Raw genomic sequence first — 72,089 nt, forward strand, 5'->3', positions numbered from 1 at the left:
CATCAAGCACAAGCTCTTGCGCTCCGAGCCAGCCACCATGGCCGCGCTCATGGTGATGGCGGACAAGTACGCCAACACCGACTCCGCCATGAAGATCCAGGTGGCGCTGGACGAAGTCGGCAAGGCAAAGCCGGTTCCCCCTCCAAAGCCGGCCGGCGAAGGAAGCCAGTAGTAGCACAACCAATAGAACGACAAGCGCAAGGCCGACCAACCGGCCCAGTGCTACGACAACCGGCTCGTCGCGACCGCCGAGCAGGCACCCGCAACCAACCCGACCGCCAAATGCCGACAGACCGGCAAGATGGCGTGGCAACCCGCCATGAGTTTCGAGGAGATGATTGACGCTCCCTACAAGCATCACAGTGGCGCGAGGTCATCCACGCACACGCTTCGGCAGTGCGCCATCACCAAGCGCATCATGAGGGGCGACATCCGCCTCCTCCGGCCCCGGCTCCGGGAGCAGGGCAGCTGCCTCCGCCTCCTCCACCGCCCTCGGCTAGCAGCGTAATGCGCGATGATGTCTAGCCTGCCCAGAACATGACCTACATCATCTTCACCAGCCTTAGTGACGACAAGCGTAGCGAGCGCCTGCTCCGACAGGAAGTGAACACCGTCATCCCGGCCAAGCCGGAGTACATGCACTGGTTGGAGCGCCCGGTCACAGGGACCCGGGAGGACCACCCGGCTGTCATGCCGAACCCGGGAGGTTACGCCCTTGTCCTCAACCCTACTGTCGTCTACCATCGTCGCGCCTCGGCGCACGTGCAAGTTCTCCCGGGTTCTCATCGACGGCGGTAGCAACATCAACATCCTCTACCGCGACACCATGACCAAGCTCGGCCTCGAGGCCAAGGACCTGGAGCCGACCCAAACGATCTTCCACGTCATCGTTCCCGGCCTCTCCTACTCCCCGATCGCCCGTGTCCGGCTTGACGTCCTGTTCAGCGACAGCGGCCACTTCTGACGCGAGCCGCTTTGGTTCGAGGTGGTGGATCTGTCCAGCGCATAGCATGCGCTGCTGGGCCATCCCGTGCTTGCCAAGTTCATGGCGGCCCCCCACTATTCTTACCTGAAGATGAAGCTGCCGGGTCCGAAGGGCCTCATCACCATCACCGGCGACTACCGCAAGTCCCTGGAGTGCGCTCGGGACGGCGCCAAACTGGCCGAGTCGCTGGTCATAGCCAAGGAGTGGTGCCAGCTCGACCGGATCATCGCCCTGGTTAACGAAATGCCGGCCGTGCCGATCCCAGCCGAGGAGCCTGTTGGCGTTCTAGGAACGGGGGTCCTCGGACTTGCCTGCCTGCGGCCCATGGCGTGACTGGGCTGGCAGGTCTGTACGGCCCATCTACATCGACAAGGCATCCAAGACCCTCGCGAGGGGCCAAGCCTTGCGAGGCGGACGTGTTGGAAATATGCCCTAGAGGCAATAATAAATTGGTTATTATTATATTTCCTTGTTCATGATAATCGTTTATTATCCATGCTAGAATTGTATTGATAGGAAACTCAGATACATGTGTGGATACATAGACAACACCATGTCCCTAGTAAGCCTCTAGTTGACTGGCTCGTTGATCAATAGATGGTTAAGGTTTCCTGACCATGGACATTGGATGTCGTTGATAACGGTATCACATCATTAGGAGAATGATGTGATGGACAAGACCCAATCCTATGCCTAGCACAAGATCGTGTAGTTCGTTTGCTAAAGCTTTTCTAATGTCAAGTATCATTTCCTTAGACCATGAGATTGTGCAACTCCCAGATACCGTAGGAGTGATTTGGGTGTGCCAAACATCACAACGTAACTGGGTGGCTATAAAGGTACACTACAGGTATCTCCGAAAGTGTCTGTTGGGTTGGCACGAATCGAGACTGGGATTTGTCACTCCGTGTGACGGAGAGGTATCTCTAGGCCCACTCGGTAGGACATCATCATAATGTGCACAATGTGATCAAGGAGTTGATCACGGGATGATGTGTTACCGAACGAGTAAAGAGACTTGCCGGTAACGAGATTGAACAAGGTATCGGGATACCGACGATCGAATCTCGGGCAAGTATCATACCGATAGACAAAGGGAATTGTATACGGGATTGATTGAATCCTCGACATCGTGGTTCATCCGATGAGATCATCATGGAACATGTGGGAGCCAACATGGGTATCCAGATCCCGCTGTTGGTTATTGACCGGAGAGGTGTCTCGGTCATGTCTGCATGTTTCCCGAACCCGTAGGGTCTACACACTTAAGGTTTGATGACGCTAGGGTTATAGGGAATAGATATACGTGGTTACCGAATGTTGTTCAGAGTCCTGGATGAGATCCCGGACGTCACGAGGAGTTCCGGAATGGTCCGGAGGTAAAGATTTATATATGGGAAGTCCTGTTTTGGTCACCGGAAAAGTTTCGGGTTTTATCGGTAACGTACCCGGACCAACGGGCGGGTCCCGGGGGTCCACCAAGTGGGGCCACAAGCCCCGGAGGGCTGCATGGGCCAAGTGTGGGAGGGGACCAGCCCCAGGTGGGCTGCTGCGCCCCCCCACAAGCGCCCAAGGCGCCTAAGGGGAGGAGGGGGGGCAAACCCTAAGGGCAGATGGGCCTTAGGGCCCATGCCTGGTGCGCCTCCCTCTCCCTTCCACCTGGCCGCCACCCAGATGGGATCTGGGGGGCTACCTCCACCCCTAGGGAGGGAACCCTAGGTGGGGGCGCAGCCCCTCCCCTCCCCCTATATATACTTGAGGTTTGGGCTGCCCAAGACACACGAGTTCCTCTCCTTCTTGGCGCAGCCCTACCCCTCTCCCTCCTCGTCTCTTGCGGTGCTTGGCGAAGCCCTGCTGGAGTACCACGCTCCTCCACCACAACCACGCCGTTGTGCTACTGCTGGATCGAGTCTTCCTCAACCTCTCCCTCTCTCCTTGCTGGATCAAGGCATGGAAGACGTCACCGGGCTGTACGTGTGTTGAACGCGGAGGTGCCGTCCGTTCGGCACTAGGATCTCCGGTGATTTGGATCACGACGAGTACGACTCCATCAACCCCGTTCACTTGAATGCTTCCGCTTAGCAATCTACAAGGGTATGTAGATGCACTCTCCTTCCCCTCGTTGCTAGTTTACTCCATAGATTGATCTTGGTGATGCATAGAAAATTTTGAATTTCTGCTACGTTCCCCAACAGGACGACGCAAGACCTCCTCAGGAGCGGCCTCACCAGGCAGGCTCGCGAGGGGCAGAGAGATCAAGGCAAGGCAAACCTCACGAGGTCCTCATGACGTGAGCCATGACGATCGAGGCTAGGCGGGCGCCAGCGCGCAGTGTCCTCGCTTTCTCTTTGGTGCCAAGGGAGCAAGCGCATGCGCGGAGTACCGAGGCATCAAGTAAAGATTTCCATATTGGTGCAACGAGACCAAGACTAGAAGGACGGCAAGACGTAGGTCACCATGGAGCCCAGGACGGTGTCACCACCAGAGCCTTTGGTAGGCGAAGACCGCTTTTGTCAGGATAAGCTGTACTAGTTGTCCCCTTTCAAATTGGCCGTTGTTGATTCCCTTCCTGCTCAATATTTGGGAAGAGGACCAGGGCCTACATAAGTAGAACTAGCCACCATAGACGAGGGGATCAACCTCAACACCAATCGAGAACGGAAAGAAAGCACAAGAGCACCTCACCCTCAGGAGGATGTTCTTCCCCCTGTACTGTTCATCATCAGCCCAAGAGGCAATCCACCACCACCACACGGGGGTAGGGTATTACACCACAACGGTGGCCCGAACCAGTATAAATCTTGTGTCTTTGTCTTGTGAGTTCGTCAAGTTCATCCGCGAGATCTTAGAGAGCTAGGGCGTGGATCGATAGGGAGAAAACCTTCGCGTGCACCCCATTGTTCGAACCACAAGGGTTTTGCCGGAACCCGTGATCCGACATTTGGCGCGCTAGGTAGTGGTGTGCCATAGCTTCTCTTCTGTCGATCTGCGCTCCACCGACACCACGCTTCGCCCACATGGCAGGTGCCCTGCCGCCGACTCCGACGGCCAGCGTTCACGATGGGGCCAGGGGTCTCCGAGCCCTGGCCCCCGCCCTGCGGCGGGTGCAGTGGCCGCCCAAGTTCAAGCCGGAGAAGCCGCTGCGCTACGACGGCGCGACGAACCCATCATCTTTCCTGCTGGCATACGAGGAGGCCGTCCTTGAAGCCGGGGTGATGACAAGGTCATGGCCAACTGACTTCCCATGGCCCTCGCCGGCGAGCCACGCGCCTGGCTGCTCAACCTTCTCGGATCCACGGTGGCGTCTTGGGAAGAGCTCCGCGACCTCTTCACTGTGTGCTACGCGGCACCGGCGCACCACGCGGTCGCGGCCCTGCTAGGCGGCTCACACGCGCCGCCTTTAGAGCGCCACATCAAGCCGTTCCTCTGCCAGATTGGTTCCGCTTCCACGCGCTTGGGGGCTCCGCCGGGCTGGGCCGCACCTGAGGCCGACCTCACCTTCAACTCAGAAGACCAACCCGTCACCACCACCGGCTCGGGCATGCTTCTGATGCTCTGCACGCGCACCATCTGCAACGTGGTCGTCACCAAGACACTCATCGACGGCGGCGCTGGCCTCAACTTTCTCTCCATGGAGGCCTTCAGCCTTCGTCACGTGTCGCTTGAGCGACTTAGCCTCAGCAAGCCTTTCTCAGGAGTTCGTGGCGGCGATGCCCGCTCCCTGGGGCAGATCCGCCTTCCCGTCACATTCGGCATGCGCGACAACTACCACACCGAGCTGGTCGACTTCGATATCGCCCACATTCGCCTCCCATACATTGCCATCCTCGGGTACCCAGCTCTGCCCCATTTCATGGCGGCGATTCATCCAGCCTACAACCTCATGAAAATGCCAGGAAGCAAAGGTGTCCTCACCATCAAGAGGGACACAAAGGAGGCCGTGATGGCGCTCAAACTTGCCTTCAAGACCGCTGCAGCGGCGCAGCCCGTCGGCACCGGTGCCCCTGAGGCCAAGGAGGCCGCACCAACCAAGAAGAAGCTGTTGTTCACCCAAAACAAGGCAGAGACAAAGCAGGTGTCGGTCAATGAGTACGGCTCCTCAGGAGCCACCTTCACCATAGGTGCCGACCTCAACCCTAGCCAAGAGGAAGCACTGGTGAAGTTCTTGCACGCGAACAAGGACATATTCGCATGGGAGCCAATCAGCTGGTGGGGGTCCCGAGAGAGGTGATTCAGCACCACTTAAGGGTGTGCCCCAATGTGCGCCCTGTGAAGCAGCGAGCAAGGCGGCAGTCCACGGAGAAGCAGGCCTTCAAAGTCCAAGAGACCCGCAAGTTTGAGGCGGCGGGTGCCGTTCGTGAGGTTAGGTAGCCCGAATGGCTGGCGAACCCAGTTGTGGTGCCAAAGAAAGGTGGGAAGGAGAGAATGTGTGTCGACTTCACCAACCTCAATAAGGTGTGCCCTCAAGATCTATTCCCTCTCCCGCGCATTGACCAGATCATCGACTCCACCGCTGAGTGCGACCTACTGTGCTTCCTGGATGTGTTCTCAGGGTATCACCAAATCAAGATGACGGTGGAAGATGTAGAGAAGACAGCCTTCCTGACCCTGTGTGGGGTGTACTGCTACACCTGCATGCCCTTCGGACTACGCAATGCGGGTGCGACTTTCAGTGGCTGATGCACATCGCTTTTAGGCGGCAGCTCGGGAGGAACACGGAAGCCTACGTCGACGACATTGTGGTGAAGTCTCGAGAGGCGAGAACCTTGATCCAAGACCTGGAGGAGACCTTCGAAAGCCTGCGCCAGGTGAACTTGTGGCTTAACCCAAAAAAGTGTGTGTTCGGTGTCCCTTCCGGCAAGCTGCTGGGATTCCTCGTGTCACACAGAGGGATCGAGGCGAACCCGGAGAAGATCAAGGCCATTGAGGGCATGAGCCCGCCGCAGACCCTCAAGGAAATGCAGAAGCTGGCTGGTCAGGTGACTGCATTGGGGCGCTTCATCTCTAAGTTGGGAGAGCGCGCCTTACCCTTTTTCAAGCTGATGGAGAAGAAGGGCCCGTTCGAGTGGACTCCTGGGGCCGACCGAGCCTTCCAAGACATCAGGAGATACCAGACCAGCCCATCGGTGTTGCTGGCACCACGGCCGCTCGAGCCTCTAGTACTTTATCTTGCCGCCACCCCATACTCCGCCGGCGTTGCGCTAGTGGCGGTTTGGGAGGAGCACCAGGCCAAGAGTGCGTCGCGCCAAGCTACGTCGCCAGCTGAGATGACGCAAGATTAGGAAGGCATAGCAAGAGCCATAGCGGCAACAACAGAAGACCAAGCTCGGCGGGATGACACTGTAGAGATTCCCACAAGCGACCAGGCGCCAGGGTTCCCACCACCTCAGGAGGCACCCCAGCTTGCACAGGACGCGAGCCTCACCAACACGCCAGTCCTCGTCGAGCACCCGGTGTACTTCATCAGCACGGTGTTGCGGGACGCGAGGGCACGCTATCCCATGCCTCAGAAGCTCCTGCTCGCGCTCCTGGTGGCCTCGCGCAAGTTGCGACACTACTTCCAGGGCCACCCCATCAAAGTCGTCTCAGCCTACCCGTTGTAGAGGGTGCTCACGAGCCCCAACTCTGCCAGAAGGGTCGCCGAGTGGAACATCGAGCTGCAGGCATTCCAGTTGGAGTTCAGCACCACCAGGGTCATTAAGGGAGCCGCGCTCGCTGACTTCGTGGCGGAATGGACAGATGCCCCGGCGCGAGAAGCAGGTGAGGACCGGTCCACCTCGCCAGGAAGTGAGGCGCCACACGGATGGTTCGTGTATTTCGATGGTGCATTCGCGCACCAGGGTGCGGGGACTGGAGCAGTACTCATCTCACCCACGCAGGACAAGCTCTACTACGATGTGCAGCTCTCCTTTCAGCAGGGCGAGAAGGTCTCCAACAACATTGCAGAATACGAAGGCCTCATAGCTGGCCTGAAGGCCACGGCGGCTCTAGGGGTGAAGCGCCTCACCGTTAGGGGAGACTCGCAGCTCCTCGTCAACTTCTCCAACAAAGTGTACGAGCCAAAGGATGAGCACATGGAGGCGTACCTCGTAGAAGTACGTAAGATGGAAAAGCAGTTCCTAGGCCTGGAGGTGCAGCATGTGCCCCGAGGCACCAACAAGGAAGCCGACGACATCGCCAGGAGGGCATCCAAGTGGCAGCCCAGAGAGCCTGGCGTCTTTGAGGAGCGGCTCTTCAAGCCGTCGGCGACGCCACCACTTTCAAGCACGGCGCGGCCTTGGGAGGAGCTCCCACAACCGCCTGCCACGGGAGCCCCAGCTTGTGGCCCAACCTCAGGAGCTCGCTTGCTCTTGGTGCTCGAGCCTCAAGAGGGATGTTGGACCAGGGAATTCAAGAATATCGGATGCAAGGGGCGCTACCGGAGAACAAAGAAGAAGAAGAGTGTGTGGCCTGGCAAGCCATGGCATACTGCATCCAGGACGGTGAGTTGTACAAGAAGCGACCAAATGATGTTTCATTGCGTTGCATTTCCAGGGACCAGGGGAAGGAGTTGCTGATTAACATACACGGTGAGGACTGCGGACACCACTCGTCGTCACGGACTCTCATCGGCAAGGTGTTCCGCAATGGATTCTACTGGCACACGGCGCTCAACAACGCAGCGGAGCTGGTGAAGTCCTGCGAAGCTTGCCAGTTCCATGCCAAGCATATCCACCAGCCAGCTCAGGGCCTCCAGACTTTACCGCTCACATGGCCGTTCGCGGTCTGGGGCCTGGATATCTTGGGCCCATTCCCTCGAGCGCCAGGGGGTACTTCTACCTCCACGTCGCCATTGACGAGTTCACCAAGTGGGCGGAAGTGGAAGCCGTCCGCACCATCCCAGCTGGTTCCGCAGTTAATTTCATCAAGGGCCTCGTGAGCCATTTCGGGGTCCCCAACCACATCATCACCGACAACAGCTCGCAGTTCACCAGTAACCTCTTCAAAACATAATGTGCTAACCTTGGAACGCAGATATTCTACGCTTCGGTGGCACACCCTAGGAGCAATGGCCAGGCTGAACGCGCCAACGTGGAGGTCCTAAGAGGCCTCAAGACCAGGACCTTCAAGAAGAAGCTCGAGGCCTGCGGCAGGGGCTGGCACGACGAGCTCCAGTCCGTGTTGTGGTCCATCTGCACCACCGCCACTAAGCCGACGGGCGAGACCCCGTTCTTCCTTGTCTACGAAGCCGAAGCGGTCCTCCCTCATGAGGTCAAGCATCACTCCGCACGGGTCCTAGCGTTTGATGAAACGCAGCAGGATGCCGCGTGGGGGATGGACCTCGTACTGGGGGGGAACGACACCGCAAAGCTGCACTGAGGGCGGCAAGGTACCAGCAGGCGCTACGGCGGTACCACTGCCGCAACATCCGCTCCAGGACGCTCGAGGCTGGCGACCTCGTCCTGAGGCGGGTCCTCTCCAGGGAAGGGTTGCACAAGCTCTCGCCCATGTGGGATGGCCCGTTCAGGGTCGTCCATATCTCCAGGCCTGGCGCCGCGCGCCTGGAAACGCAGGACAGGGTGCCCATCCAGAACGCCTGGAACATCCAGCACCTCCAGAAGTTCTACCCATGAAGCAAGGTCAAGTGCCTGTGAAGCAAGGCCGAGTGCCTATGAAGCAAGGCCGATTGCCTATGAAGCAAGGCCCAATGCCTGTGAAGCAAGGCCCCGTGCCTATGAAGAAAGGCCTAGTGCCTGTGAAGAAGGCCCGGTGCCTGTGAAGAATCGCCGCCCATGACACTCTCACGTAATAATGAGTGGGGTTGTACATGCCCCAGAGTCTCAGGAGTGCCGCCCTCAGGCCTCGGGGGCTCCCTCCCACGCCTAGTGGCAGCACTTAGCTCCGCGCTGGTGAGAAGACTTGAAGACTAGACTAGGTGCCGGACGCGGCTTTTCATTTGCTTTCCATAGTTGGCTTGCCTTCTCTTAACCGAAGTTTGCTTCTGGTGTTCCTTGCTGATTTGGTTCCGTCGCCTTTTGCCGCCTTTTCTGAATCCAGTTTGCTTGTGTTATCTCTCTCGCATACCCCGCGAGGGGGCTAGGCAGGCGCCTTCACGAGGGTTTCTTCCTCCTGTGTTGGTCCTTCTCTCTGCCTTTGGTCTGCTTTCTCACAAGGCACCCTCGTTCGAGCCCACCAACCGGCACATCTCTCCTAATCCGTGCCCCTCAGGTACCGCGGTATGAAGCGTTGGGTCAAGGCTCAGGTGAACGATAAGTCTCCTGGTGAGCTTCCTAACAAATTTTTTGCAGTTCCTGAGCAACCACTAAGCCAAGACGGGTACGAGGAAACAAGTGCCTCGTGAAGAAGAGGCTGCCCCGAACGCGCCAGGCTAAGTTATCTCTGCACAAAATAACAACACGACACAGAAATAACAAGCATAGTGTAATGATTGAGAGATCACTGTTCGATACACGTCCCTCCGGGCCCATACTGGTTTCATTTTGATGCAGGAAGGAAAGGAGGAACAAAACAAAAGCGGTGTTGCAGCGAACCACGGGGGCAGGCCTCCAGCGACATCCCGAGCTTAGTCGGATCCCTCCTCGCGCTTCACATAGGCGCGGCAACGAGACGACCCGCTACCACATTTGAAGCGAGCGCGGCGGCATGGCGGCTGGTCGTAGCCGCCGCTACTGGAGCTTTCACCAAGAATAGAGCCACCGTAGCTGGACAAGGCGCAGCCGGCGGGCTCGCCCTCGTCACGGCCATCACCGAGACCGAGCACCTCCTCGCCGTCGTTCGTCTTGGGGCAGCACCCGGCGCGGCGACCATCTTCCCAAACACCATCACATAGAGGGTCGCATCACCATCATACTTGAAATGGAGGGTGCACCGCCTGCCCAGGCCGTGCGCGCGGGTGAATGTCTGCGAACCGCGGGCCAGAGCTATGTTGCCCCCGGCAGAGACTTCAACCGCGACCCAGGAAGCCCTGCTGCAGTAGCCGTCCATCTGCAGCCAGAGCCCGCCTGGACCAGAGGCCGGCAGCTCGTCGACGAAGAAGCACGGATGCTGAAGCCAGTTACCAGCCGGATCTTCCGACCAGACAACGAACTCCGGTGGCACCTCTGCCGAGTGGAAGCGTGGACAGGGAGGCCACGCAACCACGGCACGTCTCACCTCATCGACAGGGCTGCCGTGACCGAAGCGACCCCCACCACGCGTAGCGGTGCCACCTCGGGAGTGGGGGGCATGGCAGGAGTCGTGGTGTGCTAGTGGGGACGACCGTGTCCCCGCTTGGGCACCGGGGAGCCAGGCCCCTCGCGGGGGGCCTTTCCTTTCTCCGCGGCAGAGAACCTCTTTGATGGTGCCATCGGAGTTGGTGGTGGAGCAGAGGAGGAAGAAGCAGGCGGAATGGGAAGAAGTGGGGGACGGGGGCTCCGCACCCTTCCTCATTTATAGCAGGAGAAGGCCAACTAGCGCCCCCACGATCACAGGTAATGATGGTTTTCCTTGCATGTCGCAGGGACTTGTCAAGTCGGGCAGTTGCCGAGGCAGTGTGGGGAAGCGGAGACGCCCACGTCCAATCAACCGCCACGCGTCAACCGAGGCCGCAAGCTTTTGGGGCCCGCGGCGCTCCGCGCTTGACCTTTTGGCTTCGCCTTGAGGCCAAGACTGAGTGCGCCTTGGGCCCGGGGGCTACTGTCGGCGTTCTGGGAACGGGGGTCCCCAGACTTGCCTGCCTGTGGCCCACGGTGTGGCTGGGCTGTCAGGTCTGTACGGCCCATCTTCATCGACAAGGCATCCAAGAACCTTGCGAGCGGCCAAGCCTCACGAGGCAGATGACGCAGGACCTCCTCAGGAGCGGCCTCGCCAGGCAGGCTCGCGAGGGGCGGAGATATCAAGGCAAGGCAAACCTCGCGAGGTCCTCGTGACGTGAGCCATGACGATCGAGGCCAGGTGGGCGCCGGGTGGGCGCCAGTGCGTGCAGTGTCCTCACTTCCTCTTTGGTGCCAAGGGGGCAAGCACAGGCGCGGAGTACCGAGGCATCAAGCAAAGGTTTCCATATTGGTGCAACGAGACCAAGACCAAAAGGACGGCAAGACGGAGGTCACCATGGAGCCCAGGACGGCGTCACCACCAGAGCCTTTGGCAGGCGAAGACCACTTTTGTCAGGATAAGCTGTACTAGTTGCCCCCTTTCAAATTGGCCGTTGTTGGCTCCCTTCCCGCTCAATATTTGGGAAGAGGACCATGGCTTATATAAGTAGAACTAGCCACCACAGACGAGGGGATCGACCTCAACACAAATCGAGAATGGAAAGAAAGCACAAGAGCACCTCACCCTCAGGAGGCTGTTCTTCCCCCTGTACTGTTCATCATCAGCCCAAGTGGCAATCCACCACCACCATAGTGGAGTACGGTATTACATAACAACGGTGGCCCAAACCAGTATAAATCTTGTGTCTTTGTCTTGTGAGTTCGTCAAGTTCATCCACGAGATCTTAGAGAGCTAGGGCATGGATCGATAGGGAGAAAACCTTCGCACGCACCCCAGTGTTCGAACCTCAAGGGTTTCGCCGGAACCCGTGATTCGACAGAGCCAGCCGGCGAGCCCTCGTTCAAGCCCTCCAAGGATACCAAGAAAGTGAAGCTGAACCCGGAAGATCCCACCTGCAGCAAGTACGTTGTCATAGCCTCCCGCCTCGACATCAAATAGGAAGGCGAGCTCGTCGACTTCCTCCGTGAGAATTGGGATATTTTTTCATGGACCCCAAAGGACATGTTGGGTATCCCGAGGAAGTACGCCGAGCACAAACTCCACGTCCACAAGGACGCCAAGCCTGTCCGCCAACCCCCGCGACATTTCTCCGAGGAGAAGAGAAGGGCTATTGGTGAAGAGGTCGCCAAGCTTTTGGCTGCCGGCTTCATCATGGAAGTGTTTCACCCTGAGTGGCTGGCCAACCTGGTCCTCATCCTGAAGAAGAACAACACCTGGCGCATGTGTATCGACTACACTAGCCTGAACAAGGCCTGCCCCAAGGATCCATTCGCCCTCCTGCGGATCGATCAAGTCATCGACTCCACCACCGGCTGTGAGCTCCTGTCCTTCCTAGATGCTTACTCCAACTATCACCTGATAAAGCTGGACCCGGCCGACGCCCTAAAGACGTCCTTCATCACGCCCTTTGGGGCGTATTGCTACATCACCATGTAATTTGGCCTGAAGAACGCCGGCGGCACTTTCCAGCGCTGCATGCAGAAATGCTTGCTGCCGCAACTCGGCCGCAACATCCATGTTTATGTGGACGGCATCGTGGTGAAGACCAAGGAGCACCTCATGCTCCTTGACGACCTGAAGGAAACATTCACCAACCTACGCAAATACCAAGTCAAGCTCAACCCAGAGAAGTGAGTTTTCGGCGTCCCGGCCAAAAAGCTAATCGGCTTTCTCGGGCGCATGCGCAAGCCAGCTTGGCTGCGCGATATCCAGAAGTTCACCGGCTGCTTGGCCTTGGTCAACCAGTTTCTCAGCCGGCTGGGAAAGAGGGCCTTGCCCCTGTTTTAGATGATGAAGAAGATGACACTGTTTGAATGGAACGACCAGGCGGACGAAGCTTTCAAGGACCTCAAGCGCATGCTCTCCACCAATCCCGTCCTGGCCGCGCCAGCCGAGAAGGAGTCGTTGTTGCCCTAAATTGCCGTAACCTCGCGGTCAGTCAGCACGGTGATGGTGGTCGAGCGTCCAGAGAAGGGCAACATCCAAGCCGTCCAGCGCCCAGTCTACTACCTGAGCGAGGTGCTCTTCGCCTCCAAGCAGAACTACCCGCACTACCAGAAGATGTGTTATGGCGTGTACTTCACCGCCAAGAAATTGAAGCAGAACTTCCAAGAACACGTTGTTACCATGGTCAACACGGCCCCTCGGCGAGATCATCGGGTGCCAGGACGCCTCTGGCCGGATCGCCAAGTGGGCGGTCGAGCTAGCCGGCCACACCATCCTCTACAAGCCACGCAGGTCGATCAAGTCCCAAGCCCTGGCTGACTTCCTCTTTGATTGGACCGAGACCCAGTACATGCCACCGCCGTTGGACTCAATGCACTGGCGCATGCACTTTGACGGCACCAAGATGCGTCTCGGCCTGGGAGCCAGCATCATGATTTCTTCCCCGAAGGGCGACCGGCTTCGGTACGCACTCCAGATCCACTTCGCCGCCTCCAACAATGTTTGCCGAGTACGAAGCCCTTGTGCATTGCCTCCGGCTTGCCAAGGAACTCGGCATCCAACGCATCCTATGCTACGGAGACACGGATTTGGTGGTGTAGCAGTGCTCCGGCGAGTGGGACGCCCACGACCCCAACATGGCAAGCTACTGCTTCCTTGTTCAAAAGATGTTCGGTTTCTTCGTGGGTTGCGAGTTCCTCCATGTCCCGTGCGTGGAAAATGAGGCCTTCGACACGCTCGCCAAAAATCGCATCATCCCGGCAGTCCATCCAGTCCGGTGTCTCCCTCGAGCACCTGCACAAGCCGTCCATCAAGTCGTCTCCAGACTTCGAGTCCATCTACGTTCTGGACAACCCGGCCGTGTCTCAACCTGGCCCGGGGACTGCCGAACCCGGCATGGGGGCTGCAGTCGCGGACCCGGCCGCCGATGTCCTCGACCCGGTCGCCGCCGTCCCCAACCCGGGGTCTGCCAACCCCGGCTCGGGGGCTACCACCCCAGAACCCGCCATGGTGACCGTCTTCGCCGTAATAACTACTCCATGGGCCCTGCCCATTTCTGAGTTTCTGGAGGACGGGGTTCTCCCCATGGACGAAACCGAGGCTCGGCAAGTCCAGCGCCGGGCGTCCGCCTACAGCATCATCAACAACGAGCTCGTCAAGCGCAGCTCCACCGGCATATTTTAGAGCTGCGTCGAGCAGGACCGGGGCATTGAGATCCTCCTCGACATACACCAGGGCGAGTGCGGGCACCATGCCGCCTCACTGTTGATACGTCTCCAACGTATCTATAATTTTTGAATTGCTCCATGCTATATTATCTACTGTTTTGGACTATATTGGGCTTTATTTTCCACTTTTGTATTATTTTTGGGACTAACCTATTAACCGGAGGCCCAGCCCAGAATTGTTGTTTTCTGCCTGTTTTAGGGTTTTGAAGAAAAGGAATATCAAACGGAGTCCAAACGGAATGAAACCTTCGGAAACGTGATTTTCTCATCAGATAAGACCCAGGAGACTTGGACCCTCCGTCAAGAAAGCCGCAAGGCGGTCACGAGGGTGGAGGCCCCCCCCCTCCTAGGGCGCGCCCCCTGCCTCGTGGGCCTCTCGAAGCTCCACCGACATACTTCTTCCTCCTATATATATCCATTTACCCCCAAACGATCGGGGACGGAGCCAAAAACCTAATTCCACCGCCGCAACTTTCTGTATCCACGAGATCCCATCTTGGGGCCTTTTCCGGAGCTCCGCCGGAGGGGGCATCGATCACGGAGGGCTTCTACATCATCATCCAAGCCCTCTGATGAAGTTTGAGTAGTTTATTTCAGACCTACGGGTCCATAGTTAGTAGCTAGATGGCTTCTTCTCTCTTTTTGGATCTCAATACAATGTTCTCCCCCTCTCTTGTGGAGACCTATTCGATGTAATCTTCTTTTTGCGGTGTGTTTGTTGAGACCGATGAATTGTGGGTTTATGATCAAGTCTATCTATGAACAATATTTGAATCTTCTCTGAATTCTTTTATGTATGATTAGTTATCTTTGCAAGTCTCTTCGAATTATCAGTTTGGTTTGGCCTACTAGATTGGTTTTTCTTGCCATGGGAGAAGTGCTTAGCTTTGGGTTCGATCTTGCGGTGTCCTTTCCCAGTGACAGAAGGGGCAGCAAGGCACGTATTGTATCATTGCCATCGAGGATAACAAGATGGGGTTTTTATCATATTGCATGAAACTATCCCTCTACATCATGTCATCTTACTTAAGGTGTTACTCTGTTTTTAACTTAATACTCTAGATGCATGTTGGATAGCGGTCGATGAGTGGAGTAATAGTAGTAGATGCAGAATCATTTCGGTCTACTTGTCACGGACGTGATGCCTATATACATGATCATACCTAGATATTCTCATAACTATGCTCAATTCTGTCAATTGCTCAATAGTAATTTGTTCACCCACCGTAGAATACTTATGCTCTTGAGAGAAGCCACTAGTGAAACCTATGGCCCCCGGGTCTCTTTCTCATCATATCAATCTCCATCACTTTATTATTGCTTTGCTTTTACTTTTTACTTTGCATCTCTATACCAAAAATATTATTTATCATCTCTATCAGATCTCACTTTCGTAAGTGACCATGAAGGGATTGACAACCCCTAAGCGTGTTGGTTGCGTTGAGCTATTGTTTTTGTGTAGGTACGAGGCACTCGCGCGTAGCCTCCTACTGGATTGGTACCTTGGTTCTCAAAAACTAAGGGAAATACTTACGCTACTTTGCTGCATCATCCTCTCCTCTTCGGGGAAATCCAACGCAATGCTCAAGAAGTAGCAAGAAGAATTTCTGGCGCTGTTGCCGGGGAGTCTGCGCAAAAGTCAACATACCAAGTACCCATCACAATACCTATCTCTCGCATTACATTATTTGCCATTTGCCTCTTGTTTTCCTCTCCCCCACTTCACCCTTGCCGTTTTATTCTCCCTCTCTCTCTATCCTTCCTCTCTCTCTATTTGTCTCTTTGCCCATTTGCTTTTTGTTTGCTCGTGTGTTGGATTGCTTGTTTGTCACGATGGCTCAAGATAATACTAAATTGTGTGACTTCACCAATACCAACAATAATGATTTCCTTAGCACTCCGATTGCTCCTCTTACTGATGCTGAATCTTGTGAAATTAATACTGCTTTGTTGAATCCTGTCATGAAAGATCCGTTCTCTGGCCTTCCTAGTGAAGATGCCGCTACCCATCTTAATAGCTTTGTTGATTTGTGTGACATGCAAAAGAAGAAAGATGTGGATAATGATATTGTTAAATTCAAGCTATTTCCTTTTTCACTTAGAGATCATGCTAAAGCTTGGTTTTCGTGTTTGCCTAAAAATAGTATTGATTCATGGAATAAGTGCAAAGATGCTTTTATCTCTAAGTATTTTCCTCCCGCTAAGATCATCTCTCTTAGAAACGATATTATGAATTGTAAGCAACTTGATCATGAACATGTTGCACAAGCTTGGGAGAGAATGAAACTAATGATACGTAATTGCCCTACTCATGGTTTGAATTTGTGGATGATTGTACAAATTTTTTATGCCGGATTGAATTTTGCTTCTAGAAATCTTTTAGATTCGGCCACGGGAGGCACTTTTATGAAAATCACTTTAGGAGAAGCTACTAAACTCCTAGATAATATTATGGTTAATTATTCTCAATGGCATACTGAAAGATCTACTAATAAAAAGGTGCATGCGATAGAAGAAATTAATGTTTTGAGTGGAAAGATGGATGAACTTATGAAATTATTTGCTAATAAGAGTGTTTCTTCTGATCCTAATAATGTGCCCTTGTCTACTTTGATTGAGAATAATAATGAATCTATGGATGTGAATTTTGTTGGTAGGAACAATTTTGGTAACAACGCGTATAGAGGAAATTTCAATCCTAGGCCTTATCCTAGTAATCCCTCTAATAATTATGGTAATTCCTACAACAATTCTTATGGAAATTATAATAAGATACCCTCTGATTTTGAATCTAATATTAAAGAATTTATTTCTTCGCAAAAGAATTTTAGTGCTATGATTGAAGAAAAATTAATTAAGATTGATGATTTGGCTAGGAACGTTGAGAGAATTGCTCTTGATGTTGGTTCTTTGAAACTTATATCTATTCCACCTAAGCATGATATCAATGAGTCTCTCAAAGCCATGAGAATTTCCATTGACGAGTGCAAAGAAAGAACCGCTAGGATGCGTGCTAAGAAAGATGCCTTTATAAAAGCGTGTTCTTCTAGTTCCTATGAAAATAATGATGAAGATCTAAAAGTTATTGATGTGTCCCCTATTAAATCTTTGTTTTGCAATATGAATATTGATAATGATGGGACTGAATATGATCCACCTTTACCTAGAAGGCGTTCCAATAATTCTGAATCTTTTGATCTTGATGCTAAATTTGATAAAAGTGGGATTGAAGAAATTAAAACCCTAGATATTTCTAAACCCACTATATTGGATTTCAAGGAATTTAATTATGAAAATTTCTCTTTAATTTATTGTATTTCCTTGTTGCAATCCGTGCTAAAATCTCCCCACGCTTATAGTCAAAATAAAGCGTTTACTAAACATATTGTTGATGCCTTGATGCAATCTTATGAAGAAAAACTTGAATTGGAAGTTTCTATCCCTAGAAAACTTTATGATGAGTGGGAACCTACTATTAAAATTAAAATTAGAAATTATGAGTTTTATGCTTTGTGTGATTTGGGTGCTAGTGTCTCTACTATTCCCAAAACTTTGTGTGATTTGCTAGATTTCTGTGATTTTGATGATTGCTCTCTAAACTTGCATCTTGCGGATTCCACTATTAAGAAACCTATGGGAAGAATTAATGATGTTCTTATTGTTGCAAATAGGAATTATGTGCCCGTAGATTTTATCGTTCTTGATATAGATTGCAATCCTTCTTGCCCTATTATTCTCGGTAGACCTTTCCTTAGAACGGTTGGTGCAATTATTGATATGAAGGAAGGGAATATTATATTTCAATTTCCATTAAAAAGGGCACAGAACACTTCCCTAGAAATAAAATAAAATTACCATATGAATCTATCATGAGAGCCACTTATGGATTGCCTACCAAAGATGGCAATACCTAGATCTATTCTTGCTTGTTATGCCTAGCTAGGGGCGTTAAACGATAGGGCTTGTTGGGAGGCAACCCAATTTTATTTTTATTCCTTGATTTTTGCTCCCGTTTAGTAATAAATAAATTATTTATCCTCTGTTTTGGTTGTGTTTTTTGTGTTTAATTAGTGTTTGTGCCAAGTAGAACCGTTGGGAAGACTTGGGGAAAGTTTTGTTGAACTTGCTGTAAAAAACAGAAACTTTAGCGCTCACGAGAACTGCTGTCATTTTTATTTGGAAAGTGATATTTAGTTAATTCTTTTTGAAGATGGTTAATAGATAAATTTCTCACGTCAAGCAATTTATTTTAGAATTTTTGGGGTTCCAGATCTTGCGCTAGCTACAGATTACTACAGACTGTTCTGTTTTTGACAGATTCTGTTTTTCGTGTGTTGTTTGCTTATTTTGATGAATCTATGGCTAGTAAAATAGTTTATAATCCATAGATAAGTTGGAATACAGTAGGTTTAACACCAATATTAATAAATAATGAGTTCATTACAGTACCTTGAAGTGGTCTTTTGTTTTCTTTCGCTAACGGAGCTCACGAGTTTTCTACTTTAAGTTTTGTGTTGTGAAGTTTTCAAGTTTTGGGTAAAGATTTGATGTATTATGGAACAAGGAGTTGCAAGAGCCTAAGCTTGGGGATTCCCATGGAACCCCCAATATAATATAAGGACACCTAAAATCCAATGCTTGGGGATGCCCCAGAAGGGATCCCCTCTTTCGTCTACTTCTATCGGTAACTTTACTTGGAGCTATATTTTTATTCACCACATGATATGTGTTTTGCTTGGAGCGTCTTTTATGATTTGAGTCTTTGCTTGTTAGTCTACCACAATCATCCTTGCTGTACACACCTTTTGAGAGAGCCATACATGATTTGGAATTTGATAGAATACTCTATGTGCTTCACTTATATCTTTTGAGCTTTATAGTTTTGCTCTAGTGCTTCACTTATATCTTTTAGAGCACGGTGGTGGATTTGTTTTATAGAAACTATTAATCTCTCATGCTTCACTTATATTATTTTTAGAGTCTTAATAGCATGGTAATTTGCTTAAAATCCTAATATGCTTGGTATGCTAGATTAATAATAAAACTTTCGTATGAGTGTGTTGAATACTAAGAAAAGTTTGATGCTTGATGATTGTTTTGAGATATGGAGGTAATAATATCAAAGTCATGCTAGTTGAGTAATTGTGAAATTGAGAAATACTTGTGTTGAAGTTTGCATGTCCCGTAGCATGCACGTATGGTAAACGTTATGCAACGAATTTGAAACATGAGGTGTTATTTGATTGTCTTCCTTATGAGTGGCTGTCGGGGATGAGCGATGGTATTTTCCTAACAATCTATCCCCCTAGGAGCATGCGCGTAGTGCCGAGGTTTTTGATGACTTGTAGATTTTTGCAATAAGTATGTGAGTTCTTTATGACTAATGTTGAGTCCATGGATTATACGCACTCTCACCATTCCATCCTTGCTAGCCTCTTCGGTACCGTGCATTGCCCTTTCTCACATTGAGAGTTGGCGCAAACTTCGCCGGTGCATCCAAACCCCGTGATATGATACGCTCTTTCACACATAAACCTCCTTATATCTTCCTCAAAACAGCCACCATACCTACCTATTATGGCATTTCCATAGCCATTCCGAGATATATTGCCATGCAACTTTCCATCATTCCTTTCATCATGACACATGCATCATTGTCATATTGCTTAGCATGATCATGTAGTTGGCATAGTATTTGTGGCAAAGCCACCGTTCATAATTCTTTCATACATGTCACTCTTGGTTCATTTCATATCCCGGTACACTGCCGGAGGCATTCATATAGAGTCATCTTTGTTCTAGTATCGAGTTGTAATCATTGAGTTGTAAATAAATAGAAGTGTGATGATCATCATTATTAGAGCATTGTCCAAAGTGAGGAATAAATAAATAAAAAGGCCATAAAAAAGAGAAGGCCCAAAAAAAAAGAGAAAGGCCATAAAAAAATAGAAGGCCCAAAAAAATGAGAGAGAAAAGAGAGAAGGGACAATGTTACTATCCTTTTACCACACTTGTGCTTCAAAGTAGCACCATGATCTTCATAGTAGAGAGTCTCTCATGTTATCACTTTCATATACTAGTGGGAATTTTTCATTATAGAACTTGTCTTGTATATTCCAACAATGGGCCTCCTCAAGTGCCCTAGGTCTTCATGAGCAAGCAAGTTGGATGCACACCCACTAGTTTCTTTTGTTGATCTTTCATACATTTATAGCTCTAGTGCATCCGTTGCAAGGCAATCCCTACTCCTTGCATTAACATCAATTGGTGGGCATCTCCATAGCCCATTGATTAGCCTCGTTGATGTGAGACTTTCTCCTTTTTTGTCTTCTCCACATAACCCCTTCATTATATTCTATTCCACCCATAGTGCTATGTCCATGGCTCGCGCTCATATATTGCGTGAAAGTTTATATGTTTGAGATTACTAAAGTATAAAACAATTGCTTGGCTTGTCATCGGGGTTGTGCATGATGAGAGCATTCTTGTGTGACAAAAATGAAACATGACTAAACTATATGATTTTGTAGGGATGAACTTTATTTGGCCATGTTATTTTGAGAAGACATAATTGCTTATTTAGTATGCTTGAAGTATTATCATTTTTTATGTCAATATGAACTTTTGTCTTGAATCTTTCGGATCTGAATATTCATACCACAATTAAGAAGAATTACATTAAAATTATGCCAAGTAGCACTCCACATCAAAAATTCTGTTTTTTATCATTTACCTACTCGAGGACGAGCAGGAATTAAGCTTGGGGATGCTTGATACATCTCCAACGTATCTATAATTTTTGATTGCTCCGTGCTATATTATCTACTATTTTGGGCTATATTGGGCTTTATTTTCCACTTTTATATTATTTTTGGGACTAACCTATTAACCGGAGGCCCAGCCCAGAATTGTTGTTTTTTGCCTGTTTTAGGGTTTCAAAGAAAAGGAATATCAAATGGAGTCCAAACGGAATGAAACCTTCGGAAACGTGATTTTCTCATTAGATAAGACCTAGGAGACTTGGACCCTCCGTCAAGAAAGCCACGAGGCGGTCACGAGGGTGGAGGGCGCGCCCCCTGCCTCGTGGGCCCCTCGAAGCTCCACCGACGTACTTCTTCCTCCTATATATATCCACGTACCCCAAACGATCGGGGACGGAGCCAAAAACCTAATTCCACCGCCGCAACTTTCTGTATCCACGAGATCCCATCTTGGGGCCTGTTCCGGAGCTCCACCGGAGGGGGCATCGATCACGGAGGGCTTCTACATCATCATCCAAGCCCCTCCGATGAAGTGTGAGTAGTTTATTTCAGACCTACGGGTCCATAGATAGTAGCTAGATGGCTTCTTCTCTCTTTTTGGATCTCAATACAATGTTCTCCCCCTCTCTTGTGGAGATCTATTTGATGTAATCTTCTTTTTGCGGTGTGTTTGTTGAGACCGATGAATTGTGGGTTTATGATCAAGTCTATCTATGAATAATATTTGAATCTTCTCTGAATTATTTTATGTATGATTAGTTATTTTTGCAAGTCTCTTCGAATTATCAGTTTGGTTTGGCCTAATAGATTGGTTTTTCTTGCCGTGGGAGAAGTGCTTAGCTTTGGGTTCTATCTTACGGTGTCCTTTCCCAGTGACAGAAGGGGCAGTAAGGCACGTATTGTATCGTTGCCATCGAGGATAACAAGATGGGGTTTTTATCATATTGCATGAAACTATCCCTCTACATCATGTCATCTTGCTTAAGGCATTACTCTGTTTTTAACTTAATACTCTAGATGCATGCTGGATAGTGGTCGATGAGTGGAGCAATAGTAGTAGATGCAGAATCGTTTCGGTCTACTTGTCACGGACGTGATGCATATATACATGATCATACCTAGATAATCTCATAACTATGCTCAATTCTGTCAATTGCTCAACAGTAATTTGTTCACCCACCATAGAATACTTATGCTCTTGAGAGAAGCCACTAGTGAAACCTATGGCCCCGGGGTCTCTTTCTCATCATATCAATCTCCATCACTTTATTATTACTTTGCTTTTACTTTGCTTTTACTTTTTTACTTTGCATCTATATACCAAAAATACCAAAAATATTATTTATCATCTCTATCAGATCTCACTTTCGTAAGTGACCGTGAAGGGATTGACAACCCCTAAGCGCGTTGGTTGCGTTGACCTATTGTTTTTGTGTAGGTACGAGGTGTTGGGAAACATAGTAATTTCAACAGTTTCCTACGCACACGCAAGATCATGGTGATGCATAGCAACGAGAGGGGAGAGTGTTATCTACGTACCCTCGTAGACCGAAAGCAGAAGCGTTAGCACAACGCGGTTGATGTAGTCGTACGTCTTCACGATCCGACCGATCAAGTACCGAACGTACGGCACCTCCGAGTTCAGCACACGTTCAGCCCGATGACGTCCCTCGAACTCCGATCTAGCCGAGTGTTGACAGAGAGTTTCGTCAGCACGACAGCGTGGTGACGATGTTGATGTTCTACCGACGCAGCGCTTCGCCTAAGCACCGCTACAGTATTATCGAGGTGGACTATGGTGGAGGGGGGGACCGCACATGGCTAAAAGATCAACTTGATCAATTGTTGTGTCTCTAGGATGCCCCCCTGCCCCCGTATATAAAGGAGCAAGGGGGGTGGCCGGCCAAGGGAGAGGGCGCGCCAGGAGGAGTCCTACTGCCACCGGGAGTAGGACTCCCCCTTCCCTAGTTGGATTAGGACTTGAGGGGGAAGGAGTGGAGGAGAAGGAAGGAAGGGGGGCGCCGCCCCCCTCTCCTTGTCCTATTCGGACTAGGGGGGAGGGGCACGCGGCCAGCCCTTGCCTCCTCTCCTCTCTTCCACCTAGGCCCACTAAGGCCCATTTGATTCCCGAGGGGTTCCGGTAACCTCCCGGTACTCCGGTAAAATCCCGATTTTACCCGGAACACTTCCAATATCCAAACATAGGCTTCCAATATATCAATCTTCATGTCTCGACCATTTCGAGACTCCTCGTCATGTCCGTGATCACATCCGGGACTCCGAACAACCTTCGGTACATCAAAACATATAAACTCATAATATAACTATCATCGTAATGTTAAGCGTGCGGACCCTACGGGTTTGAGAACTATGTAGACATGACCGAGACACGTCTCTGGTCAATAACCAATAGCGGAACCTGGATGCTCATATTGGCTCCCACATATTCTACGAAGATCTTTATCGGTCAGACCGCATAACAACATACGGTGTTCCCTTTGTCATCGGTATGTTACTTGCCCGAGATTCGATCATCGGTATCTCAATACCTAGTTCAATCTAATTATCGGCAAGTCTCTTTACTCGTTCTGTAATACATCATCCTGCAACTAACTCATTAGTTGCAATGCCGAGAGGGCCCAGAGATACCTCTCCGACAATCGGAGTGACAAATCCTAATCTCGAAATACGCCAACCCAACAAGTACCTTCGGAGACACCTGTAGAGCACCTTTATAATCACCCAGTTACGTTGTGACGTTTGGTAGCACACAAAGTGTTCCTCTGGTAAACGGGAGTTGCATAATCTCATTGTCATAGGAATATGTATAAGTCATGAAGAAAGCAATAGCAACATACTAAACGATCGTGTGCTAAGATAACGGAATGGGTCTTGTCAATCACATCATTCTCCTAATGATGTGATCCCATTAATCAAATGACAACTCATGTCTATGGTTAGGAAACATAACCATCTTTGATCAACGAGCTAGTCAAGTAGAGGCATACTAGTGACACTCTATTTGTCTATGTATTCACACATGTATTATGTTTCTGGTTAATACAATTCTAGCATGAATAATAAACATTTATCATGATATAAGGAAATAAATAATAACTTTATTATTGCCTCTAGGGCATATTTCCTTCAGTCTCCCACTTGCACTAGAGTCAATAATCGAGTTCACATCACCATGTGATTTAACATCAATAGTTCACATCACCATGTGATTAACACCTATAGTTCACATTGTCATGTGACCAACACCCAAAGGGTTTACAAGAGTCAATAATCTAGTTCACATCACTATGTGATTAATACCCAAAGAGTACTAAGGTGTGATCATGTTTTGCTTGTGAGGGAAGTTTAGTCAACGGGTCTGCCACATTCAAATCCGTATGTATTTTGCAAATTTCTATGTCAACAATGCTCTGCACGGAGCTACTCTAGCTAATTGCTCCCACTTTCAATATGTATCCAGATTGATACTTAGAGTCATCTGGATCAGTGTCAAAACTTGCATCGACGTAACCCTTTACTACGAACCTTTTGTCACCTCCATAATCGAGAAACATATCCTTATTCCACTAAGGATAATTTTGACCAATGTCCAGTGATCTACTCCTAGATCACTATTGTACTCCCTTGCCAAACTCAGGGCAGGGTATACAATAGGTCTGGTACACAACATGCATACTTTATAGAACCTGTGGCTGAGGCATAGGGAATGACTTTCATTCTCTCTCTATCTTCTACCGTGGTCGGGTTTTGAGTCTTACTCAACTTCACACCTTGTAACACAGGCAAGAACTCCTTTTTGACTGTTCCATTTTGAACTACTTCAAAATCTTGTCAAGGTATGTACTCATTGAAAAACTTATCAAGCATCTTGATCTATCTCTATAGATCTTGATGCTCAATATGTAAGCAGCTTCACCGAGGTCTTTCTTTGAAAAACTCCTTTCAAACACTCATTTATGCTTTGCAGAATATTCTACATTATCTCGGATCAACAATATGTTACACACATATACTTATCAGAAAGGCTGTAGTGCTCCCACTCACTTTATTGTAAATACAGGCTTCACTGCAAGTCCGTATAAAACTATATGCTTTGATCCACTTATCAAAGCGTATATTCCAACTCCGAGATGCCTGCAATAGTCTATAGATGGATCGCTGGAGCTTGCACATTTTGTTAGCACCTTTAGGATTGACAAAACCTTTTGGTTGCATCATATACAACTCTTCTTTAAGAAAACCATTAAGGAATGTAGTTTTGACATCCATTTGCCAGATTTCATAAAATGTGGCAATTGCTAACATGATTCGGACAGACTTAAGCATCGCTACAGTTGGGAAAATCTCATTGTAGTCAACACCTTGAACTTGTCGAAAACCTTTTGCGACAAGTCGAGCTTTGTAGATAGTAACACTACTATCAATGTCCATCTTCCTCTTGAAGATCCATTTATTTTCTATGACTTTTCCGATCAACGGGCAAGTCCACCAAAGTCCACACTTTGTTCTCATACATGGATCCTTTCTTAGATTTCATGGCCTTCAAGCCATTTCGCAGAATCTGGGCTCATCATCGCTTCCTCATAGTTCGTAAGTTCATCATGGTCTAGTAACTTGACTTGCAGAACAGGATTACCGTACCACTCTGGTGCGGACCGTACTCTGGAAGACCTACGAGGTTCTGTAGTAACTTGATCTGATGTTTCATGATCATCATCATTAGCTTCCTCACTAATTGGTGTAGGAATCACTGGAAATGATTTCAGTGATGAACTATTTTCCAATTCAGGAGAAGGTACTATTACCTTATCAAGTTCTACTTTTCTCCCACTCACTTCTTTCGAGAGAAACTCCTTCTCTAGAAAGGATCCATTCTCAGCAACAAATATCTTGCCTTCGAATCTGTGATAGAAGGTGTACCCAACAGTTACTTTTGGGTATCCTATGAAGATGCACTTCTCCGACTTGGGTTTGAGCTTATCAAGATGAAACTTTTTCACATAAGCATTGCAACCCCAAACTTTAAGAAACGACATCTTAGGTTTCTTGCTAAACCATAGTTCATACGGTGTCGTCTCAACGGATTTATATGGTGCCCCTTTTAAATGTGAATGCAGCTGTCTCTAATGCATAACCCCAGAACGATAGTGGTAAACCAGTAAGAGACATCATAGATCACACCATATCTAGTAAAGTACGATTACGACGTTCAGACACACCATTACGCTGTGGTGTTCCAGGTGGCATGAGTTTGTGAAACTATTCCACATTGTTTTTAATTGAAGACCAAACTCGTAACTCAAATATTCGCCTCTGCGATCAGATAGTAGAAACTTTATTTTCTTGTTACGATGATTTTCCACTTGACTCTGAAATTCTTTGAACTTTTCAAATGTTTCAGACTTATGTTTCATCAAGTAGATATACCCATATCTGCTCAAATCATCTGTGAAGGTCAGAAAATAACGATACCCGCCGCGAGCCTCCACACTCATTGGACTGCATACATTAGTATGTATTATTTCCAATAAGTTTGTTGCTTGCTCCATTGTTCCGGAGAATGGAGTCTTAGTCATTTTTCCCATGAGGCATGGTTCGCAAGCATCAACTGATTCATAATCAAGTGATTCCAAATGCCCATCAGCATGGAGTTTTTTCATGCGCTTTATACCAATATGAACCAAACAGCAGTGCCACAAATAAGTTGCACTATCATTATTAACTTTGCATCTTTTGGCTTCAATATTATGAATATGTGTATCAGTACGATCGAGATCCAACAAACTAATTTCATTGGGTGTATAACCAAATAAGGTTTTATTCATGTAAACAGAACAACAATTATGCTCTGATTTTAAATGAATAACGTATTGCAATAAACATGATCACATCATATTCATGCTCAACGCAAACGCCAAATAACATTTATTTAGGTTTAACACTAATCCCGAAAGTATAGGGAGTGTACGATGATGATCATATCAATCTTGGAACCACTTCCAACACACATCGTTACTTCACCCTTAACTAGTCTCTATTTATTCTGTAACTCCTGTTTTGAGTTACTAATTTTTAGCAACCGAACAAGTATCAAATACCCAGGGGCTACTATAAATACTAGTAATGTACACATCAATAACCTGTATACAAAATATACCCTTGTTCACTTTGCCATCCTTCTTACCCACTAAATATTCAGGGCATTTCCGCTTCCAATGACCAGTCCCTTTGCAGTGTAAGCACTCAGTTTCAGGCTTTGGTCCAGCTTTGGGCTTCTTCGCGGGAGTGACAACTTGCTTGTCATTCTACTTGAAGTTCCCTTTCTTTCCCTTTGCCCTTTCTTGGAACTAGTGGTCTTGTTTCATCAACACTTGATGCTCTTTCTTGATTTCTACCTTCATCGATTTCATCATCATGAAAAGCTCGGGAATCATTTACGCCATCCCTTGCATACTATAGTTCATCACGAAGTTCTACTAACTTGGTGATGGTGACTAGAGAATTCTGTCAATCACTATTTTATCTGGAAGATTAACTCCCACTTGATTCAAGCGATTGTAGTACCCAGAAAATCTGAGCACATGCTCACTGCTTGAGCTATTCTCCTCCATCTTTTAGCTATAGAACTTGTTGGAGACTTCATATCTCTCAACTCGGGTATTTTCTTGAAATTTTAATTTCAACTCCTGGAACATCTCATATGGTCCATGACGTTCAAAACATCTTTGAAATCCCTATTCTAAGCTGTTAAGCATGGTGCACTAAACTATCAAGTAGTCATCATATTGAGCTAGCCAAACGTTCATAACGTCTGCATCTGCTCCTGCAATAGGTCAGTCACTTAGCGGTGCATCAAGGACATAATTCTTCTGTGCAGCAATGAGGATAAACCTCAGATCACGGACCCAGTCCGCATCATTGCTACTATCATCTTTCAACTTAGTTTTCTCTAGGAACACATATAAAACATAGGGAAGCAATAACGCGAGCTATTGATCTACAACATAGATATGCAAATACTATCAGGACTAAGTTCATGATAAATTAAAGTTCAATTAATCATATTACTTAAGAACTCCCACTTAGAAAGACATCCCTATAATCTTCTAAGTGATCACGTGATCCAAATCAACTAAACCATAACCGATCATCACGCGAAATGGAGTAGTTTTCAATGGTGAACATCACTATGTTGATCATATCTACTATATGATTCACGCTCGACCTTTCGGTCTAAGTGTTCCGAGGCCATATCTGCATATGCTAGGCTCGTCAAGTTTAACCTGAGTATTCTGCGTGTGCAAAACTAGCTTGCACCCGTTGTAGATGGACGTAGAGCTTATCACACCCGATCATCACGTGGTGTCTGGGCACGACGAACTTTGGCAATAGTGCATACTCAGGGAGAACACTTTTATCTTGAAATTTAGTGAGAGATCATCTTATAATGCTACCGTCAATCAAAGCAAGATAAGATGCATAAAAGATAAACATCACATGCAATCAATATAAGTGATATGATATGGCCATCATCATCTTGTGCTTGTGATCTCCATCTCCGAAGCACCGTCATGATCACCATCGTCACCGGCGCAACACCTTGATCTCCATCGTAGCATCGTTATCGTCTCGCCAATCTTATGCTTCCACGACTATCGCTACCGCTTAGTGATAAAGTAAAGCATTACAGGGCGATTGCATTGCATACAATAAAGCGACAACCATATGGCTCCTGACAGTTGCCGATAACTCGGTTACAAAACATGATCATCTCATACAATAAAATTTAGCATCATGCTTTGACCATATCACATCACAACATGCCCTGCAAAAACAAGTTAGACGTCCTCTACTTTGTTGTTGCAAGTTTTACGTGGCTGCTACGGGCTTAGCAAGAACCGTTCTTACCTACGCATCAAAACCACAACGATAGTTTGTCAAGATGGTGCTGGTTTAACCTTCGCAAGGACCGGGCGTAGCCACACTCAGTTCAACTAAAGTTGGAGAAACTGACACCCGCCAGCCACCTATGTGCAAAGAACGTCGGTAGAACCAGTCTCGCGTAAGCGTACGCGTAATGTCGGTCCGGGCCGCTTCATCCAACAATACCGCCGAACCAAAGTATGACATGCTGGTAAGCAGTATGACTTATATCACCCACAACTCACTTGTGATCTACTCGTGCATATAACATCAATGCATAAAACCGAGGCTCGGATGCCACTGTTGGGGAACATAGTAATTTCAACAGTTTCCTACGCACATGCAAGATCATGGTGATGCATAGCAATGAGAGGGGTGAGTGTTGTCTACGTACCCTCGTAGACCGAAAGCGGAAGCATTAGCACAACACGGTTGATGTAGTCGTACGTCTTCACGATCCGACCAATCAAGTACCGAACGTACGGCACCTCCGAGTTCAGCACACGTTCAGCCCGATGACGTCCCTTGAACTCCGATCCAGCCGAGTGTTGAGGGAGAGTTTCGTCAGCACGACGGTGTGGTGACGATGTTGATGTTCTACCGATGCAGCGCTTCGCCTAAGCACCGCTACAGTATTATCGAGGTGGACTATGGTGGAGGGGGCACCACACACGGCTAAAAGATCAACTTGATCAATTGTTGTGTCTCTAGGGTTCCCCCTGCCCCCGTATATAAAGGAGCAAGGGGGGTGTGGCTGGCCAAGGGAGAAGGCACGCCAGGAGGAGTCCTACTCCCACCGGGAGTAGGACTCCCCCCTTTCCTAGTTGGATTAGGACTTGAGGGGGAAGGAGTGGAGGAGAAGGAAGGAAGGGGGGCGCCGCCCCCCTCTCCTTGTCCTATTCGGACTAGGGGGGAGGGGCACGCGGCCAGCCCTTGCCTCCTCTCCTCTCTTCCACCTAGGCCCACTAAGGCCCATTTGATTCCTGGGGGGTTCCGGTAACCTCCCAGTACTCCGGTAAAATCCCGATTTTACCCGAAACACTTCCGATATCCAAACATAGGCTTCCAATATATCAGTCTTCATCTCTCGACCATTTTGAGACTCCTCGTCATGTCCGCGATCAAATCCGGGACTCCGAACAACCTTCGGTACATCAAAACGTATAAACTCATAATATAACTGTCATCGTAACGTTAAGCGTGCGGACCCTACGGGTTTGAGAACTATGTAGACATGACCGAGACACGTCTCCGGTCAATAACCAATAGCGGAACCTGGATGCTCATATTGGCTCCTACATATTCTACGAAGATCTTTATCGGTCAGACCGCATAACAACATATGTTGTTCCCTTTGTCATCGGTATGTTACTTGCCCGAGATTCGATCGTCGGTATCTCAATACCTAGTTCAATCTCGTTACCGTCAGGTCTCTTTACTCGTTCCATAATACATCATCCCGTAACAAAAGCATTAGTTGCAATGCTTGCAAGGCTTAAGTGATGTGCATTACCGAGAGGGCCTAGAGATACCTCTCCGACAATCGGAGTGACAAATCCTAATCTCGAAATACGCCAACCCAACAAGTACCTTCGGAGACACCTGTAGAGCACCTTTATAATCACCCAGTTACGTTGTGATGTTTGGTAGCACACAAAGTGTTCCTCTGGTAAACGGGAGTTGCATAATCTCATTGTCATAGGAATATGTATAAGTCATGAAGAAAGCAATAGCAACATACTAAACGATCGTGTGCTAAGTTAACAGAATGGGTCTTGTCAATCACATCATTCTCCTAATGATGTGATCCCATTAATCAAATGACAACTCATGTCTATGGTTAGGAAACATAACCATGTTTGATCAACGAGCTAGTCAAGTAGAGGCATACTAGTGACCATGGCCCTCCAAGACAAGTTCACCAAATGGATCGAAGTGCGGCCGATCAAAAAGCTGGACAGACCGACAGCCGTCCGGTTCGTCAAAGACATTACGGTACGTTATGGCATGCCGAACAACATCATCACGGACAAAGACACCAACTTCGCCAAGGGCGCGCTGGCGTAATATTGCTCCATGTCCGGCATCCGCCTCAACCTGGCGTCCCTTGCAAACCCGCAGTCCAACGGCCAGGTCGAGTGGGCCAACGGCTTCATCCTATCCGGCATCAAGCCGCGGCTCGTCGAGTCGCTCGTCCGCTCACCCGGCAGCTGGCTCGACGACTTGCCAACCATCTTTTGGAGCTTCTGCACCATGCCAAACCGGTCGACCGGGTTCACCCCATTCTTCCTTGTCTATGGGGCCAAAGCCGTCATCCACACTGACGTCGAGTTCAACTCGCTGCGCATCGTGATGTACTGTGACGCCTCGAGACCGACGCTCCAGAAGCCTTGCTTGTTCCTCGTTGCCGTCATGTGTTTTATTTTTGTTCCTGTTGCATTTCATCATGTCATCTCTTGCATCGCATCATGTCATCATGCCAGCATGTCATTTTTTTGCAACTCAGCTTGATAAATCGTATGGATCTTTGATTCATTTAAACCGAGCGAATTCACATGTTGATTTCCTTTATAACATATCCTCCCAATATATTAGGGATCTACAATGAATATTCCATTAACGTGGAATCACCCATAACGCAATTGTACTACTCTTCAACTTTTTTTTTATCCGACTCAACTTTCTATCCATCCTTTTCGACCTTTTAAGTTAAATTGCAAATTGAGTTGCAATTTTACTTTCTGCATAAATGTTCCAAATCCGCCCATAAATCACATCTAATGTATGGGATCATTTCCTCAAATCTCAGCCCATTTAGAGTCCATTTGAATGGGCTTCAAAATTTTAACAAGTTGAATTTAATTCAACGTGTGCGAATTTATTTCACTAAAAATCCTCTTGCCATTTTATTTAAATTCCTCATATTTTTATGAGTCCGGGAAAATAGCCCTCTTGCACAAATCCTTTCCCTAACCCTCCCTTTCTTTTCTTCTCTCTAATTCTTTTCTCCTAAAGGAAATAAGAGAGAGAGAGAGAGAGAGCCCAACCAGCCAAGTCGGCCACTTGGGCCTCCTGTAGCTGTGGCCCAAGGCCCAGGCGAACCATCTAACCCTAGCTGCCAGGAGCCCGATCCCCCCTCTCTCGATCTCACCCTATCCCTCTGTGAAGCGCCGCCACACCCATCTCCCCATCGATCCCCTTCCTCTCCTCACCTCGCGCCGCCACACACACACACACACACACAAACACACCTGCATCGAGCCAGTGAGAGGAGCTCCCTACGCCCGATCCCCTCACCGCCACCATCGTGAGTGCCCCTCCGCTGCTTCGCCTCCCAGCCATGGCCATGCTGCAGAACCTCGCCCGTTCAAGCACGTTGCCACCGTTTCCCCGCCAAGCCTCCCTTCTACTCGCACCCTCCTGGCCAGCCGTGCCCCTCCATGGCCTTCTGCCCGAGCCACCAACCCCCGCCGCCTCCATGCGCCTGCGCCGGCGACCTTCGCCTCCAGCCGTTGCCGGCGAGCAAGCCGCTCGAGCCTCCTCGTCGTTGCCTCTCCTTCACCTGAGCCACGCCGGGAGTCCTTTGCTTCGCGCACGTGCTCGTCCTGCATCGCCTGAACACTCTTCGACCTGCTGCGGGGGCCGCCTCCTTCACTGACGCCTCAAGCCACAGCCGGCTTCCCGCACCGCTGCTGAGAACGGGTTTGCCGCCCACCCAACTCCGGCCTCCCCTACAGCACTCTCACACGCAACCCTCATTGGCCTTCGAGGCTTCGATCCCCTGCCAAACGCCAAGACCGCAGCTCCATGTCCCCGTGGATGCCAAGCTCTCTTTCGGGGACCTCCTCAAGACCAGGAACGCCCTGACCGAGACCAACAAGTACCACTACGACCAACCCTCGCCAAGACCGACCCTGAAACACTCAGATTCGTCTAAGTGTGCAACAACCCGTGTACAACTACGGAAGATTCGCCAAGTCCAACTACAAAGCGAAGACCGTGTACCACTACTCTTCCCATGGATTTTGGCAAAGTACCCCTATACACGGATATGCCAAGGTCGACTATGCCCGATGATGTACCTCTGTCAATGACTCGAACGTCTACGAACCGTGTACGACTACCGTCGTCAATTTCGTGAGTACCTCTCCCGTTGTCGTGTACCAATACTTCCACTACGGTAATCGATTACCGATAGTACCACTACATCGACTACGACCCGTGAACAACTACATCGCATCAAACCTGAACCGTCCTGAATGCACGCTTTGAAGGTATAACCGCCGAGATGACCGCCGTGAACGAATGCATGAGTGATGTATGGGATGAACCGCGTGTTTTCACTGTATGCGATTGACGTTGCACGTTCCTCCTCATTTGCCATGCCGTCGACCCGTGGGAGCCCGGTTGCTGGGATCACCCCACCATCCTTGCATGACACGCTCATGCCCACTACCTTTTGCACCAGTATCTCCGTGAGCTACCGGAACCGATATGTTGTCGTGGCATCATTTTAGAATTCGTTGCCATGGCACACTTTCTTTCCACCAGGGTGACAAATGCTTCATAATATGCTAAGGTCAACATTTTCATAAAATTGCATATGTCATCTGCATCATGTTAACAACATTTAAAATGTTTAAAATTGTTGTTTGCATTAAATTGCTAGATGCATGTGGGGATTTTCCGGAATTGTTGTTTTTTTTTTCGAACCAATTTAAATTGCTTAGGTAGTGTTGTTTATTTGTGCTTCACCTATTGCCATGCTAACCAACATTTAAATCTTGTCTTGTTTATAAGTGAGAGCGAACTAAATATTTGAATGTGGTGTTTTATCAATATGCATCTCGTTGCATATTGAGCTTCACTTAACTTGTAGTTTTGTTTGTGCACCTTGCCATGCCTCCTTAAACTGGACATGCATCATGATTGATTGTGCATCATGCCATGTTATGTGATGGTTGTTTACCATGTTGTTTGCTTCTTTCCGGTGTTGCTTCTTCTTGATAGTTCCCAGTTTCATTGCGATTGTGAGGATCCGTTCGACTACGTTGATTCGTCTTCTTCATGGACTTGTTCCTCTTCCTAGCGGGATTTCAGGCAAGATGACCGTTACTCTGGATACCACTACAATCTTTGCTATGCTAGTTGTCTCGATGCTAACGCTATGTCGCGCTACCTACCACTTGTTTATCAAGCCTCCCAATTTTTCCATGTTAGCCTCTATCCTTTTCCACCATCCCAGCAAACCGTTGTTTGGCTATGTTACCGCTTTTCTCAGCCCCTTTTATAGCGTTGCTAGTTGCAAGTGTAGTTGCAGGTGTTCCATGTTGGGACATGGATATCATGGATTTCATGGGATATCAAAATATCTCTTATTTAATTAATGCATCTATATAATTGGTAAAGGGTGGAAGGCTTAGCCTTTTGCTTGGTGTTTTGTTCCACTCTTGCCTCCTTAGTTTCTGTCATATCGGTGTTATATTCCTTGATTTTGCGTCCCTAACACGGTGAGGGTCTATGGGCCCCTCTTGACAGTTCGCTTTCAATAAAACTCTTCCAGCAAGGCCCAACATTGGTTTTAACATTTGCCCAACCTAATAACTAAACATGATAATAAATTTGACGCATAGGGAGTTAGCACTACCCGAGGGTCGTTATTCAACCTAATACAGGGGGCAGTGCTGATGGTGTTGGTCCCAAACTAGAGCACCGTGCGGGGCCACCCCTTGACAACTTGGGGTATTTTGGTACCTGTATGCTTAGCTCATCCATCGTGCCCTGAGACGAGATACATGCGGCTACTATCAGGGTGTCGGCACATTGGGATGTGTTGCTGGACTTGTTTTACTATTGTCGAAATGTCTTGTGCACCGGGATTCCGAGTCTGATCGGAGGGTCCCGCGATGGAGGATTGTCTCCGTGGATCGTGAGCTTGTCATGGGCTAAGTTGGGGCACCCCTATAGGGTTTAAACTTTCGAGAGCCGTGCCCACTGAGGGAGTCCTGGATTAGGGGGTGTCCGGATGGCCGGACTATACCTTCAGCCGGACTCCTGGACTATGAAGATACTAGATTGAAGACTTTGTCCCGTGTCCGGGAGGGACTTTCCTTGGCGTGGAAGGCAAGCTTGGCGATACGGATATACAGATCTCCTACCATTGTAATCGACTTTGTGTAACCCTAACCCTCTCCGGTGTCTATATAAATCGGAGGGTTTTAGTCCGTAGGACGACATACAGAACAACAATCATACCATAGGCTAGCTTCTAGGGTTTAGCCTCTCTGATCTCGTGGTAGATCTACTCTTGTACTACCCATATCATCAATATTAATCAAGCAGGACGTAGGGTTTTACCTCCATCAAGAGGGCCCGAACCTGGGTAAAACTTCGTGTCCCTTGCCTCCTGTTACCATCCGGCCTAGACGCACAGTTCGGGACCCCCTACCCGAGATCTGCCGGTTTTGACACTGACATTGGTGCTTTCATTGAGAGTTCCTCTGTGTCGTCGCCGTCAGGCTTGATGGCTCCTACGATCATCAATAGCAATGCAGTCTAGGGTGAGACCTTCCTCCCCGGACAGATCTTCGTCTCCGGTGGCTTCGCACTACGAGCCAATTCACTTGGCCATCTGGAGCAGATCGAAAGCTATGCCCCTGGCCGACAGGTCAGATCTGGAAGTTTAAACTACACGGCTGACATCCGCGGGGACTTGATCCTCGACGGATTCGAGCCACCACCGAGCGCGCCATGCTGTCATGACGAGCATGATCTAGCTCTGCCGCCGAACAGTGCCCTGGAGGCCGCACCTGCATCGGCTTCGACCTTTAATTCAGAGCCAACTGCGCCGATCGAGGAGGGGCGGTTGGATGCCGCCTTGGGGCCTGCGATCCCAACGGCAATCGAGCCAAACACCAGCCCCGCACTCCGCGAGACTCATGACTCCAAGGAGCCGGACTCCTCTCCGGACTCCGAACCCTCTGCACCCCTGCCGATCGAATCCTATTGGGCGCCGATCATGGAGTTTACTGCCGCGGACATCTTTCAGCACTCGCCTTTTGGCGATATTCTGAAGATACTAAAGTCTCTCTCTTTATCAGGAGAGCCCTGGCCGGACTACGGTCAGCAAGGTTGGGATACGGACGATGAAGAAATTCAAAGCCCACCCACCACCCACTTTGTAGGCACTATCGATGATTTAACCGACATGCTTGACTTCGACTCTAAAGACATCGACGGCATGGACGCCGATGAAGGAGACGATGAAGAACCAGCGCCTACTGAGCCCTAGAAAGCCACCTCATCATATGACGTATACATGGTGGACACACCAAAAGATGACGACGAGGAGCGGAAGGACGCACCAAAGGCTTGTTCCCTCGAGAAGCAGTCAAAACGGCGACGCAAACGCCGCCCCAAATCCCGCCTCGACAAAAATAACGATCACACAGACCCAGCGCTGGAGCAGGGCGAACCGCTGCCGGACAGCGGCAATCCAGATAATCAAACCGAACAAACAAATTCTATCAAGGATAATGGTCCGGACGATATAACGCCGGACAGGCACCCGGAGCAACAGAATGCCCGTAAAAGGCTTGTTGCCACCGCGAGGAGTCTTAAAAAACAGAAGCAAAGGCTCAAGGCTGCGCAAGACACACTGCAATTCAGATGGAGTAAAATACTCAACACAGCAGCGAGGTACGGCGACAATCGCCCCTCCAAGAGCTACCCAAAGCGGAAGCTGCTACCTGAATTCGATGAGGAGGCCTTAGACCCCCCACAACCAAATATCAAAGCAGCCACCTGGCAAGATAAACGACCGCTCTACCAACACAGAGCGACATACAACGCCACTCACAATACAACACGCGACCCATGCGAGGGCTCGCACCCAAAGGACGGCGCAACAAGATCCATCTATGGACCACGCAAGCGCGCCCCAGCATACAATGTAACACAACAAACATCCGAACAATGCGGTACACCCAGCTACAGGGGTGCCGCACACCCCCTATGTTTCACCGGTGAGGTGCTGGACCATGAATTTCCAGAGGGATTCAAACCCGTAAACATAGAGGCATACGACGGAACAACAGACCCTGGGGTCTGGATTGAGGACTACATCCTTCATATCCATATGGCTCGAGGAGATGATCTCCACGCCATCAAGTACTTACCCCTCAAGCTCAAAGAGCCAGCTCGTCACTGGCTCAAAGGCCTCCCCGAAAGCTCCATTGGAAGTTGGGAAGAGCTCGAAGATGCCTTTCGGGCAAATTTTCAAGGGACTTATGTCCGACCCCCGGATGCGGACGATTTGAGTCATATAACTCAACAGCCCGGAGAGTCAGCCTGAAAGCTTTGGAATAGGTTTCTTACTAAAAAGAACCAGATTGTCGACTGTCCAGACGCCGAAGCCTTGGCAGCTTTTAAGCATAGCGTCCGTGACGAATGGCTCGCCAGACACCTCGGCCAAAATAAGCCGAGAACGATGGCCGCATTAACAAACCTCATGACCCGCTTTTGCGTGGGTGAGGACAGCTGGCTAGCCAGATGCAGCACCAGCGACCCCAGTACATTTGAAGTTAGAGATGGAAACGGGAAATCACGGCGCAACAGCAATAACAAACGCCGGAATAAAGAAGACAGCACGAAGGGCACGACGGTAAACGCCGGATTCAAAAGCTCTCGGCCAGGTCAGCAAAAGCCGCCCTCTAAAGGCACCAGGGATGAACTGTCCAGCCTCAACAAAATTCTGGACCAAGTATGTCAGATCCATAATACCCCTGGTAAACCGGCTAATCATACCCACAGAGAATGTTGGGTCTTCAAGCAATCCGGCAAGCTCAACGCCGTACACAAGGGGGAGGATACACCAAGTGAAGACGAGGACGAGCCTCCCAAGCAAGAAACTGGGGAACAAAAGAAATTTCCACCAGAAGTCAAAACAGTAAACGTGTTACACGTGATCAAGGAAAAAACAACGCGGCACTCCCAGGAAAATATACCCAAGTGCCTGTCATCGAGAAGTCCTGCCACTGGTCGTCTCAATCGATCACTTTCGACCATCATGATTACTCAGCAAGTATCCGACACGCAAGATGGGCCGCCCTCGTATTAGACCCAATAATTGGTGGACGTCACTTCACAAGAGTCTTGATGGACGGTGGCAGTAGTCTAAACCTAATATATCAGGATACAATCCGTGGGATGGGGTTAGACCCAACAAAAATTCGCCATAGCAATACTACCTTCAAAGGAGTAACGCCAGGCCCAGGGGCTCGTTGTACGGGCTCCCTCCTATTACAAGTTATATTCGGCTCCCCCGATAACTTCCGTCGCGAGCATTTAACCTTCCACATCGCTCCGTTCCAAAGTGGCTATCAAGCACTGCTCGGACGCGAAGCTTTTGCTCGCTTTAATGCAATACCACACTACGCCTCCCTCACACTCAAGATGCCCGGTCCACGAGGCATCATTTTAGTGAAAGGAAATATCAAGCGATCTCTACGCGCCGAAGAGAGTGCGGCTGCATTGGCAGCCGCACACTAAAGGCGCCCGGACCAGCGAAAGCATCCAATAGGTCGTCAAGACCTCAGACACAATTAATCAAGTCCAGCGCCGCTATTTATACCGAATAATTGGTCACACCCCTAGTTGTCAATACAAGGGGCTCAACGCGCGCAGACAAGTGGCAATTTTTTTCTCATCTTGAATTATACATGGTTTCTTTAAAAACTATCTTTTTGCATGACAACTTTTTCACCTAAATTCCACTCTTTTACAGACGATCATCGTGCTACACCCGTCCAGGATACGGCACAATGGAGACACAGGCGCAGACGTGCAGCAGGGACCCGCTCCAAGGATTCTTTTCAGATTAAGACCCTGCGTAAACCTTTTTTACTGTCTCTTGTTGATACATATCCACCGTTGAGAAGGATGCTGACGTCTTGGCATGTGGCCACGCCAGAACAATGCACGAACCTAGACACAAGGGGCTTCTTATAAAGGCCATTATTTAGGCCCGGTTTATACCACAAAGACTGAATACCTTAGGGAGTGTTCGGCGTCGCGAGTTTGGCCTTATATGCATCAGCTCTGAATCATTGTCTTTGGTCAAATGTTGGGTTTGCCTGGCTCCTGTGTTTTGGTGCCTTACGTTCTGCTTTACCGGCTAAGGTAGCACCAGGAGATCTACTGCGATTGTGCCCTGGTTCATCCGGACGAGCACCTCAGTAGAGAAAGCCAAAAACTGTCTGTCATGATATAGCGTGAGACTGGTGAACCACTCGATGACCTCTTGGAATGTTAGAATTCCTCCGCCTTAACGAAGGGCCGTTTTCCGGCCAGGCATGTACGCACCCCGGGATTGGGAGAGTGCTGTCAGGACCCCGATTCCAAGTCACATCGATCTAGCCGGTAACACCTCATATCACTTTGCGGCCTCAAGCACGGTATTCCACGGGTGTCGCCTTACCATGGCCCGGGACCGTTTGCGCCTTTTGGCTCATGTATATGATAGTGTCGCTAGCATCCATATGACAGAGAACCCGGGCCGACATGGCTAGTCGTGAACCCAAAGCGGCACAGACCTATGGAGACAGGCATACATGAATCACATCGAACATGTCGGTCATCAGCGAGTGATTCCGGGCTATAGCACTGGGCTAACAGGACTCCGGTGAACCGGGCTGTAGCAGGCTAGGCAGGACTCCGAATATCACCGCGTGACATTTCCCCGAAGGGACAGACATAGGAACGAAGTGAAACACATGCCGGCCAGTCAAGTGTCATGAACAGTAGTGCTGGGCTAGCAGGACTCCGGTGAACCGGGCTGTAGCGGACTACTATGGCTCGAGGAACACTAGACTACATTTCCCCATAAGAAAGGCTACCAAGGATAAACAACTAGATTGTCGGATCCCACTCATACCAAGCATTTCAATCATACACACAATATGCCCGATATGAGTACATACAACATGGCATCACAACAAAACTCTACAACTCAAGTACTTTATTTAAAGGCTCCAGGGAGCCATACATAACATGTTCATACAGATAGGGGTCACATGACCCAACACTCAAGTCATACAAACATACAAGCACATGCGGAAGCAACTAGTCTGAGTACAGACTCTAGAAAGAAAGAAGGCTTCTCGAAGCCTGTCTATCTACGTAGGGCCCTCCATGGCCAGGATCACCACCTGGGTGGCTAGTCACTCGTCGACATCAAGGTCTACGTAGAACCCATCGAAGGGGGCGGTGTTGTCGTCTGAAAACAGTAATTAAGCAAACATGAGTACAAAGGTACTCAGCAAGTCTTACATCAGAACCTACTAAACATGCTTATTCTCAAGAAGGTGGTGGGGTTAATGCAGCAAGCCAGCTTTGACTCTTGGCTAAGCTATCCTACGGAACTCCACCAGTAAAATAGTTTTCGCACACGAGTCCACTACTCACCAACACAATACTCCACCGGGGATCCTCCCTCGTCATCCTATGAGAGGGCCATCCTCGGTACTCACACTTATCCTGAGTCTTTTAGTAGTATCCATTAACTTGTCTATGAACTGTATAGGCAACCAAGTAGTCCTTTACCGCGGACGCGACTATTCGAATAGTTTTATACCCTGGAGGGGTGTACTTCTTCATACACGCTTTCACCACTTACCGCCGTTTACACGACATGTACTCAGCAACCTTCAAGCGGAACCCCAGCGAGGGTGTCGGCCACAGCCTACCTAACACTTAAGTCTCTAGTCCAGGTTTATTGCCTATCCAGGTTCCATCCGCAGGGAGTCCGGCCGAGGTTTCCACATACGGCCCCGAACGATGTGAACAGGGTCCCGAGACGCCAAACGGGCGCCCGACATACCCGGCCACGGTGTATCTACCGCAACATAGCCCACCCCTAGGGTCAGCGCTACGCATGGCCGCCAACACATAACCTACAAACACCAGAAACTATTTGCAACTCCTAGACAAAGTACTAGGGTGATTAAGAAGCCGAGAGGGTCCATTAGTTTCGGGCCCAATGTACGGTAGTAACTGCATCTTAAATCACACATACAGATCTCAGTTCTTAGGGACGGCCTCAATGAAACAACCCACCATGTACTCCTACATGGCCTCTCATCGATACCTTTACCAAAACATGTTCAACACATCCCTCACATTACCGACATAAGCATTTCACTCTAGCCCATCACCCAGATGAACCAAACCTGACACAACTCTAAGCATAGCAGTCATAGCAAGGTAGGAATCACATACATGGCTCAATCAACTCCTACACATGCTAGTGGGTTTCATCTAGTTACTGTGGCAATGACAGGTCATGCAGAGGATAAGGGTTCAACTACTGTAGCACACAGCAGATTGAAACGCGTTGTCTTAATAAGTAAACAAGAGCAGAAGCGAGAACATGGGTTGTATCGGAATGATCAGTGGTTGCTTTCCTGATGGAGTGGTAGTGGCATACTGCCCTTCAGTTGGATACTCGTGAATATCCTCGGAGGCAGAACCTACCACGAAGAACACATCGGAACACAACCAACACATGACGATATGCAACAATATGATGCATGCTATGATATGGCAATATGAATGTGTCTTGGCCTAATGCAAGCTATAACAGAAAGGATTGAACAACTTATTTGAATCAAAGATTCAATTATTAGCTTATTAAACATGGCTTTAATAGTGCATTTCCTTATTCTGCTTAAACAGCAAGGTAAACTTGTTTTGTCATGCATGAAACCATTACAGATGGATAGATTGAATTTTTCTGATCATTTTTCATATATAAATCTTTGCATTTGGAGCTATGGTTGATTTTCTATGATTTTTAGAAGTTTTGACTATTTTCTGGAATTTCCTGTATAAGAATAATCAGTAATTTAATTACTGCGTCAGCATTACGTCAGGTGACGTCAGTGGTCAACGGGACGTCCAGGTCAAACCTGACTGGTGGGTCCCGCGTGTCAGTAGTTAATTAAGCTAATTATTTTTAGTTAAAACTAATCTGATTTAGTTAACAGAGGGGGCCCACTTGTCATTGACTCAGGGGAGTCAAACTGGGGTCAAACCCCTGGTCAGCGGGGCTAATCCCGCCGGCGTTGAGTCGCGCGCGAGGCCCGAGACGGTGGCGCGGCTCGGAAACCGCCCACAGGGCACGGGCGAGGCCGTTCTTGGGCTCGTTGGAGAGCTCTTGCAGTCGCGCATCTAGTGGTGGTGGAGGCCGGGCGGGCCTATGGTGGCCGGAGACAACAACGGCGAGCTCCAAGGCGGCGGCTGGAGTTCAGCCATGTGCGGCCTTTGGGCTGCGGCATGCAAACACGGAAACTGAGGCGCTAGCGAGGCACTACGCGATGTGGCAAGCACGTTGCATAGCATGGGATGACCAAATGGTCGCCGGAGCGACGCCGGCGACGAGCTCAAGCGGAGACGAGCTTCGGCCATGGTGGAACTATGGCCTAGAGGGTGCAAATGCGTGGGAAAGAAGAGGGGGAAGGCGGCGGAGCTCACAGGGAGGTCGATGAGCAGCTCAGTGGGCTCGGGGGCGACCGGAGCGAGGCGAATCGATGAACGGCGTCCGGCGGGTACCGAGGTTGAAGACGGCGCGATAGCGGCGATGCAGGGCCTCCGGCGAAGCGTGGCTCGGTGGGGAGGGCGAGGGCGTCGTGGCGGAGCGATTTGGCTTGTCGGAGGGGCGAGGGGGTGGCTCTGGCGTTGTCTACGGCGAACGGCGGTGAGGAACGCGCTCGGGCATCGCAGGAGAGAGTGAGGGAGACGAGGGGGAGAGTGAGCGAGGATGAGAGGGGGACGTGGGGGTCGCGTGGCATCCCTGGACGTCTCCAGGACGTCGGCAGAAGCAGGAGGTGGCCGGCGTGTGGCCGCGGGCGCCAGCCACGCGCTCCGCGTCCTTCTGGCGCGAGGAGGACGACGACTGGCAGGGCCAGTCGGCTAGGCCGAGCCAGGTGGGCTGGGCCAGCACAGGTAAGGCCCAGGTAGCTTCCCTCTCTCTCTTTTTTTATTTGTTTCTGTTTTTCTATTTAACTGCAACTGTTGGGCTTTAATTAAAATACTAAAACGTTTCCAAAAATCCTAAAAATAATTGTGGGCTCTGTTTAGATTATTTCCAACAACAAACATTTATTTCCAGAATTATTTGGGCATTTAAATTATTTTATAGCATTTAAATGCCCAAATTCAAATACTTATGATTTAATTCAATGACCTTCTGTTGACCTAGAAAAATGTGCACCAATTTTACCAGAGGTTTTAACCCAAGACAAAGAGGGTGAACTTTTTAGAAGGGCATTTCAGGTTCATTGAAAATAATTTTAGTAAACCCTAGTTGTTTCCAGGGGGGTGTTGGGGGTTTCTGCCTTCCCTATTTCAAATTTAAGAGAAATTTAAACATGATGCACACTCTAATGCTTGAACTAGCTAGGGTGTGACAACTCACCCCCACTCAAAAGAATCTCGTCCCGAGATTTAGGATCCTCCGGGAAGAAGGTGGGGTACTCGAGTCAAAGACGATCCTCCCTTTCCCAAGTGGCTTCTTTCTCGGAATGGTGTGACCATTGAACCTTGAGAAACTTGATATTATGACGTCGAGTGGTACGCTCGGCTTGATCAAGGATACGAACGGGATATTCCCGATATGAGAGGTTATCTTGTAGATCAAGCGTTTCGTGGTCCACTCCACGGATGGGATCCGCAAAGCAACGCCTGAGTTGAGAAACATGGAAGACATCATGAACTCTGGAAAGATGCGGAGGTAGTTCCAATTGGTAGGCAACTTCTCCTCGTTTGGCAAGAATGCGAAAGGGTCCAATGTAACGAGGAGCCAATTTACCTTTGATACCGAAACGATGGGTTCCCTTTAATGGGGTAACCCGAAGGTAAGCCTTCTCGTCGACTTCGTAAGTCATAGGCTTATGTTTACGATCATATTGACTCTTTTGACGGGATTGGGCTATTTTCAATTTCTCATGAATAAGGCGAACCTGCTCTTCTGCTTCCTGAATCATATCCGGGCCAAAGAGTTGTCTTTCCCTGGTTTCTGACCAGTTAAGAGGCGTTCGACATTTTCGTCCATAGAGAACTTCGAAAGGAGCCTTGCCTAAGCTGGCTTGATACTATTGTTATAAGCAAACTCCGCGAATGGAAGGCATTTCTCCCAACTCATTCCGAACGAGATGACAGAAGCTCGGAGCATATCTTCCAGAATTTGATTGACTCGTTCTACTTGACCACTTGATTGAGGATGGAAGGCGGTGCTAAAGGAGAGACGAGTTCCCATAGAATTTGGGAAACTTTCCCAGAATCGAGAGGTGAAGAGACTTCCACGGTCTGAGTTAATTTCCAATGGAACACCATGAAGAGACACTATTCGGGAGATGTATAAATCAGCTAGCTGGCTATTGGTGATACTCTCACGAACAGGTAGGAAATGGGCTACTTTGGAAAGACGGTCGATCACAACGAAGATGGCATTATTCCCTCTCTTGGTCCTGGGAAACCCAGTGATGAAATCCATACTAATTTTATCCCATTTCCACTCGGGAATAGCCAAAGGTTGAAGGGTGCCAGCAGGCCGTTGATGCTCTGCTTTAACACGACGACAAACGTCGCAATTAGCAATGTATTGAGCGATTTCTCTCTTCATCCTAGTCCACCAAAACCTCTGGCGTAGGTCTTGATACATTTTAGTACTACCGGGATGAATGGTGAGAGGGGATTCATAAGCTTCCTTAAGGATCAGCCGCCTCAGGTTTCGTGCCTTTGGAACCACTAGGCGATTCCCAAAGTATACGACACCTTGATCATCAATGGAGAAACAATTTGCGACTCCTTTCTTAATGTTTCTCTTAATACGGGAGATTCCCGGATCTACCTTCTGTGCCTTGATGATCTGATCCGTAAGGGTAGGTTTCGCCACCAGGGTGGATAGGAATCCTCAAGGAACAATGTGAAGATTTAGCTTACGAAATTCCTCAGGGAGAAATGGTTGACTTTATTGTAACATCAGGTTGTTACAATAGGACTTACGGCTTAGCGCATCAGCCATGACATTGGCTTTGCCCGGGGTGTAAGTTATTCCTAAGTCGTAATCCGAGATCAACTCAACCCAACGTCTTTGCCTGAGATTCAAATCTGGTTGGGTGAAGATATATTTCAAACTTTGGTGATCGGTGAAGATCTCGCAACGATTACCAAGAAGGTAATGTCGCCAAGTTTTAAGTGCATGGACTACAGCTGCAAGCTCTAGATCATGTGTGGGATAATTTTCCTCATGTGGGTGTAATTGCCATGAAGCATAGGCAATTACCTGACGATCTTGCATGAGTATGCAACCTATTCCTTGTCGCGAGGCGTCGCAATAGATAATAAAGTCCTTGGAGAAATCTGGTGGTACCAGTACGGGAGCAGATGTCAGGCGTCTTTTCAGTTCCTGAAAACTGAACTCGCACTGTGGAGTCCACTCGAACTTTTTATCTTTCTTGACGAGTTCAGTTAGAGGTTTAGCAACCTTGGAGAAATTCTCGACGAAGCGGCGGCAATAGCTCGCTAAGCCAAGGAAGCTCCGAACTTGCTTAACCGTCTTAGGTGGAGTCCAATCAAGGACGGCTTGAACTCGCTCGGGATTGACAGCAATACCCTTACCAGAGATTACATGGCCTAGATAGGTCACTTCTGGCAACCAAAATTCACACTTGGAGAATTTGGCGTAAAGGCGATGCTCTCGAAGTTTCATCAATACCAGCCTTAGATGTTCGGCATGTTCCTCTTCATTCTTGGAGTAGATGAGTATGTCATCGAGGTATACTACGACAAATTTGTCCAAGTACTCCATGAAAACCGAGTTCATTAACCGGGAGAAGGTGGCTGGGGCATTGGTTAAACCGAAGGACATCACGGTGTACTCGTATTGGCCATAACGAGTAACAAAGGCCGTTTTGGGAATGTCCCCGTTTCTGATTTTGATTTGATGGTAGCCCAACCTCAGATCCATCTTGGAAAAGACTGAGGATCCAGCGAGATGATCATACAGATCGTTGATCCTGGGAAGCGGATATTTGTTCTTGATGGTGACCAAATTGACAGGTCGGTAATCCACAACCATTCGATCCGTTCCATCCTTCTTCTAAACGAAGAGGACGGGGCAAGCCCAAGGAGAGGAACTAGGACGGATGAAACCCTTTTTCAAGGACTCATCGAGTTGGTTCCTAAGCTCGGCTAGTTCTAAGGGTGCCATCTTGTAGGGTCTTCTAGAAATTGGAACGGTTCCTGGAACAAGGTCTATCACAAACTCAACATCCCTGTCAGGTGGAACACCCGGCAGTTCTTCTGGAAAGACATCCGGAAAGTCTCGGGCTACCGGAACATCCTCAAGGTCTGGAAGGGGGTTGGCATTTAAGGAGTAAAACTGTCGCTTGGCCACTCGAGTTAAGACATTGACTGTCTTGCCCGATGGGTGAGTAAGTTGAACGGTTCTAGTGGCACAGTCGATCTTAGCATAATGAGCTGACATCCAGTCCATACCCAAGATGATGTTTATGTCCGAGGACTTGAGAGCTATTAAGGATGCAAGGAAGACAAGTCTATCGACAAGAATTTCGTTCCCATGGCTTACTCTAGAAGTTTGCCATCTAAAGCCAGGAGTTTGAATTTCCATGGTAAAGGGCATGTCACAGAATGTCGTGTTGTGCAATCGAGCATAGTTCTCAGATATGAATGAATGAGATGCTCCAGTATCGAAAAGAATAGATGCCGGATGGCAATTAACAAGGAGCGTACCAAGGACGACGTTGGGATCCTCATGAGCCTCCTCGGCTGAAACATAGTTGACATGGCCACGGGCAGTGGTGACTGGCTTGGCGTAGAATGTCTTTCCCGTGGGCTTACCACGGCCAACGGACTTTCCAGTCTGAATGGGGTTGTTGTTCTGGGGACACTCTCGACTATAGTGACCCGGCTCTCCACACTTAAATCATGTCACCACATTGGGGCGTGGAGCAGCATTAGCAGCGGGGCCACCATAGGGCTTGGGCGGTGCAAATTGCTGGTTGGGACGAGGCGCCTCAAAGGATGGCCTCGGGATGAACCTGGGTGGCAGTGCCGTGCTTGGAATCCACACCCGGCGCTTCTGAGTTCCAGAGCCGGATGAAGAGCCAAAATCACGGGAGTGCTTGCGTGAAGCGTCATAATCAGTCTGGCCCGTCTCAGCACTGATGGCTTTATTGACCAACTTCTGAAAGGAGGTGCACTCATGCAGACGAAGATCGCGGCGAAGCTCAGGGCTAAGTCCCTTGCGGAACCTTGCCTGCTTCTTAGCGTCAGTAGATACCTCTTCAGGGGCATAGCGTGCCAGATTCCCAAATTCACGACTATATGCATCCACAGTCAGTCTTCCTTGGGTGAAGTTGCAGAACTCCTCCCTCTTGCGATCCATGAGACCTTCCGGAATGTGATGCTCACGGAAAGCCTCACTGAATTCAGCCCAAGTAGTGATTTGGCCGACCGGGCGCATAGCTTCGAAGTTTTCCCACCAAAGGCTAGCAGGGCCTTCGAGGTGATAGGCAGCATAGGTAACCTTGTCGGCTTCGGGTACGTTGGCAGAACGTAGCTTGTGGGTAATGCTGCGAAGCCAGTCATCCGCGTCGAGGGGTTCGACGGAATGGTTAAACTTTGGTGGGTACAGCTTGATAAAGTCATTGATCGACACCAAGTCATTTCGCGGGTGGCGTGCAGTGTTCTGCTCAATCCGCTCTAGCAGGCGGTTAGTCTCACGCTTGTTTCTTTCCGCCTCCAGCATTACTTCGGCCAGAGAAGGCGGGTGAGGCAGATTTTCACCCCTAGTTGCACTGGCTTCCCCCTGCTCTGAGGCAGCAGGGTTGCTGCGGGTGTTGACCATCCTAGGAGAAAACAAGACAATGGTTTAGGTAAGGATGGATTAAACTTAGCAAGGAAGTGCAGAATGTAATGGATAACACGGAATGCAGAGATGTTCATCCGTATGTCATGGTAGTATAAAACTGCCATATATATACCAACGGTCATACACATCATACATAGTTTAGTACAAGCCCAGACTACAGTACAACTATGATGAAAGACATTACATCTCATCGGAGGCATTCCAAGCTCCTATACATTATTTGTCTACACCTCCGGAATTGACTACACACTAAGTCGTATTCCACAAGTCACGCAGGACAGTGGAGATACAACTACTACAATACTAGTGGTACTACTACTAACTCAGACAGCTCCGTAGTAGTCCTCATAGAAGTCACCTCCGTAGCCTGGAAGTTCAACGTGACCATCCGGGAACAGACGGTCCTGAGGAGCCTGTGGACCAAAGGGGCTAGGATGAGGTCTTGGACCAACAAACGGTGGCCTACGGGGACCACGGGGTGGGGTGATGCCTCCCACATCACGCCAATCCACCATGTCTGGCAGAGCTGATCTCACAGGATACAGATCCCTTGTGTCCATACATCCAGCTTGCACCGCAGGTGCAAACCGAGTTAATGTGGCCCAATGATCAGCACGGGTATTGAAAAGCTCCAGCCTCAAGGCCCGATTCTCTCGGTCCTTATCTTCGAGCATCTCAGAAGTGGTACGAGTTAATGAGTCCTCCTGAGTGGAGTCAGCATAGATAGCCTGAAGATACCCCTGCGCTCCCGGAAGTGAAGCTGGCATGTAACGGAAGTCGGTGTTCCAAAGCAGGCCAGTCCGGACTCGCATAATGGTCATCATGGAATAGGCAGCATCCTGCACAGCCATCTCAACAGTAACCCCGAGTCCATAGGAACAGTGAAGGGGCTTGATAGATCCAGGATAAGAAGGAAATATCCTGACGGCGCAGAAATATTGTCTTTGATTAAAGTCGCGGAATTGCTCTTCAACGGTGTATTCGGGATACCAACGGTAACTCGTCTCGATCATTACCCGGACTAACATAGCAGTATGACCGGGCACGTCGAGGCACCGGGTCAGGCGAACCACTTGGTTTTGAACACGGTTGGCCATCTGAAAGCACAACCACAATGCAAAGACATTAGAATTTCTAGGGAAAATTGGACAGCATAACAGCTATAAATGCTCAGAAAAAGATTTGAGACATCCACAACAGTTCGCAATACCACTCAACAACATCATATCAAGGTTCTGATCCAATTAGCAACATACTAAGAATAGTAGAAACTGAACTGGGACTTGTAACAACAATCCTATAAGCTACTACGGATTAGTAACACGTGAACCTGATAGAAGAAGAGAGCCTAGTCCTTAACCCACGTTGAATGAGAAGAGAATGACTCAGATCAGAGGCATAGGGTAAAGGAGTAAAAGAGCCTTACGTTCCCTCCCACAATCAATTCCCCTACATATAACTAAAGCATTTCTAGACTCGACATCGACCAGCTTGGCTCAACGAACCTACAGGCAGTCCGGCTCTGATACCAACGTTGTCAGGACCCCGATTCCAAGTCACATTGATCTAGCTGGTAACACCTCATATCATTTTGCGGCCTCACGCACGGTATTCCACGGGTGTCGCCTTACCATGGCCCGGGACCGTTTGCGCCTTTTGGCTCACGTATATGATAGTGTCGCTAGCATCCATATGACAGAGAACCCGGGCCGACATGGCTAGTCGTGAACCCAAAGCGGCACAGACCTATGGAGACAGGCATACATGAATCACATCGAACATGTCGGTCATCAGCGAGTGATTCCGGGCTGTAGCACTGGGCTAACAGGACTCCGGTGAACCGGGCTGTAGCAGGCTAGGCAGGACTCCGGATATTACCGCGTGACATTTCCCCGAAGGGACAGACATAGGAACGAAGTGAAACACATGCCGGCCAGTCAAGTGTCCTGAACAGTAGTGCTGGGCTAGCAGGACTCCGGTGAACCGGGCTGTAGTGGACTACTATGGCTCGAGGAACACTAGACTACATTTCCCCATAAGAAAGGCTGCCAAGGATAAACAACTAGATTGTCGGATCCCACTCATACCAAGCATTTCAATCATACACACAATATGCCCGATATGAGTACATACAACATGGCATCACAACAAAACTCTACAACTCAAGTACTTTATTTAAAGGCTCTAGGGAGCCATACATAACATGTTCATACAGATAGGGGTCACATGACCCGACACTCAAGTCATACAAACACACAAGCACATGCGGAAGCAAATAGTCTGAGTACAGACTCTAGAAAGAAAGAAGGCTTCTCAAAGCCTGTCTATCTACATAGGGCCCTCCATGGCCAGGATCACCACCTGGGTGGCTAGTCACTCGTCGACGTCAAGGTCTACGTAGAACCCATCGGAGGGGCGGTGTTGTCGTCTGAAAATATTAATTAAGCAAACATGAGTACAAAGGTACTCAGCAAGTCTTACATCAGAACCTACTAAACATGCTTATTCTCAAGAAGGTGGTGGGGTTAATGCAGCAAGCCAGCTTTGACTCTTGGCTAAGCTATTCTACGGAACTCCACCAGTAAAATAGTTTTCGCACACGAGTCCACTACTCACCAACACAATACTCCACCAGGGATCCTCCCTCGTCATCCTACGAGAGGGCCATCCTCGGTACTCACACTTATCCTGAGTCTTTTAGTAGTAACCATTAACTTGTCTATGAACTGTATAGGCAACCAAGTAGTCCTTTACCGCGGACGCGGCTATTCGAATAGTTTTATACCCTACAGGGGTGTACTTCATACACGCTTTCACCACTTACCGCCGTTTACACAAGCTGTACTCGGCAACCTTCAAGCGGAAGCCCAGCGAGGGTGTCGGCCACGGCCTACCTAACACTTAAGTCTCTAGTCCAGGTTTATCGCCTATCCAGGTTCCATCCGCAGGGAGTCCGGCCGAGGTTTCCACATACGGCCCCGAATGATGTGAACAGGGTCCCGAGACGCCAAACGGGCGCCCGGCATACCCGGCCACGGTGTATCTACCGCAACATAGCCCACCCCTAGGGTCAGCGCTACGTACGGCCGCCAACACATAACCTACAAACACCAGAAACTATTTGCAACTCCTGGACAGGGTACTAGGGTGATTAAGAAGCCGAGAGGGTCCATTGGTTTCGGGCCCAATGTACGGTAGTAACTGCATCTTAAATCACACATACAGATCGCAGTTCTTAGGGACGGCCTCAATGAAACAACCCACCATGTACTCCTACATGGCCTCTCATCGATACCTTTACCAAAACATGTTCAACACATCCCTCACATTACCAACATAAGCATTTCACTCTAGCCCATCACCCAGATGAACCAGACCTGACACAACTCTAAGCATAGCAGGCATAGCAAGGTAGGAATCACATACATGGCTCAATCAACTCATACACATGCTAGTGGGTTTCATCTAGTTACTGTGGCAATGACAGGTCATGCAGAGGATAATGGTTCAACTACCGTAGCACACAGCAGATTGAAACGCGTTGTCTTAATGCAGCAGTAAACAATAGAGCAGAAAGCGAGAACATGGTTGTATCGGATATGATCAATTTGCTTGCCTGTTGGAGTGTAGTTAGGGTACTGTCCCTTCAGTTGGATACTCGTGATATCTCCCGGAGGCAGAACTAACACGAAGAGTACACATCGAACACAATCAACACATGACGATATGCAACAAATGATGCATGCTATGATGGCAATATGAATGTGTCTTGGCCTAATGCAAGCTATAACAGAAAGGATGAACTTTTGAATCAAAGATTCAATATATTAGCTTTTAAACATGGCCTTAATAGTGCATTTCTTTCCTTATTCTGCTTAAACAGCAAGGTATGTTTTGTCATGCATGAAACCATTACAGATGGATAGATTGAATTTTTCTTATCATTTTTCATATATAAATCTTTGCATTTGGAGCTATGGTTGATTTTCTATGATTTTTAAAAGTTTTGACTATTTTCTGGAATTTCCTGTATAAGAATAAATCCAGTAATTTAATTACTGTGTCAGCATTACGTCAGGGTGACGTCAGTGGTCAACGGGGACGTCCAGGTCAAACCTGACTGGTGGGTCCCGCGTGTCAGTAGTTAATTAAGCTAATTATCTTTAGTTAAAACTAATCTGATTTAGTTAACAGAGGGGGCCCACTTGTCATTGACTCAGGGGAGTCAAACTGGGGTCAAACCCCTGGTCAGCGGGGCTAATCCCGCCGGCGTTGAGTCGCCGGCGAGGCCCGAGACGGTGGCGCGGCTCGGAAAACGCCCACAGGGCACGGGCGAGGCCGTTCTTGGGCTCGTTGGAGAGCTCTTGCAGTCGCGCATCTAGTGGTGGTGGAGGCCGGGCCTATGGTGGCCGGAGACAACGACGGCGAGCTCCAAGGCGGCGGCCGGAGTTCGGCCATGTGCGGGGTTTGGGCTGCGGCGTGCAAACATGGAAACTGAGGCACTAGCGAGGCACTACGCGATGCGGCAAGCACGTTGCATAGCACGGGATGACCAAATGGTCGCCGGAGCGACGCCGGCGACGAGCTCGAGCAGAGACGAGCTTCGGCCATGGTGGAACTATGGCCTAGAGGTTGCAAATGCGTGGGAAAGAAGAGGGGGAAGGCGGCGGAGCTCACAGGGAGGTCGATGAGCAGCTCAGTGGGCTCGGGGGCGACCGGAGCGAGGCGAATCGATGAACGGCGTCCGGCGGGTACCGAGGTTGAAGATGGCGCGATAGTGGCGATGTAGGGCCTCCGGCGAAGCGTGGCTCGGTGGGGAGGGCGAGGGCGTCGTGGCGGAGCGATTTGGCTTGTCGGAGGGGCGAGGGGGTGGCTCTGGCGTTGTCTACGGCGAACGGCGGCGAGGAACGCGCTCGGGCATCGCGGGAGAGAGTGAGGGAGACGAGGGGGAGAGTGAGCGAGGATGAGAGGGGGACGTGGGGGTCGCGTGGCATCCCTGGACATCTCTAGGACGTCGGCAGAAGCAGGAGGTGGCCGGCGTGTGGCCGCGGGCACCGGCCACGCGCTCCGCGTCCTTCTGGCGCGAGGAGGACGACGACTGGCAGGGCCAGTCGGCTGGGCCGAGCCAGGTGGGCTGGGCCAGCACAGGTAAGGCCCAGGTAAGGCACAGGCTGGGCCGACGGCTGCAATCTTTCAGGTTATACACATGTATACATAAATGGCTGCCCAGGAGGCATCATATTACTTTCAGGCAAAAGTATAAAAATAGCCTCATAAAAATTTGTAAAAGCATTTCGCTTACAATGAGATTACATATCACTCAAACATAATATTTTTTGAGAACTGGGCCTCTATCAAACGAGCACCCTCAAGAACTTCTTCAAAGTAGTGCTCAGCAGCCATTCGACCTATGGCCGAATCCCGCGCTGCAACAGTGGTAGCATCCATCTCCGCCCAGTATGCTTTAACACGGGCAAAGGCCATCGGTCAGCCCTCTATACATGCCGACCTCTTCACCGCATTCATGCGCGTCACCACGTCAAGGAGCTGCTGCACCAAGCTGAAATAGCTGTTCGGTTTTGGCCTTTCCGGCCATAGCTGATCCAGAACAGACCTCATGGCGAGTCCGGACAACCTATTCAGTTCGGCCCATTCGGCTAATTGGTCAGTCAATGAAAGCAGACGCTCGGGAGAATGGAATTGTGTCCAAAACAGCTGGTCCACTTCACGGTCCATCTGACCCTGGAAGTACTTGGCCGCATCGGCAGCGCTCGCCGCCAAATCCATATACACATCCTCCGAACTCCACAGCCAATCCAGAGAGGCATACCGTGGATCTCCGAACTTCCTCCGCAGCATAAAGGATTTCCCAGCTACAATATCCTCGGCTTCCCGCAGCTCCTCCTTCTTCGCCCTCATAGCAGAGCAGATGTCTTTTCTCGTCGCAGCAGCCTTCTCAAGGTCCGATGCCTTAGCTAGGTTTTCCTTTTCAAGAACCCGGCAACGGTCGGCGGCGGCTTTTAATTCTATGGCCATCTTGGCCATCTTATCTCGGCTCTCGCCATGCGCGGCCTTCTCGGTTTTCAACTCCTCGGTCGCCTTCAAAGCAGCCGCATTACTAAACCTCACTTGTTCCTTGGCTCAGGCAAGTTCTGCCCGCAAGGCTTCAACAGTGGCAGCTCCATCTGCAGTCACAACATATTAAAGATACTGGCATCATGCTGCTCTTACTATGTGGCATTTACTAGATAATGACACTTACCCTGTGCCTCGTCAAGCCTTTTGTTAACAAGCTCGATGTCGGCATCTGCCGCATCCAACTGCCGTTTTAAATGAGCAAACTCGCTAGTCCGGCTAGCCACCGGAGCTTCCATCACCTGCACATCGAGGCAGTATGGTTATTACCTGGGAATATGATCCTCTGTTCGTCATCGTTTCCGATGACAACCAGAGTCTCAGGGGCTACTATCTACACAGGGCACACCCAGCACGTGCAGGACTATCATACGTTATTCTACGTACCTCAAAGCCTGTCAGTAGACTCATAAAAGCTTCATGCAATCCGCTTTTGACGGACAAGATTCTATCCATCACTGTATTCATCAGCACACGGTGTTCATCTGAGATGGCCGCTCACCCCACCAACTCCCTCAGAACATCCGATCGCACACCAGACGGTGCCGGATTCTTTTTGCCGCTCTCTTCGGGAGCCGGACACTGGGAGCTTCGGGGGTCAATGGGATTATCTTCTGGCCTCACCGGACCCGGAGAGGCCCTCCATGACGACACTTCGGGGTCGCCCGCTTCCGGAGTGGAGGAGTCCGGAGGGGGCGTTTTGCTCTCTATCATCTCTGGAAGAAGAGCCCCCGAAGACGAGCTCATTTGAGAGGGGCTAAGGCCCGAACTGCAAAGATATATGCGGTGGTTATTTTCTCAGAAGAGAAAGATGGCATACCTGTACTATTAAAGTATTGCGGGTCACTTACGACTCGCGGGAGAATTGATCCCCCCGCGGACTTTGTGCGGCAAAAGCACCCCCCAAGGTAGGGCCCTCTATGGGAGACTTCTTCTCCCGTTTGGAAGCTTCGGCTTTCGAATCCCCGGGCGCAGTCCTTTTCCTCCTCCGGTCGTCTTCCTTCATGGAGATGCTCGCTCCCTCGGTTAGAATGGGCAGCGTTGGGGGCCCGCGTCCGCCCGTATTATCCTCCCCAATATCTTCCTTCAAGGGCTCTGGGCAAGGTGCGGCCTGGAGCATCTTTTCCAATACCGGATTCTCCAAACCCTCAGGTAGGGGGGCCGAACACCGAATCAACTTCGCCTTTGTCAGCCAGTCCTGGTCAAAAAGCAAACTCTCAGAAATAACTTTGTGACAAGTGAGAGATAGTATGTTCGGCCGGAAGATTTCCTTACCTGTTCGGCGGCGCGGTTACTACTCAGGCCCACGTCCTCGGTAATTTCTGGACACTCTACCTGAGGTCCGAAGAACGAATTGTACATCTCCTCGTGCGTCAGGCCGAGGAAATTTTGAATGACACGCGGTCCCTCGGGATTGAATTCCCACAAGCGAAGGGGGCGGCGTTTGCAAGACTGGACTTGACGAACCAACATAACTTGTATTACTGCAACCAAACTAAAATCTCTGTTGAAGAGATCTCGAATACGGCTTTGCAGTATAGGCACGCCCTTGGCTGGACCCCAGCTTAGACCTCTGCTGATCCATGACATCAGTTGTGGTGGAGGGCCCGAGCGGAAAACTGGGGCGGCCGCCCACTTAGCACTTCTAGGAGCTGTAATGTAGAACCACTCCTGTTGCCACAATTCAGACACCTCTAGAATGGAACCTTTGGGCCATGGAGCTCCCGTCATCTTGCATATTGAGGCACCTCCGCACGCTGCATGTTGCCCCTTGATCATCTTCGGCTTTACTTCAAAGGTCTTGAGCCACATGCCAAAGTGAGGGGTAACTCGGAGGAAGGCCTCACACACGACAATAAATGTCGTGATATGAAGAAAGGAGTCCGGAGCTAGATCATGGAAATCTAGCCCGTAATAAAACATCAAGCCCCTGACAAAAGGATCCAGAGCAAGGCCTAGGCCTCGGAGGAAGTGGGAGACGAACACGACGTTCTCGTTGGGTTCGGGGGAGGGGACGGCCTGCCCTCGGGCGGGCAGCCGATGCACAACCTCGGCGGTCAAATATCTGGCCTCCCTCAACTTTTTGATGTCTTCTTCCGTGACGGAGGAAGGCACCCATCGGCCTTGAAGGCTAGATCTGGACATGATTGAAGGTTCGGAGCACCTGACCTGAACCTTGGGTGTTTGAGCTTGAGGTGGGGGAAGGATTCGATTGAGCACAGGGGGGGGGAAGTAAGAGCCTTGTCCCTTTATAAAGAGGGTGAATATCAAGCGTCCTCTCCGTGGCCGTTTGGACTTGCCTACAGTCTAGGAGTCCTAGAAGCAGTTGGGTTACCTACGCCCGTATTGATGAGAATCCCGGAATAAGGGGACACGATCTCTGCTTTAACAAGATGTGCCAAGGAAACCGCCTCGCGTGACACGCTGAGGTGGGATAATAAAACGATTCGAATAAAGGCTTGGCCGTGGTGTGTCGCACCACGTAATACGTCAGCAGATTAGATTTGTGTAAATATTATTCTCTCTATGGCAATGTGTGGAAACTTATTTTGCAGGGCCGAACACTATCTTTGTGTTCAAAATATTCTATGAAGTACTTGGAGGAGGAACCCGACTTGCAATGCCGAAGACAAACTGCGCGCCGGACTCGTCGTCATTGAAGCCTGGTTCAGGGGCTACTGAGGGAGTCCTGGATTAGGGGGTGTCCGGATGGCCGGACTATACCTTCAGCCGGACTTCTAGACTATGAAGATACAAGATTGAAGACTTCGTCCCGTGTCCGGGAGGGACTTTCCTTGGTGTGGAAGGCAAGCTTGGTGATACGGATATACAGATCTCCTACCATTGTAACCGACTTTGTGTTACCCTAACCCTCTCCGACGTCTATATAAACCGGAGGGTTTTAGTCCGTAGGACGACATACAGAACAACAATCATACCATAGGCTAGCTTATAGGGTTTAGCCTCTCTGATCTTGTGGTAGATCTACTCTTGTACTACCCACAATATTAATCAAGCAGGACGTAGGGTTTTACCTCCATCAAGAGGGCCCGAACCTGGGTAAAACTTCGTGTCCCTTGCCTCATGTTACCATCCGGCCTAGACGCACAGTTCGGGACCCCCTACCCGAGATCTGCCGGTTTTGACACTGACATTGGTGCTTTCATTGAGAGGTACAGGTAATGCGATGATCTGATGCGAGAGCGATGCTTGCTTGATTTGGAGTTCTTCCGCTTCTTTTCTTCGATCAAGGGATAGGTTCCAGGTCAGGGAAGCCTAGGGTAGCAGCGTGGATGTTGTTCTTCTTTTTCGTTTGATTTCATTCATAGTCGGATCCTGCACTTCTGTATGATGATTTTTATGTATTGATGAACTATTGTATAAATGTTGTAGCTTGTGGTGAGTGTAAGCCTTTATCTTGTATTCTCATCTGTTTAGTACATGGTATGTTGTAATGATATCCACCTTGCTATGCGCTCGAAATGCGGTTGTGTCCCAATCATGAATTCATCACGTGATTGGGATAGAATCACATCTTTGGCGCTTCAAGTTGGTATCAGAGCCTTACCGACCTTAGGAGCCCCCTTGATTGATCGAACCGCTGCCGTTGTTGAGTCTAGAAAAAATTATTTTGAGTCTTAGTTATATCGGAGAGTAGGAATTCTTTTTACTCCTCAGCCCCTTGGTCGCTCTGGTGAGGACTCCTGACGTAGATGTTTTGACTTCACTCTCCTCTTTTTCACTCAATTTTTTTAGGATCACGCGGGTATTGTTGGATCATTGCGATACCATTATGACGGGAATTCTGTCTTGGTGCCTCCTGACATTTAGGGGTTGTGGAAGTGTCCCGGGGAGTTGAGCTCCAAGGTGTTTTTGTCATAGTGCTTATCGTTTCAGTTCCGGAATACCAGAGTTCAACAACATCGAAAACTTGTCTATACTCTTTATGGTGAGAGTAGTTTGATGACACCCGGTACTGGGGAGAGCGATCTGATGTATTGCCACATCTAGTATATCGGATGTTTTTGAAGGTCTGAGGTACACGATTTCCGAGGTTTTCTAGGTTATTTTTTGACGGATGGATACAGTTGGAGTGTAGGATTTGTTAGTTGTGTGAGATATTTGTGCCTCCCTGTATCCCCAACACCAGATTGCATAACCAAAAAGTTTTGGGAGTTCATAGGTGGGAATTCAAGTAGTTACCTAGGATATCTTTCCGACAGATGCATGATATGAGATTGGGGTTCGACGTCTAGTGGTCCGCCTGTCCACGGTTGGTTTTACAGTGGTCTCATTGTGTCTTAAAGAGTCCTTGGCTATGCTGACTCGGGGGCACTTCGTATGCCATGTGCACTGCCTTGTACATGATGGTGTTGTATGATTGAGCCCGACGGGCCCCACCACGAAAATTTCGGACGAAATCTCTATCATATGTTTATTTCGGCTCATTCTACAAGCCAATCCTTTGTTTTATTTTATGTTGTGGTATTTGAGTTGATTCGAAGTCAAATGTGGATTCCATACCTTTTCTAAGTGGTGTTCTCATATTTCTATGGGACTATTAATCATTATTGATCATCGATGTTGTTATGTCAATTCTTCTCAACCGGCGTGTTCCCTTCAAGTTAATAAACATTTGCAAGATCAATACTCAGTTCTTCGTAATGGTGTTTGTTTCATCCGCCCCAAGTTATCTTTGTTTTTCCCGCCCTCCCACTTTTTTCTTCAAGGACTTAGATTTCTTAATCAAGTACCCCTTTTATTGATGTGAAGTCACTTCACTCTTTTCAATCAATGTTCTAACCCAGTGATTCTCATGAAGATGCTAAGGAAGCTTCAAGTTTATCGTTCTTCATTCTCATACTATTTTCCGATGGATTCAATTCAAGCTTCGATGTTGATCATATCCCTTTCCCCGTTTCAAATGCTTTCCCATGCCGGAGCACCTCTTAATCGCTCACCTCTCTCTATTCATATCCGAAGTGCCGAAGATATCTCAGAAGATTCAAGTTTCCATTCTTAATCCTTTCAACCTATTTTGAGGTTCTTACCTTATTCAAGCCATTCAAATCAAGCGGTGCATTATCACTTCCTAGGCAATCTTTTCCAACGGTGTTTATTTTCAGTGGGCCCTAACCCACAGGTCTTTTCCCAGGATCTTACCTGACTCTTCTAATTTTTTTCCGGAGCTATTCCCAAACTCTTTTCATTGTTTGACATAATAATGGATTTCCATCAGTCTTATGCCTTCTCCAAGATTGTTTCAAATTGTTTTCATCTTTCACTCAACCTTTCTATTCTTCATTCCAGAGTGCCTCAACAAATCATGGTGGTGTTTCTCGTCGTCATTCTCGGATTTTGAAGACCGAATAAGAGTTCCTCTTAAATCTTTACCCGTTCTTCCAAAGATTCATGGTTCTAGCTTGATGCCATCATCACATAATTTTTTCGATTGTGAGAATTCTTTTCAACCATCCTCTGCATTTCAGGAGTTGCGTTCCTTTCTCGATCATCCGAAGGCCATCATTTCAGAAGATTATTCATTCTCAGCTTTCCACTCCCGTTTCACCAATCTTACTGGTGCATCGTTCAAGTATTCTCTAATCAGCTCATGATCACTTCGTTCCCTTGTATCATCTTCGTATGTTCGTAATGCTTTCTGAAGAGTCATTCTCTTTTCATCATTCGTTTCAATCCTTATGGTGGTTCGTTCAAGAGTTCTCTTCCTTGATTATCACATCATTTCATTCGTTCTTCCTAATCCTACTGGTGGTTTGTTGGAGACCTTCCCAAGGTTGTTCTATCTCTCTTTAATCATTTTCAATGAGAATAAGTAGTATGCCAAATCCGTTGCTTGTCATCAATTTAAATTGGTGAAGCATGCGCATAACATAATTCTTATTCTTGTTTCATCAAAGTGATTCATCTTTATTTCTGGAATTGCTCATCATATCACATTCTCAGTTTGAGATGCTTCATCTTTTCTTTTCGGAGTTCCAAGCTCTCTCAATTATTTCATCACGAAGCTCCATCTAAATCGTCACAAGGTTTTCATGTGTTATTTTTCAACCTTCACTTCCTTCCTACCATTTCTTTTCTTACCGAAGTTCTTCAAGAGTTTCTTCATGGTGGCTCATCAAGGATTTAATTCATTTTTGAAGTGTTCTTCAAGATTCCTGTTGGAGGAGTTCAAGCACTCTTCATCATGCGTTCCGAACTACAATTGTTCTCCATTATCTTTTGAGGTGGTGTTATGTCATTCTTGATAATTTCCCTTCGGTTCCATGATTCACAAGTTTTCAAGAGTGACATATTTTAAAACCCATCATTTTCAATTCGTTCACGAGATATTTTCAACCCAACAATTCTTGTTGGTGTTATCTTGGCATAGATTTCACTTAAAGCCTTCCCCAAGGAATGTTGCTGTTATGGTGTTTATCAATGATCCAAGTTTTCTCATATCCTCTCGGCAAAAGAAGTTTTCATCTCTTCGTTGATCTCAAGCAAGCAATTATTTTTTGTTAGTGGCAGAATTTCACCTCAAGATTTGAGATGTTTTCCATAAGCCCACAACAATTTTATCCCTTGCGTTGTTGATTATCCAACAACTCCGTTCAACCCTTCTTTATAATGATGCTCTTTCAATTTTAGTTGGGAGATTTGTCATTTTCATTCTCCGTTCTTTTCATTCCACTCTTTTGTTCCGGAGGCATTGTGATGTTACTCTCTTCGACCCATCATCTCATTTTGTAAATATCATGTTCTTTTCCTTGCTTATCTGTTTAGTAGGAGTGTTGTGTCCTCTGCTCAAGTTCTTTTCATCTTATCAAGTCTTGCATCTCTTTTCAACCGGAGTGTTGTTCGAATTTGTTTATCCTTGTTCCTTGTATATCTCGTTACAACCAAAGTGGTTTCAATCCCTTCCTGTCCATTGTGCTCGTCATTCATAGCTTTGCAACCTTCAAGGTTCACATGGTGTTCCCTGTTTCTCTTTTCTACCGGAGTGCTCTCAATTTCGTTCAACTCTGTTGTGTTCTTTCTTTCAAGTTTTCAACCTGATGAGGACATCAATACCATTGTTACACCCACAGCCCCTACTGTTACATATACTGGACCAATTACTAGAGCTCGCGCACGCCAATTAAATTACCAGGTACTTTCGTTTCTTGGTAATGATTCTAATGTTCATGAGATTATGATGCTGCCTAAATTGGATACATTTGTTTTGCTTTCAAATGAAGGGCCTAGCTTGGAGAAGGATGAACATTGGAGCAAGAACACGCATGAAGTTGATGGCATGCGCAAGGGGATCAAGAACGGAGTTACAAGTGATGATTTCAGGACTTTGAAGCCGCCATAAGGAGTGCATGAAGCCATGGACGAAATATACAAGATGCCACTTCATAATATTCGTCCATAGGCTATTCTAGGTGCTGCGTCACCTTATTAATGGGCCAGGCCCATGTAATTTCGAAATACTTAAGTATAGGCTATTTTTAGAGTCCGTATGTGTGGGGAAACAAGAGTTAGGGTTGGTTTCGGACCCCACCCTCAAGGGCCACGAAATTCCCCTCTCTTCCTCCATATATACAGCCCTTAGGGCGTCGTTTAGACTTTGGGTTTTGTTTAGATTAAAAGTTCGCCATAGCTGCAACTTCGCGTACTTCGTTTGTGTCCAACGACCAGACCAAGACGTCACAGGACCCCACCTTGATCAATAAAGCTTTCATCTTATATTCGCAGTATCCAGATTGCAATCTCAGTTTCTTGCTTGTTCTTCGTTTGCTCGCAGGAAACAGGCCCTCGTGGTCAGGTTGATCGTGCTCCGGCGTGGTCAATAACCCCTCGGAAGTTGGTTTAGCTATTGCTAAGGCGCGACGTCTCGCACGTTCGTAGTCGGATCGTCAAGGTCGACTCCCACAGAAAACGATAGCCACCATCTCATCGAAACATCGGGACACCTTTGCCCCTATCACAACCTCTCAAGGTTGATTGTTTTCACTCATTTGTCAAAGAAGCAACTTTGTTTTACCTCTTCCTCTTTTGTTTCTCCCTGGTGCCATCCTTAGATCTCGGGTCGAGATCTCTTGTAAGTGGAGGAGAGTTGTGACGCCCCGAGACCGACGCTCCAGAAGCCTTCCATGTTCTTCTTTGCCGTCGTGTGTTTTATTTTTGTTGTTGTTACATTTCATCATGTCATCTCTTGCATCGCATCATGTCATCATGCCAGCATGTCATTTTTTTCCAACTCATCTTAATAAATCATATGGATCTTCGATTCATTTAAACCGACGGAATTCACATGTTGATTCTCTTTATAACATATCCTCCCAATATATTAGGGAGCTATAATGAATATTCCATTAACGTGGAATCACCCATAACACAATTTCACTACTCTTCAACTCTTCTTTTATCCGACTCAACTTCCTATCCTTCCTTTTCGGCCTTATCCTTCCTTTTCGGCCTTTTAAGTTAAATTGCAAATTGAGTTGCAATTTTACTTTCTCCATAGATGTTCCAAATCCGCCCATAAATCACATCTAATGTGTGGGGTCATTTCCACAAATCTCAGCCCATTTAGAGTCCATTCGAATGGGCTTCAAAATTCAAACATGTTGAATTAAATACAACATGTGCGAATTTATTTCTCTAAAAATCCTGTTGCCATTTTATTTAAATTGCTCATATTTTTATGAGATCGGGAAAATAACCCCCTTGCACAAATCCTTTCCGTAACCCTCCCTTTCTTTTCTTCTCTCTAATTCTTTTCTCTTAAAGGAAATAAGAGAGAGAGAGAGAGAGAGCCCAACCAGCCAAGCCGGCCACTTGGGCCTCCTGTAGCTGCGGCCCAAGGCCCAGCCGACCCCTCTAATCCTAGCCGCCAGGAGCCCGATCCCCCCCTCTCTCGATCTCACCCTATCCCTCCGTGCAGCGCCGCCACACCCGTCTCTATCAATCCCCTTCCTCTCGCTCGTCTCCCTCTCATCACCTCGCACCGCCACACACACACACACGCACGCATCGAGCCAGGGAGTGGATCTCCCTGCACCCGATCCCCTCGCCGCCACCACCATGAGTCCTCCTCCGTCGCATCGCCTCCCAGCCATGGCCATGCCGCAGAACCTCGCCCGTTCAAGCACGTCGCCGCCGTTTCCCCGCCAAGCCTCCCTTCTGCTCGCACCATCCTGGCCAGCCGTGCCCCTCCATGGCCTTCTGCCCGAGCCACCAACCAGCGTTGCCTCCATGCTCCTGCGCCGGCGACCTCCGCCTCCAGCCATTGCCGGTGAGCAAGCCGCTCGAGCCTCGTCGTCGTTGCCTCTGCATCACCTGAGCCGCGCTGGGAGCCCTCTGCTTCTCGCACGTGCTCGTCCTGCATCGCCTGTACACTCTTCAACCTGCCACGGGGGCCGCCTCCTTCACCGATGCCTCAAGCCACCGCCGGCTTCCCGCACCGCTGCTAGGAACAGGATGCCGTCTGCCCAACTCCGGCCTCTCCTGCAGCACTCTTAGACGCAGCCCTTGTTGGCCTTCGAGGCTTCGATCCCTTGACCGACGCCAAGACCGCAGCTCCATGTCCTCGTGGATGCCAAGCTCTCTTTCGGGGACCTCCTCAAGACCAGGAACGCCCTGACCGAGAAAGACAAGTACCACTACGACCATCCCTCGCCAAGACCGACCCTGAAAGGCTCAGATTCGTCAAGTGTGCAATGACCCGTGTACAACTACGAAGATTCGCCCAGTCCAATTACAAAGCGAAGACCATGTACCACTATTGTTTCTGTGGATTTTGGCAAAGTACCTCTACGCACGGATACACCAAGGTCGACTATGCCTAATCATGCGACAAGTACCTCTGTCGATGACTCGAACGTCTACGAACCATGTACGACTACCGTCGCCAATATCGCGAGTACCTCTCTCGTTGTTGTGTACCACTACTTCCACTATCGTCGCCGAGTACCGATAGTACCACTACGTCAACTACGACCCGTGAACAACTACATCGCATCGAACTCGAACCATCCTGAATGCACGCTTCAAAGGTATAACTGCCGAGACGACCACTGTCGTGGATTTGTCACGGCAGATGTCCTTGTGAAAGGACTTAGTCATGGAGCCATCGCTACGGGTTAGCTTTAAGGGGTTAAACCGGACAAGGGAACACGGGGAATTTTATACTAGTTCGGCCCCTTCGAGGAAGGTAAAAGCCTACGTCTAGTTGTGATTGGTATTGCTAGGGTTTCGAAGGCCAGGGAGCGAATCCGCTTTGTCTGGCTCTCGAGTTGTTGTCTGTTGTCCCTAAACCGCTGTCGGGTCATCCCTTTATATACATAGGTTGACGCCCGCCGGTTTACAGAGTCCCGAGGCCGGATCATAAACGTGTCAGGCTCGGTCTCTATCCTTCCTATCTTACAATGCAAGTTACATAACAAGGTCGGTTTACATCTACAAGCCTTAACTCGCCTTTGGGCCTTGGGCCTTCGTAAAGCGCCATCATTCTTACGTCTTCATGGGCTTCTAATCTTCATAAAGTTAATCCGGCTACTCCTGGCCGGTTTACGCCCAGTAGTAATATCCCCAACATTAGGCCCCAGATTGGTTTGAACTTGTTCATGTCAATCTTCAACACTTAGAAAAATTCCTCCTTTGCATCTTCACCTTGATCTTGTAAACCGTCGTGACATCATACTCCAGGATCATGATAAACCGCCATGACGTCACTTTGTTACTTAAAAAATGATATATCTCACCTTCAGTCTATGAGCCTCCGACAATCGAGGCGACCGCTCCTGTTAGGTACCCAATATTCCGGCTCCTCGATTCTCGCACATGTCACCTCCCCCCTTTACTTTATAAATAGGGCCAAGGGTCATTTCCTTTTTTCCCTCCATCTCGTCGCTTCTTTTTCCTCCTCGCGACGCCCCTGCACCCGAGCACCGCTGCCATCGCCGAGCTCCGCCTCCGCTTCGCCGTTGGCCGTTGCATCAACCTGTTCGCACCAGAGTTCCACGGCGCCCTTCCGCTGCTTCCGCCGTCGCAGTAAGTCTTTTTTCCCTTTCTTTATTAGATCCATTAGGGTTTCCTTGTTCTTCACTGTTCTTGAGGTTCATCAGAGCTTTCAGTGTTGCTCTTTCATGGCCTTTAGGTGAATACTTCATATCTGACGTACTCCTTGCCGTAGCTAACCTTCCCTTGTCACCACAAACCCTTATGCGCAAAGAACTGATCTAGTCCTTCATAAGTTGCTTCGGTTCTGCACCCCTTCTAGATCCAATTATTTTTACTTTTATGTCTTATCTTAGATCTGAAATTTTCATATGTCACTGTGAGATCTGTTTCTATGTCCCTGTGAGATCTGTTTCTCCTTGCACCAACATAAGCGGTTTAACCTTGTATAAGCAGTCTATGCCATTAGCCCTCTGATAAATCGGAGGAGCATTTTACCTTCGTAATTATGCTCTGGTTTAGCAGTGTCTGAGTAATCCTGTGCTAGTATTACCTTTTTCCCTTATTGCATTAGTCTCCGGTTTACACCATTTCACATATCAGTATGTTTCTTACTCCCTTGTCTCTTGCATATAATCATGCGTAATTTATAAACCGGTCTTTCATTTTCAGCTTGTTTGTTTCACAATGGCCAAACAATTCACTGCCTGCAACTAGGCTCGTTCCCGGGTTACTGAGACTCAGTTGAATGAGATGGTTAGCATTGGCTCCCTGCCTAAGAAAACTGAAATCAAATGGCGAGTTCGAGGAACAGAAAATCCTCCAACCCCAAGGCAGGGCGAGGTGGTGGTCTTTGTTAACCATATAGGTCGTGGCTTCAAACCGCTAGGGTCAAAGTTTTATCGGGATGTGCTTGCCAGCTTCCAACTTCACCCGCAAGATATTGGTCCCAACTCGGTTTCCAACTTATGCAACTTCCAGGTCTTCTGTGAAGTATATTTACAAGAAGAACCAACTGCAGAATTGTTCCGGGATTTCTTTCACTTAAACTGGCGCACAGAGTTTGTAAATGGCCCAAACACAGAACTTGGTGGTGTCTCGATTCAAAAATGGAAAGAAGTTGAATTTCCTCATGCCAAACATCATAGCCATCCAAAGGAATGGAATCAAACTTGGTTTTATTGCAGAGACACTTCGCCTGAAGATGAAAATCCCCTCCCCAGCTTTCGTGATCACTGACTATCCAATACTCACCCCATGCCACAACGCCTGAGATCTTCAGAAAGGGCAAAATACGCTCCTCAACTCGCCAAACTCCGGGCCTTTTATGGCAAACAGTTTAACAGGCGTGGATTTTGTGCGCTGTTGGATATCCTGGAGTATCTTGCCGCTAAGCCGGCGTCCCGGTTTAATGTGTGAATATACCGGTGAGGTTGATGATCCTCAACGCCATTGCAACATCCAATTATCTGAGGAAGAAGTCACTGAAGGTGTAAAGAAGATCCTGAATGAGTCAGAACTGATCTGTAGTCAAACCGGTCTGAGTCCCTTCTATGCCAAGAACAAACCGCCTGCTGTAAGCATTATACTTCCTCTTCATCTCTAATATATTTAACTTATGCCACCTGTAACCCTTCTTCTTTATATGTAGGGTGATGACCCCTTCTGGAAATGGAAAACCGTAGAGAAAGCGACAAAGCCGACTGGAGACAAAGCGGTCAAGCCATCTCGCCCAAAGACCAAAGCCGTAAAACGGACGTCAAAACGGAAAACGGCTGACCGGATTAATATGGAGCTTGATGATGATACTGATGATCCGGAAGTTGAGGTAGAACTTGACTCACTTGGCTCTCTTTTCATGCATCTCATTAACAATGATCTTCCTCAGGAGGACGCAGAAGCTAGTCAAGCTGATGACGTAGAGGTAATTACCCTTTCCTCTGGTTCAGACTCTATGCCAACACAAAGAACTCGCCAAGCAGTCTGGAAAGTAAGCTTTTCCCATCCCCTTGCTCACTTGGATCCAACATTTATTTTGAAGACTCAGCAGCATGAAGCTCGCCGGACAACCCGGCACAGTGGCTAACAGGTTACTTCAGCCGGTTTACCTGATACTCCGGTTCGGAAGCGCCGGTCCGAGGTCTCTCCTACTTTTGACCATTCTTACCCCAAGGAAGGTTATTTCAGACAGCCTCTTAATCTGTCCGATTCAAATTATCAGGTGACACCTCCTTCATCTTCTGGTGAATCGACAGCAACTCAACTCCCCCCTTTGAAAACTGTGGCCGGGTGAGTTGTAAAAACCTTTCCTTTCAATGCGCCATAAATCCTTTGAATAGGATGTTAATCCTCTTTTATTTTGTTTGCAGGGCTAAAGCCAGACCCAGCAAGAAAGCGCGGGTCACCCATCCGCCAGAAGACCCTGTCGCCAAAGAAGAAGAACCAAGAGGTGAACCGGAACAGACTGGTGAACCGGAAGGCCCCCATACTGAAGCTACTTTTGATGATCCACCCCTTGAAGGCCAACATACTGATGAGCCAACAGATGTTGAGCCTGCCGCACCCGATACTGAACTGACAGAACCAAACCGGGCTAGTCTGGTGAAAGACACTGAAATTCCAGCATCATCAACCAAAAATCCTGAAGGCCAAGGTGATGCTGTTATTATTACTGGAATAGGCCACAGCTCTCCTGGCCATCCCGTCATTTTAGCTCAGCACAGTGCCAAAGAAGAGCAAGCTGCCCGGGATAAAGGTAAATGAAGCAGCGACTTATCAAGCTATGCTCATCTTAACGCTGATGAGCTTCATTCTGGCTTCCTGAACCGTCTGCACTCAAACCGGGATTATGAAGCCGGTTTGGTGAACTTGATGAAAGAGCGATATGAGGTAAATTCCACTCCCTTTGTATATTGACTTATAGCTGATACACTTATCCCAAGTAGCCCCCAAGGGCCGTTTTATGATTGTTAATCACAAACTGGGTCTTTGTAACACTTTAAGCATCTCATCATTGATCCTTGCAATGGCAGGTCGCTAATAATAGATAAGACTCATCTTGAAAAAATTAGATAACTTCCTGCAGCATAGCCCCCAAAGGCCGGTTTAACTTGGCAAGTTAATCTGGTCTTTAATCCACACATTCGTTTTAGAACAGACGCACATTAGCCCCCAAGTGTCAAGGATAATGCTTGCATTGTTCTGGAGACTTGTATAAAGTGTAGTATTTGAGAGCAAATAGGCATTAGCCCCCAAGTATGAAGGGCATAACTTTGTTATACGCTTTGTACTTTAGCACATATATATGTTGTTTGTTTAACATACTTTCAACGTGACAGACTGAACTAAGAAGCAAAGATGCCCGAAATTCTGACTTGCAAGAGAATGTGAAGTCACAACAAGACGAGGCTGCAAAAGCCAAAGAGGAACTGACCCAGGCCCTGGCCGTAATGGAAAAACTGAAAGAATCCTTCAACCAAGAGCGTGCTGAATGGGAAACCGAGAAATCCGGTTTAACCAAAAGAGTTGTAGACGCCAAGGCAGCCCTGAAGCCAGTGGTTGAAGAACTAGCTGGTTTGAAACGCCAAATCAATGCTATGACCTCTGCTATCTTTGGTAAGTGTATGCTTATGTGTGTTGCGCCAGTCGATGAATCTTATAACTGACAAAAATGTTGATAAAATCTTTGGCAGGCACTCGGATCGCTCATCTTGGTACAAATATGCGGATGAAGCTCAAAGCGGCATATACATTGGTTGAACAGCTATACTCTGGGTCTCAACGGGTTATCAGCACGGTAGCTTATAACAAACTGGCTCCAACCTTGATTAAGGAGACCCTTGAGAAGCTGGGCATGTTACCAGCCCGTATTGCCGAGTTGAAGAGAGCAGCTGCCAGAGCAGGAGCTTTAACCGCCCTTATTCGAGCCAAAGCCTGGATTCCAGACCTTGAAGCGGAGGATATCATTAAAGGATACCCAGGCGTTAAAGAAGACGGTTCAAACTTCAACAATGATGATCTTCAGCGGCTGACCAAACAGATGCGGCCAGCAGCCAGCAAGTTGGCTCATGATACCGATTTGTCCCATTTTCAACCGTTTTATGATGCAGAAGGGAAAAGACAGCCGGCCGACATCCATGAAGTCGATGAACTTGTGCCTCTGATTCGTAAGCACACTTACGCCCCTGATATTAACCCTTCCAATCTTATCCATGAGGAAGCAGTGTTCCAAGTGTTAACTGGAATCGATTGGTCAACGGTTGATTTCCAGTGGCTGGGGAGGGATGAAGAAGTGCCTACACCAACTGACCCTCAACCGTCAAACTGTCGCGATGAAGAGTCTTGATCCGGTCGCCGGTTTATATGGATACTGTGAAAAACAATGATACTATTTGAGCCACTTTGAAGCTTCATGTAATAGGATAGCTGAAACTCCGTTATCTGCAATGCCATCGAGCATGTTTCGTAATACTTTGTGACAATCTGTGCCGCCCTTTGGGATATATTTATGCATAAACCATGACGAATTGCGTTCCTGGGTACAACAACTTAAAAGTATCTAGCGGTTTACCGCTAGACGTGTCATGATGTCCAAGAAGTATATAGTACCTAGATGAATAATCAAGTGTTTGTACAAAAAGTAATGTACAGAACATACCTCATTGGTTGACCAAACGTGTATACGGCAAAGGTGTTAATACCAATCCAGAACGTTGATAACTCCATCCTCATAATGCCGGTCTATATATTAAACCGGACCAGGATAACCACCGGATTTTCTTTATAACACTAGCGATTTAGTCAAACCAGACCGGGTCAATGAACACCGGTTTATAATTGATCATGTGCCCACAACTTGTAGTTGAGAAGCAAGCCGGGTCAAGGACGCCGGTTTATCAAAAAATACTTATGATTTTCAACAAACAAAATTCAAACAGGAAAATATGCAAGGCTTTTTACGAGCTGCCAGGCTCCAAATCGAGGCTTTTCATGGGCTGCCAGGCCTCTGAGTTAAACCATTTAACAAAGCCTTTTAAGATGGGCCTCCAATTAACCAATCATCATTTTAACTGTGACAAGTTCAGGGTCTGTAAAAGATTGACTTGTCAAACGTTCGATGGGTCATACCAGGGTTACCTGGACAGGAGTGGCTTACTTGATGAAGGCAGGTTAACCCGGGTTTTTAGGTGAATACACCAGGCTTCCAAGTCATGGCTTGATAGCCAATTACGAGGGTCCTTTCAAACTCTTTGTTGCTTTGCAAAAAGAGCCCCCAAGTAACTTTGTGAGCGATGCTCAATGTGTGCCCATGTTTGAGTCTGTACTGTGTACAACACTCTCTTTGGCTCCACAAAATTTTCCCTTTGTGGCTTAAATGCCTATCAAGAGGTGTAGCTATGGTGTGAGGACAACCAAGCCCCCTAGTGATATCCCTTCTTGGTTTAAAAACCGATCAAGAGGTGTAGCTGTAGTTCAAATATGACCAAGCCCCCTAGTGATTTTCTTTATATCTATGCAGCTGCTAAAGCCGGATTAACAAAAATCCGCTTTGTCAGTTAACTTGTAAAAGCACACACATGATATAAAAAGAACAGATACCCCGCTTATAACGGAGGCTCCGGTTTATTATATGATATATACACTGTCATAAATATGTACAGATGAGGAGCCTATGGCTTCAAGTATAGTAAGGCCGAAGGAGAGCTATGTTCCATGGCCGCTTGGTCTCCTCCTCCGATTGACGTGAGTCTTCATGCTCTCGAACATCAATGAGGTAGTAAGATCCGTTGTGCAGATATTTGCTGACCACAAAGGGTCCTTCCCAAGGTGGGGATAACTTGTGCATATCAGTCTGATCCTGGATGAGCCGGAGCACCAAATCACCTTCTTGAAAGGTTCTGGTTTTAACCCGGCGGCTGTGATAACGTCGGAGAACTTGTTGATAAATCGCCGATCCTGCTGCTGCAAGATCACGCTCTTCATCCAACAGGTCCAGTGAATCCCGACGTGCCGTCTCATTAGCAGCTTCAACATAAGCTGCCACACGAGGTGAATAGTGACAGATGTCACTAGGAAGAACCGCTTCCGCTCCATAGACCATGAAGAAAGTTGTGTAACCCGTAGACCTATTGGGTGTGGTGTTGATGCTCCATAACACAGAAGGTAGCTCCTCAACACAACAACCCGGCATCCGCTTTAAGGGAACCATAAGCCTTGGTTTGATACCCCGTAGAATTTCTTGATTTGCCCTTTCTGCTTGATCATTAGATTGGGGGTGAGCCACCGACGCTAGATCAAGCCGGATGTGCTCACGTTGACAGAATTCTTCCATCTCCCCTTTTGAAAGATTAGTACCATTATCTGTTATAATGCTGTGTGGAATACCAAACCGGAATATCACCTTCTTGATGAATTGAACCGCCGTGGCTGCATCACACTTGCTGACTGGCTCTGCCTCCACCCATTTAGTGAATTTATCAACTGCTACTAACAGGTGGGTCTTTTTGTCCTTAGAGCGCTTGAAGGGTCCAACCATATCAAGCCCCCAAGTTGCAAACGGCCACGTAATTGGAATCATCCGCAACCCTTGAGCTGGAACGTGTGCACGGCGGGCAAATTTTTGACATCCATCACATCTCTTAACTAAATCCTCCGCATCAGCATTCGCCGTCAACCATTAAAAACCGCGGCGAAAAGCTTTGGCAACCAACGACTTTGAACCGGCGTGGTGACCGCAATCCCCTTCATGGATTTCTCGCAAAATCTCACAACCTTCTTGAGGAGAAACACAACGCTGAATTGCTCCTGAAACACTGTAACGATGTAACTCCCCGTCGAGTATGGTCATGGACTTGGAACGCCGGATTATCTGTCGAGCCAACGTTTCATCGTCTGGTAATTCGCCCCGGTTCATGTAAGCCAGATATGGGATCGTCCAATCCGGTATAGCATGCAGAGCTGCCGCCAACTAAGCCTCCGGATCAGGAATAGCCAAATCTTCTTCAGTTGGCACTTTGACTGACGGATTATGAAACACATCAAGAAAAACATTGGGCGGGGCCGGTTTACGCTGGGAACCAAGACGACTTAAAGCGTCCGCCGCTTCATTCATCCGCCGGTCTATATGGTCCACCCGATAACCTTTAAAGTGACCAGCCACTGCGTCCACCTCTCGCCGATATGCAGCCATGAGAGAGTCCTTAGAATCCCAAGTGCCAGACACCTCTTGAGCCACCAGATCTGAATCACCGAAGCACTTAACCTGGCTCAAATTCATCTCCTTAGCCATCTGAAGACTATGGAGCAAGGCCTCATATTCAGCTGCATTGTTAGTACAAGGGAACATTAAACGGAGGACATAACAAAACTTGTCACCTCATGGGGAAGTTAGTATGACTCCAGCCCCCGAGCCCTCCAACTTTCTGGATCCAACAAAA

Source organism: Triticum urartu, chromosome 4 (genome assembly GCF_003073215.2).
Source record: "Triticum urartu cultivar G1812 chromosome 4, Tu2.1, whole genome shotgun sequence".
NCBI classification, from domain to species: Eukaryota; Viridiplantae; Streptophyta; class Magnoliopsida; order Poales; family Poaceae; genus Triticum; species Triticum urartu.